The sequence below is a fragment of the Tachypleus tridentatus genome, chromosome 12 (assembly GCF_004210375.1).
Source record: "Tachypleus tridentatus isolate NWPU-2018 chromosome 12, ASM421037v1, whole genome shotgun sequence".
Lineage (NCBI taxonomy): Eukaryota > Metazoa > Arthropoda > Merostomata > Xiphosura > Limulidae > Tachypleus > Tachypleus tridentatus.
This window is the reverse complement of record NC_134836.1, coordinates 129,209,349-129,281,437: the sequence shown is the minus strand read 5'-3', so window position 1 is coordinate 129,281,437 and position 72,089 is coordinate 129,209,349. Positions and strand designations below refer to the sequence as shown.

Sequence of the window (72,089 nt, the reverse complement as noted above, 5' to 3'; positions counted from 1 at the left end):
TCAGAATTACGGTATAGTGAACCAACTTCCATGAATGATAACTGAAATTGGCACTGATCAAAGAGAAGGGTTTTGCACTCCCCAACGAGATAACTGTATGCAAAATATGGACCAAAATTATGAGTAGGCTCCCAGGAAGGCTGGAGCCACTCTTATTGAAATATGAAAAAAACATCCAAGAACCCTAGAAGAAGGACCCCTCACTTTGCCCTCTTCTCCAAGAGTGGTTGAACACACTCAAAAACTTTGGTTGAAAAGCCTCTTGTCTACCACAGATTCTCAAGCTCTACTCATACAGCCTGGGGTGCTAAAATGTCTTGGGAAAACAGAGCTCTGGAAACTGTGCAGTAGGTGAATCAAGTTCCCTACATTTTATTCAAATCAATTACAATTTGTTCAACATGAAGAACAGCAAGATTAGCTGTATTCATGAATGTTTACGAGTGCCAATCCATAATATCATCTGGTAGGTGTCTAAATGATCTTACAGGACACCTCATTTTGACAGTACCTGTTGCATAGTGGTGGTAGTAATTATAGTAAAAAGTAGTTGCTAGTATGAAGTTGAAAAAAGAAAGCATTCCTGCCTCAGAAGCACTCACCCCAGAATGGTATACCATGAAAAATAAAAGGACCCTGGAAATAAAAGAGTATATGACTGAGGAAAATACTCATTTCTCGTAAAAGCCTAGGAGATGTGGTAAACAAATCTACAGGAAGTAGTGGGACACCATCAGAAGAGGAACTGGCCAGATCATGTAAGCAACAAGATAGGAGAGTAACAGAAGTATTCCACATACTGACACAATGTCTTCAAAGAACCACTGAACCAGGCAGCTAATAACACTGGAGATTGGGAAATACCTACAGTGTCAACAGATGTTAAGTATGTTTTGGAATTATTATACAGTACTATGAATAAACTGTGAACAAAAAAAACATTTTAAAGAACATTTTAACAGCTGAACTTTTATATAACAAAAAAAATGACAATGTTATACATACTTCCTCTTGTCGATATCCAAACAATGAATTGTAATGTCCTGGATACCCAACAAACCTATTGCATCAAAAAATAAATTTTAACATAAAGAGCAGCCTTCACATGTAACTTAAAGATAAAAATGAAATATATAAAAAAGTCAATTCTGTATTGATGAACTATTGACAATTACTTGATTGTCCTTTTTCATTTTTATGTCTCTCAAAATTTCAAAAGTAAAATCATGAGTTTGTGGGAAATTAAGCACAAAGCTACACATTGAGTTATCTGTGCTTTGCCCACCACCAGTATCAAAATACACAATGGGTTATCTGTGCTCTGCCCACCACTAGTATCAAAACCTAGTTTCTAGCAATGTAAGTTTGTAGACATACTGCTGTGTCATTGGGGGAAGAAGTACAAGTTTAGGACATTTTGAAAAATTAAGAATTCTATGGCATTTCAATAAGTTATTATTAAATTTTCCATGATCATTTAATTAACTGTAAACACAATCAATGGAAAAAAAACATTTTAGCTTTGTCAAAATAACATGTAAGTTTGTTTTTTTCTCATCTAGTTATTACGTGCTAACCAATACATTGTTTAGAGGTTAAGGGATCATCTGAAAATTCATTTCCAGCATCTTCTGTTATGCTGCACTAGACCTTAAGTGCCAATCAGCAGAGTTCACCAAGTAAATATGTGCCATTTAGGAAAATGTTTCATCAAAACAACTGATTACCATCTAAGGGCTGGGACTAACTTCGACCAAAACTGTAAAGTGGCTGGATAATTATAATTTGTAAAATAAGCCTTGTTACACAATATGTCAACTATATAAAAGTAGCCTGTTTTGATCAGTTGATTGAATAACTTGGAAAACAACACAAAATCATTTCACATTATATTTTGCAATCACAATTAAAAGAATAACAATAACAAATAAACATCTATAAGAAACTAATTTCCACACTACCACAGTCTGAATTACCCACTGCTACATAACTACAAAACACTGAATGTTAAGAATAACATTCAGACTTCAGGAAATGTCACACGATCGTATGCTATAATTATACAACTTGCACTGTTCAATGAGGAGCATCAAGGTCTGATTGATCATATGTCTCTCCTGGTGACAAGTAGAGAAAACAAACAGTGATGGTATGACCCAAGGAAACATGGATGGCAAAGACAGGGTGGGCACATGCTGATCAACCAACAGTGCCACCCCTCCATGCTCTCATCCATCACAAAGCCTGTCATTTCTGTACAAAGAAAATTGCCAAAAGATGACTGTATCAGCAGGTTTCAGAAATGTTTTCTGTAAAGAAAGACATACAGGATGATAGGAAGCAATCAGTGTTTTTATGTCATCGAAATTAGAACGTAAACCTCAACAGTTCTATGATATCAAGGTGGCCATTTTTATTTACTCATAGATGAATTGGGTGGAGAACCCTTCTGTTTACGACCATGTCTTTTTTCTTTACTGTCTTTATTCAAGGGAGATCTATTGACCTCCATGGATTCTGCCCTGGGTCGAATGGGCAGGTCTTTGCTGTTGGAAGAGGATTCCAGTGACTGAGGACGTGAACAAATGATCGTTTTGCATCTTGGGGGTGGAGAAGATGTATCCCAGGAAATGCCTGTACCTGGAACCAAAGTCAGTGGATCCTGGGGTTTGTTGGAATGTATGTAAGGGACAGAGATGGGTGTCGAAGTTAATTCATCAACTTTTCTATCCATGGAGGTCAAAAGACTTTTTATTTGTTTTGAGAATGATTCTTTTGGAAGCACAGAGAGATCCATCTGCACTCTCACAGTAGTAGTGGGAAATAGTGCAGCAGCATATGTCGGAGATGAAGTGGTGGACAGCAACTTTTGAGCCTCAGGATAAGTAATGTTATGAATGGTTTAAAACGCTGCAACTGTTTTTCTTCCAACCATTTAAGGCAAGAACAAAAGTAGAATGGGTGAGATCCATTGCAACTGTCACAATGAGGATCCGTTTTACATTCGTAAGCATCATGGTCCTTGATACAGCAACGAGCACACGTCAAGGAACCACGACATGATGTCTTTGAGTGACTGAACTGCTGACACTGGAAACAGAGAGGGTTTGGAATTTATGGCCGTACCCTACAATTAAGATAACCTGCCTTGTTGGTGGCAGGTGGACGTGGTGATGTAAATGTCAGAATGAGGATATTGGTCAGCATTGTAATTCAATCTTTGTGAGTGGAGATACACCTCACTGCAGTAGCTCCTTGATTGGAGAAACCAGCAAGAATCTTTGACTGCGAGATGTTATTCAAATCCCTCTCAACAATAACTCCTTGTTATAAATTCAAAGTATATATAACATGTAACCTAAATAGGTATATCCCTAATCACCAGAGGAGTTCATTGTGTTGATGATGAGATGTGCATGTTTCCATCAATATGTTACCAGATTGATGCTTCTTTACTGACTTTGAAGAGACAGCAAGTCTCGCTAGTCTCTTCTGAATGAAAAAGGTAGATATCCCCCCTAAAGGTTTGTTTGAAAAAGAATGTAGTATAAGAAAATGGGGTACAATAGGTGTAACAGATGTTGAAGATTGCTGCTCAGAATCTTCAAGACGTGGCCATTTACCTATGGAATGTTTTTTTACTATTTTATTTATGTTTTTATTTGGAGGATCCATAATAAAAAATGGTATATTTCGGTGCCCACTGACCTCATCCACCATGGAGCCCTACAAGGGGTCGCACTACAATGTCAAACAAAGACACAGCAGCAATGCCAGGGTTTCATGAGCACTATTATATCCAAACACCAGGATCAAACACATTGTCTACAACACTTGTTGAGACATCCAACACTGGAACTTGGTTGACCCTAACCCAAGGGGGCCACCCCAAGACTGCCTGTCTACAGGAATTCAAGGCCAGAGGGGTGTGTGTTAGGGTTGGACCCCTCAACCACCAGGATCCTCTCCTCCCCTTCACATGTCGCCAAGCACAGCAAACACGTGGATGAATGTTTAGATCTCAGAGGAGGTAAACTGAAAGAACAGAACCTTCCCTGGGAGGTCCACTCACCACATACAGGAATCAACCTCGATGGGTTTTAAGTTGAAATTCACCAATAGCTGAACTGTCAAAAGATATTCATAAAATTAAAAATTCAACATGGTATGCAGAATTTTCTACCATTCTCTTATCCTAATTATAATTCAATGTGTAAAAGCAAAGATAAGTTAAATAAATGAAACAAGTTTGGACAAGCATAAGATGATTTAACTTTTTTCCAATATTCAGAAATGGCTTTTTTTTCTAATTTATTCATTTCAAACTTTACTTACTTTGTATTTATTACATTTGTTGGTTTTTTATTAAACTTCAAGTGAAATATGTTGCCATTCTGTGTCCAAATGAAATTTGAGATATTAAAGTTATGAAGAATAACTTGATACTTAATAAAAAAATAATAATTGTTATACTTACAAATACAATGATAAAATGTAACAACTTAATATTAAACTTAATCCAGAAAAATGTCTCTTTCTCTTTTATTTATCATCTATTTAATTTGTGTTAATACCTTTGTTTAACCATCTGAATTATCCTAGACTTTACTGTCATGTGTCCCAAAGTAAAACTAAGAAAAAAACACAGAATATCAAAAGAAAATGTAAAAGAAGATATTCCTTAATGTTAAAAAGTAATAAACTGATAAAATTATCATAAAGAAGTAACCCCTTATTATTTAAATAAAAAATACAGTGACAAGATTACCATAAATTTATCTCTAACATTATTTTCAGTTTAGAAACACTGCTTTATCTCTTATTCATTTCAAACTTCATTTGTTTTGCATTTTATTTAGATGTTGTTACCAGTATGTAAATGAAAAACGTAGAAGAAAAAGAAAGGATGAAACTGTTAATATTTAAAATAAAGATATATACGAATATTATATGGTAGCAAATTCTATACTGTATACAGTGATTTGAATCAACCAATGAAATATCCATTTTGTGGAACAAGCAAAACTGCTTTATCATAGTAGAGATTATGGCCAATTATAGAATGCATTAGGCCTGTATGTCACAACTGTTTCTTTCCCTTTCACTTCTGGTAAAAAAAAGGAATGTTTAACACATATATACAAATAAAATATCTATCACTACAATTTAAGTCAAATAATAAAGAAATTTATAGCAAAAAACAATCACTGCATTGTCCTAACCCTTTAGAAAGCTATAATTTATTTAAACATAAATATGTATTTTAACTTTGTTCGTAAGTCTCTGTTCATAAGCTCAGTTTGATTCTAAATGAAATCAGCTATAACAATATGAAGAAATGATATAACAAATTAGTGTTAAAAATGAAAATATGTTTCATGTAAAAAAATGTACAGTGTCCAGATGTAGCTCTGAAAAAAATGTATACAAAATTGTTGTATTTATTTATATTTTTTGCCTAAAACGTTTTCTGCTAAATGATTTAACACAGAGATAAATTCCACCATACCAAATGTGAAGAAAATGAATAACATGTTTTCTATGTTCACTGGAAAAATATTTTTGAATAATTTCAAAAACTAAAAATTATTTTAATCAAGAAAGGTTGAATGTCATTATAATTATAGTAATTATTGATTAATATTGGCATTATTTGGAAGTTATATTCTGTGGATTATTTTTATTATAGAAAACTAGTAATGAAATTGGAACATCTATTATGAAATCGTTATCTACGATTTAAGAGTTGTTTATCATAATTTTTACTTTTGACAAGAGATGGGAATTGTATGTTCTTCTTATTACTTATAGTGAAAATGTGAAAAAACTGTGTTACAAGGATATTTATTAATTACAACTATAGTGCCATTAAAAACTAGTTTACTTTACCTTTACAGATTTCGTTGAAGAAAGATGATTTTCAAACCTCGCCAATTAAATGAATGTGTTTTGTTAACCTTCTTCATCCTTATTATTGAAAAATTGTATTTCTTTTTATACGTTTTTAAGTATAATATTCTTTATGTAAATTAATTCTTAGATGAAATTTATACTTGTTGTATGCAATACTCATTGTGTTAAACTTAAGAATGTTAAATTTGTTGTCTGAAATGTTTCTGAGAAGGAAAAATACATTTTTTTTTGTAATTATCTACCATCCAGTGACTGTAATAGTGATATGCAATTGATAATATGGTACAGAGTGATGATTGGTAATTTTCACTGTGAATATCTGTTATGTTAAATTAAGTTCATTAAATTTGGAAAGCTGTAGCATGTAAATACGTGTAGTTGGAAGAAGATAATCAGTCTACTAGCAGATTTAAAGAGCCAGAAATATGGATAGCTAAGATTGTAATGGGGTGATCTTGAGCTCAAAAAAAGGAGATCCAGGATATGAAAGCACAGAGATATAGAATCAGTACCACTGGCTCTGTGATATAAAATGACCAATTTGAAGATATTATAATGTACCAGAACCACCACCAATCCAACAAAGGTAAAGGGAAGTGGGACAGAGCTTAACAACCTGTCAAAGGGGCTCAGTAAAGGTGCTGTGTAGTGAACACTTCTTGATCAACCATAAATCAGAAGCCCACATTCACAAAATAATCGAATAACTTCAGCTGTAAGAAAAGGTGAGGGATATGTGAATTCTTCAATCCAAACACAAATATCAAGGAGGAAGCTAAGCTTTACTGAGGTTGAAAAAAAGAACTGTCTTCATTGAATGAAGTATTAAGAATGGAAAGAACAGACTTCTCACCGTTATCAGGAACCATATGCAAGGTGCATCCTCTTAGAGCATAGTAGTGTGGTCTCTGTACTTCAAATAGATGGAAGCAAGCATGAGCCAGTAATCCACAGAAGGAAGTGTGTAAAGAGTCATAGAGTCAGACAAAAGTTTGTACATCCAGACAACTTAAAGAGCCAAGGTTAGTCTGAAAGGTAGGGTCTTCAATTTGAAAACTCGACTTAAAGTTACAGATAGGTATCAGTAAAGTGGGCACTGTGGGAACAATGAAGTGCAGATTACTAGGATTAAATTAGGTTCATAGTATCACAAACATAGAAGTAGCTGAAGTCAAGTTTAGCCATACAAATAAGAAACAAATGAATACATAAGTCAAAATATTTTAAATCTCACTGATGAAAATTAGGATGATAAGGTATATAGTTAACAATGATGAAAAACAATTAGACAGAAAAAATGAGTGAAATATTACCAGAAGTGTGTAATTTATAAATGGTTGAAGCATACCCAATAAACAAAATGCTGATAAATAACTCATGGACAAACCATTTAAAATTTTAAATGTATGCAGTCCACAAAGTATGGAATAATAAAGAATGTGCAAACTGACCAGAATAACCTAGAAAACACACTAATAATCCAAATCTAACTTACCAGACATCTAAATTAACCAAGACAACAAAGGACACATAATTAAGTACTACACTTACAAAAATTACGATCATAAGCCACATAGTTAAAGGTGGCAAAACAAATTACTCTAAACAATGAATTGTATATTACTAGTAGTAATGGTATGTAAAGTACACACCATCTGAAGTTGCCAAGTTAAAATACTTATTAATAACAAACCTGCAAAACTTGCCAAGTTTTCAAAGTACATAATATTAATGAACATACAACACAATTACATTCAGCCAGAAAAAACAAGGTAATAATCAATAACTAACTTACAATTCATCTGTAGTAACTCAGAAGGGAAAGGACACATAAATATTAAACTTACCAAAATCTGAGCACTGATGACCAGAAATATGTAGATCTCTCATGTTTCAATAAAGACAAAGCCATACACAGGGCATCTGAACTGGGCCTATTATGGGTATATCAACTTAGCGTGTAAGTTGAAAAACTTACTGCAGATCCTCTGGGAAAACTGGTAGCAACAGAAAGAAAAGAGGGAAAGAGCAATTCTACACAAAAATGAATCCCCTCAGTGTGGATTCCTGTACGTGGTGAGGGGACCTCCCAGGGAAAGTTCTGTTCTTTCAGTTTACTTCCTTTTGGATCTAAACATCCACCCATGTATTTGCCGTGCATGGCAACACATAAAGGGGAGGAGAGGATCCTGGTGGATAAAGACTCCAACACTAACACACCACTTTGGCCTTGAATTCCTGTAGACGGGCAGCCTTGGGGTGGTCCCCCCCTTGGGTCATTTGGCTGGTCCACTCAGGCTAGGGCCAGCCAAGTTCCAGTGTTGGATGTTATCAATAAGTGTTGTGGACATTATATCTGAAGCTGATGTTTGGGTATAGTGCTCACGAAACACTGGCATTGCTGCAATCTCCTTGTTTGACATTGTAGTGCATCCCTTCGTAGGGCTCCATGGTGGATGAGGTCAGTGGGTACCGAAATATTCCATTTTTTATTATGGATCCTCCAAATAAAAACATAAATAAAATAGTGAAAAAACATTCCATAGGTAAATGGCCACGCCTTGAAGATTCTGAGCAGCAATCCTCACCATCTGTACTGCCTATTGTATCCCATTTTCTTATAGGGCAAATGTCTCTCTTTTTCATTCAGAAGGGACTTGCTGGCTCTCCAAAGTCAGTAAAAAAGTTTCGATCTGGTGAGATATTGGTGGAAACATCCACATCTTGATACAGTGAACTTCTCTTGCATTCAAAGACAATTGGGAATATACCTATTTAGGTTATACCTCATGCTACTTTGAATTCATCATAAGGAGTTATTGTTGTTGAGAGGAATTTGAAGATTATTCCCGAGTTGGAAATTCTTGCTAGTTTCTCTACTCAAGGAGTTTCTGCAGTGAGGCATATATCCACTCCCAAAGATTGGAATTATGGTACTGACCAATGTCCTCACTCACGTCAAGGCAGGTTATCTTAATTGCAGAATACAGCCATACATTCCAAACCCTCTCAAATATTTCCAGTGTCAATGGTTTGGTCACTTGAAGATGTCATGTCATGGTCCTTGACACTGCAATAAGCACACATCAATGAGTGTGAATTGGACCCTCATTGCATCAATTGCAATGACTCTCACCCATCCTACTTTCGTTCTTGTCCTAACTGGTTGGAAGAAAAAGAGGTGCAGTGTTTAAAAACGATTCGTAACCACACCTATCCTGAGACTCGAAAATTGCTGTCCATCACCTCATCTCGGACATATGCTGTTGCACTTCATTCCACAACTACAGAGATCCAACAGATCTCTCTGTGCCTCCTAAAGAATCGTTCTCCAAACAAATGAAAAGTTTTTTTACCTCTACAGTTAAAAAAGTTGATAAATCAACTTTAACACTTATCTCTGTCCCTCACATACATTTCACAAACCCCAAGATCCACATCCTTTGGTTCCTAGTACAGGCATTTCTTTGGATCCATCTTTTTCTCCCAACCCAAATTGCAAAACAATCATTCGTTCACGTCCTCAGTCTCTGGAATCCCCTTCCAACAGCAAAGACCTACTCAATCAAATAAAGACAGGAAAAAAAGACGTAGTCGTAAAGTAAACAGAAGGGTTCTCCACCCAATTTACCTAAACGTAAATAATAATGGCCACCCTGATACGATGGAACTGTCTAATTTTACATTCTGATCTGTATGACATCAAAACACTGATTGTTTCCTACCATCCTTACGAGAACCATTTCTGAAACCTGCTGATAGTCACCTTTTGGCAGTTTTCTTTATACAGAAATGACAGGGTGTGTGATGGATAAGTGCATGGAGGGGTGGCACTTTTGGGTGATCAGCATGTGTCCGCTCTGTCTTTACCACTCGACACACCCTTGAAGCCCGTAGCCATCCGTGTTTCCTTGGGTCATACCATCACTGTTTGTTCTCTCCGTCTGTCACCTGGAGAGACATATGATCAGTCAGACCTTAATGCTATCATAGAACAGTTGCTGTCTCCCTTTTTAATCCTGGGGGACTTTAATGGACATCATCATCCCTCTGGGGTAGTGCTGATATTGATAGTAGGGGTTGCTCTGTAGAGTGTGTGCTCTCTGATCACAACCTTTCTCTTTTCAAAACTGGTTCTACTTATTTCAATGCACCTAGTCAGTTGATCTCTCAATTTGCTCCCCTTCACTATTTTCCCATTTTACATGGAGGGTTGACAATAATCCATGAGGTAGTGATCATTTTCCTATAATCTTGAAAGAGACTGGCCGTAGTCGATGCCACCTAGCACACGTGCTTCGATGGAAACTGGATCAGGCAAACTGACCCTCATTCAGTGATCTTGCAGAACTTGATCCTGCCATCGTCTCTAAGCCATCAATAGATGACTGTGCGAGAAGAGTAACTGACTGTATTATACAAGCAGCTGCTCAAGGTATTCCTTAAACCTCGATATGTTTTGCACTATATCCTCCTCCATGGTGGAATCTTACCTGCTACATGGCAATGGAAGGCTCAACAACGAGACTGGGATACTTTCCGTAGATATCCCACACTCTGGAACCGCATCGGTTTCCAGTGGGCCCGTGCACATGCTTGTTCAGTAAGATGTCAAAGCCAGAAGGAATCTTGGATTAAGTTCACAACCAGCATTTTTTCTACCTCCAGTTCCAAAGTCATATGGGACGAGATTCGAAAGGTCAATGGGGAACCTAACCTAACTCAACCCAATCCAACCTACACTAAACCTAACCTTACCTAACCTAACAAAACCTAAACCTAACCTTATCTAATCTAACCTCACCTCACCAAACCTAAACTAACTTAAACCCAAACTAACTCTAACTCTAATCTCACCTGACCAAACCTAAACCTTAACCTAACCTAACCTAACCTAACTAAACCTAACCTAATCTTGACCTGACCTAACCTGACATGACTCAACCCAACTCAGCCTAACCTAACCTAAACCAAACCTCACCTGACCTTAACCTAAACCTGATCTAACTTAGCCTAATCTAATCTAACGTAAACCTAACCTACTCATAACCCCAACCTAGTCTCATCTAACCTAACCTATACTAAACCTAACCTAAACTAATCTATCCTAACCCAACCCACCCTACCCGACCTAACTAAACTTACTTAATTTAACCTAACCTAACTTTAACCTTTACCTAACCTAACCTAATATAACGTAAACCTAACCTATCCCTAACCCCAACCTAATCTATCCTAACCTAAACCTAACTCTAACTTAACCTAACCAAAACCAACCCAACCAAATATAACGTTAACCTTAATCAAACTGAACCTAAACTTAATCTAAGTATATCTAACCTTAACCAACATTTACCTAACAAAATCTGACCTAACCTAACTACACTTGTATAATTGATGCAGTAAAAGCTGACAGTAAATCTGGTAGCTACACTTATATGATTATGCAGTAAAATCTGATTGTGAAACTGGTTGCTACACTTATATTATTGATGCAGTGAAATCTCACAGTCAAACTGGTAACTACACTTATATAATTGATGCAGTAAAATCTGACAGTCAAACTGGTAACTACACATAACATGCAGTAAAATCTGAAAATGGGTGATGCACTTCTTATATCACTGATAATAATTTTACAGCAAATATTTGTTCATTAGTTAAGCTGAATTTTTGTTTATGAAAAGAAGCAAAAGACTAGCCTTGTACAAAGACCATCCACCAGAATTGGATAGGAGAACACTTCCATCCTGCATGAAACAATTCCAGAACATTGATAAAAGATGTTGGAGAAAGCCTGCTGTCACCAGGCTTGACTGCCCGAACATTGTTAGAACACAGGAAGAAACAATTGAAGACAACAGTTCAATAGGTTTTGTTTGTTTAAAATTAAGCACAAAGCTATACAAGTTGCTGTCTTTGTTCTGCCCACTCACCACACATATTGAAATCCAGTTTATAGCAATGCGTGTCTGCAGACTTACCATTGGGTGGCTTCAATAGGGAGATGATGATCAATACCTACAGGAAGACACATCAGATAAACTAGATTTAATATATTTGTGCAACCTTTTCAGTGACAAAGTAAGACTGAAGAGGAAGTACGAATCCATCAAAACTAGTTTCTCTAATATCAGACGTCTGACAGTTTGTTCTGTTTATTGTGGTGTTTTCACTACCTGATGTATAAAATATTGTGGTCTTTTATTACTGATACTGGAGGATATTTTGGAGAACAAGAGTAAGAAACAACTATTTTTATTAGTAAGGACAGGAGAAACAGAATTCATAGATGTGATGATATCACAGAGAAGCAAGTGGATAGGGAGACAAGAATAGCAGTAGTCAGCAATGTTCAGAAATAGAGGTAGAAACACCAGTGGCACATGTAGGATGTACAAAAGTAGTAAGAGAAACATCCCCCAACAAAGCAGCATGATGAAAACTCACTAAAAACAACAAACAAGGTGAAGAACTCAATAACAGATAAAGAGATTTAAGTTGGACTATATCAGAGCAAAAAGTATCAAACATATTGGTGTTAACATTCTTTATAATCACTATAATAGAAACTTATACCCTAGAGCTTGAAATTTTTCAGTGATTTTTTTCCAATGCCCCCTAAAAACTTTTAAATTAACACATTATTTCTTCTAACCCTTTCTGACTTGAGGGCATTTTGAATTCGAATTTAAAAAATATGTAAACCTAAATGAGGTGATTGTTAAGTAAATAAATTAGTATTAGCATTTTTTTCTCAAGGCATATTTATTTAAAAACCTGTAAGCAGTAAGATACTGACAATATTTAAGGAAAATGTAAAAGTTCTTGAAATTTTTTGTGATATATAATTGTTTTTTGTTGTTTCTTATACATCTTGACAAAGTTCATCTTCCTTGTGATTATAATATTTATCCAAAAATCTTTTGGCATTCTTTGTAAAACTATTAGTTTGCAATATCCATAAGTCAAAGTGACCAGAGGAAAGCTTACAAATTGTTGTTCTTTTAAAAACACCATAGTGTATAAGAAAGCAGACCATAATTAATACCAAACTAAACATTTTCTTAAAAAAGAAACCCTTCAATACCCAAGAAATAAACACAGCTTTAGCCATATTGATTTGTTAAGAGTTCAAACTTTATTAAACATAAAACAATTACAACAGGTCACAACATACAGAGGTTGGAAACATTTACATGATATGAAAAAATGTCTTCAAAACATCTGCACACCCATGGAAAATGTTGAAAATCTATCAGAAGTTATATTATTATTTAATGTTAAACATGTTAAATAGAAATTAGATAACTTTCACAGCCCAGAAGAAGGCAAGATGAAAATTTCTTCCATAATTAATGAGGGCAGATTTCAATATTACATTCCTCATAAGAAAAAAAAAAGTAAAACATGAATATACTACACAAAAAGGACAAACATGCTAAACCACTTACAATAAAATAAATGCACATCTATAATATATGAATAGAGGTGTGAATAATTTACATACATATATATATGTAAATATACATGATTCATGTTTGGTATTTAAAAAAAAGGCAAAAAGACATGGCACACACAAGTTTAGTTTTTATATACACATATGTATTTATAATTTGAAAAGCTTCAGCACAGAAGAAAAGTTGAAATATTATAAACTGCTACTGGAAGCATAGTTTCAATTACGTTAGTTTCTCTACTGAGAAGACTGGAAGTCTCACCATACCTCTAGGCTACAAAATTCTATCAACACACTAAAATAAATGTTTCAGCTTTTTTTGTTCTAAAGAATGCTGCTACAGTGGACAAGTTGTACACCATCACTAGGCCCATTTACAACATTACATCAATATAACAGTTATATATAAAGCATAAACCAAGAATCCCTCAAAGGAGGTGAACTGGAACAAGTTTTATAATACTGTAAGTATGGAAAAGCTTGGAAATAAGTATATATAGATACTTACAAAGACAAGAAAAACTTGCATGCAGTTGAGTTTTAACTATACAAACTGGACAATTTTGTCTCAAATCAACACATGAAGAACTTTATTATCATACCAAAAAAAAAGATTATCCTCATAACTGGGTTTATTGTCCATTTTTTGATGGTCAATTAATTCTCTTCAATGTACACCTAAACAAGGTATTGTAAATATTAAACATGTACATTACCTAGTAAAACATTACAGACTTTCTAGGATGCTCAATACATATATACAAATATTTCATCTAGAATTAAATTCAGTCACTTTCTCGAAAACTGTTTCTATTATACAAATACTTTTTGTTTTTTATACCACATGTTCAAACATACAGTTCAAGATTTAATTAAGATGTTTAGTTCCATAATTATGTACACATAAATGCTTATTTATATAACGTTCAAACTTTCCATTATAATTCCAATTCAAAATAGAACATTTTTTAATGACAACACCTCATTTCTATAAAGCCAATTTTTCAAATACAGAACTTGTGCTCATTAGATAATGTCACAAAACCTTACAAGGCTAGCATAGTTAACTATAATTGCTTTATCATTAACAGCCAGTAAACTTCTTGAAGAGACATCTTATCATAAGTCTTTCTACATTTCTTCATAGTGCCATATTAGCTCTTTTTAACTGTCAGTGTTTTACCAGAATTTTAAAGTATGCTATAAAAAAAGTATTACCCAACTTGAAGACAAGTCATTAGTTTTCTAGATTCTGGCTATTTTCCAGGTTTTTACAATTATCACTGTAAAATTAGAAAACAACCCACATACTACAACTTTATACACTGATTATATATATAGAACCTTTCATAATGTTATAATTTATAACATCAGTTTACATTGCACTATTTATTTTATGACTATTGTCAAATTCTGAACATTAAAAGTTACAGTTTAAAACTAGAGTAGCTGATACACTTTGGTATAATTAATTTTTTCATTTTGTTTCATAACTCTTATTGTACATGTATTGATACAGCTCAAGCTTGAGTAAAAGTAATACGGATACGTAAAAATGCACTTACAATTTTGTTGAAACTGTTACCTGAACTCATAATTATTAACTGAATACTAAAAATTATATAATTTCTTTATAAAAATAAAAAATATAATTTTACTTTTAGATTTGTTAGGCAGATTGTTATGTAGGATTAACCTTTGTAATTATATGTTGAAATAAAAATTCTTTTTACAATAATCAAATCCACAAATATAGAAAGCAACAGTCTTACTTTCCCAAGGAGATAAAGAATTTCACTGCAAAAAACTTAAAAGATAACCTTTAAAAAAAAAACCTTGGAAGAAATCAACTGTACTCTTTCAGCTGTATTTAATATTGATAGAAAACACAAAATTAAATCTCAAAACAGAAGAGACTGTCCAAACCAGAGTGTACTTAAAGTTATGACATGCATTAAGTCCTTGTGTTTCATATCATTCCAGACAAACTGTCAAAGTCTTCCTACAGAGAAACTGTCAAAGCTCATTGAAATTCTCTTGAAAAGCTTACAAAATTTTACTTTAAAAATATTTTGAAGAACTAATATACATTTATCACATAACAATAATTGCTTATTAACTACTATTGAAGTTAAAATCTTGTTGATAAATATCAATAAAAAAGATTTTCATTAAATTATGTAAATTTTCTACTCATTTGAAACTAGCAAATGTTGAACACAAATTAAATGCAAGGACACTCATTCATCTTTAAAGCTAGAAATACACACCATAATAACAGAAATATTCCATAACACCACAAGTAGTAATTACATAAAAGTTGGATTTGTTTCTCAGAAATCCCAGACCATTAAAACTGTTTCTGAACACCAATTTTGTAGCAATGTTTTATACAGGATCCCCAGTTTCACAAAGGAATAATAAAATGTAAATAGCTTTGGCAATTCTTGAGAAAACAATAATTGTCCAAGATCATGTCCCAGCTTCAAATTAAGGCAATTAACCATCAATTTTACAAAGTTTCTTTTAAACAGACTGTAAATATATCCCACAATGCTATATCATGTAGACCAATGCTATGGTTCCAGAATAACTTAGAAACATGCAATTTTTCTGCACATCAAACACCATTAAAGAATCTTGCAACAATTAATATTTCAATAAATCTGTGGTCAGTCCAAGCTTAAATGAAGTTAAATCCATTTTAAAAATTAAACTTATGGACTATTATCATCCATTTAATAGGTATATTCATATAAAAACAATGATCTCTGTTGTAACAATTATTAATTAGAAAAGAAAAAAGTACACACATATCTACACACACACAAAAAAAATGTAGTCATTGAAATCTATTAAACTCAACAAATAATGTATAAAACACTAGTATTAGAAATCCAAAGAACTTAATCACATATTTAGAAAACAAAATATATATGTCTAATCAAATTATATATCCATTTGATATTTAAACCAAAGCATTTGTACTGTTTCCAAAAGCTAACACTTCTTAGTAAAATATTTTTAATAATTTATTTCTCTAAACTTATAATTTATGTTTCCTTCACAGTCTTCATTTGACTGTTGTTAGTTTTATATTGGCAATTACTACAGTCTCAAGAAAACTAATGTCCTCATCATTAAGTTCTAACTAATACTGTGTAATTAAAGTAAAAAATACAATGATTTTTAATTAAAAAGTGTCAGAAACTACTACTACATGTTATCAACAATATCTTAATGTTTCTTAGTTAGTACAAAACTACAACTCAAACAACACATATACTAAAACTTCTTAGTCTTTACAAGGAATAATTTTCAACCATTAATATAAAACACAAGTACATTAACTTGGAATTAATAATTATGGTTTTGATAGTTAATCATAAAAATTTACAAATAATAACCACCAAATGATCTCTTATCTTAAAATGTCATATGTATAGAATATTTCTCCATAGTAATAAGTACACCTTTTTTATGGCATAAACTGAAAAAAAAAATCAGGTTTCATGATTCAAAACTTTTCAAACAATTCCCCACTTTCCTATGACTACCATAAATCTTGGAGTTTAGTTATAGCAAAAACATGAAAAACAGTAGTTAACATCAATTCACTGTATTACTGTGAAACTGTCATACCACTGAAGGAACACAAACAATTCTCAATACATGATACAACATTTAATAACATTAATGGGAAAATCACAGCAAGAATAAATGTTAGTATACAGAGTTAACACACAATGACAGGTCCTTCATTTTTCAATACAATGATTGTCTTAAATGCTTGAAACCCAGATATTGATGGGTACCTGAAGCTCCCATACCTTAACTCTCATATTTTAGCAGTCTCAGTAACCATAACCTTAAAAATTATAAGAATAACAAATTATATGTAAATATAAGAAAGCAGTAGCAGACACACAGTGCCTGCTTTACATATAGATTCAACAGAATGCAAACTGAAACCCATCCTTCTATGGCTGGAATATAGGGTGTGCTGCACAGCTGACAGAGAGAAGAACTTATCTACTCTCTGTCAGCTTTCCTAGATCTGGATATTTTGTATCAGATCCTGCATTTCTTTCACAATCTCAAGAATTATTGGGAATTGCATTATCATGAGGCCGATTCATCTCTTCAACTGACCCTGACGTTCCTTGTTCTGGTGGTGACATCAGTGAAGGGGCATCCTTCCTTGGTGGCATCCTTTCATTTATCTTATCTAAGCCTTTAGCTTCCTCAAAAGAAGAAATTTCATGTTGTGGTGAGATCCTTCCTGAAGCAAGGACTGAAGAAAATCATTAAGTTAGATATCTACCTCTAATTTTATAAAACTCTTTACTAAATTAACCAATTATGATTTCTATTAAACCATGCCTTCTTTGTGATAAAAACTACACACCTGCAGTGACTTGCACACAAATACTAAAACAGTATTTGTTACACAATCTCATGTCACAACCTTACCATTAAGTAAGCATATGGAAAGACAAACACCATGGTTTATAATGTACATAAATTTAGAGTAAATTGTTTCCCTATCATAATGCAATGCTTTAAGCACCCATACATCAATAGAAATTGCTTGTTGAACAATTACAACATAATGTATACCTTCATGTTGTGAGACTGTTTTATGTATCTTCTTATTATTTGACTTATTGCATTAAGGAAAAATAAACATGTATTTTCTTACCATTCCTTACACCTGTTTTCCCAGCAGAAAGGACGCCCAGCGGTAGATTTCCACTAGGTGTTAAGCCCTTTAGCTGGAGAACACTTTCATTCTCTTCTCTGCAAAATTTAACAAACAATTAATCTAAAGCAGTGTTTCACAACCTTTTTTCTAAGCATACCTAAAACAAGCAATGAGCACTCACGTTCCCTTTTAATAAATGTTTATACAAGTACTGAAAGTGGCACCAAAAGAGATACTTAAAGAATGGATTAGAAGTGTGGCTGTGATCATTGCTTGCCACTAATATCCACATATGATGATTACTGATGAAACAACAACACTATTTCTTATGATTTAATTTTAACCACCAAACACCCCAAAACTTACCTGTTTTCTCAAAGTTTACTGCCACTAGAGGATAGTGTCAGCAAGGTTATAGAACACTAATCTAAAGTGAAATGTATACACTGAAGAGTTTAATATATATTTACCTTTATGACAAATACCTTCAAAAGTATGTATTTTCAAGAGTTTCAAGGAAAAAGAATTCACTTTCTGAGCTTACACTAGTTCATCAAAACTGATGTAATGGCTTGTTTCAGTCAGATTTACCCAACAAATTTAACTGTTATATCAAAAAAACACCAAAAAACAAGAAAATATTGATAACACATTAGTTACAAAACAAGAAAATATTGATAACACATTAGTTACAATTATTTTACTGAATAAACTTCTATAAATTCTAATTCCACAAGTTACCTCAATACAGTATATTCCACAAGTTACATCAATACAGTATATTCCACAAGTTACATCAATACAGTATATTCCACAAGTTACCTCAATACAGAAAACACACGAGCCATTTTTCCGATTGCTCTGATTTTATTACGAATGACTTCTTTTCTTGCCCCTGCTGCGCCACCTACATAAAATTGAAAATATTTTAAAATAGTTCAACATAAGCTATAGTTTTCCTGCATACTAACAGCACAAAGCAATTATTAAACCTTCATATGAATCAAAATAAGTTTGTCATTCAGCTAGATTGTTAGAAGAAAATGAGCAACTGCTTCCATAAAGTATTTTGTAATCCAACCAAAGGGATCAAGATCTAAAAAAGTTTCATCTCCAAAATACACAAACACTATAAATAAATTAAGATTTCTCTACTATTCAAAATGATCATAATGCCAAAGAAACTTGCTTTCCAATATATTTGTGTTAAGCAACATGAAGTTTACATAAATTTAAAATGTCATACTTTAGTACTAAGCCAAAAAGTAGTTGAATACTAAAAACAGTAACTTTAATTCATATAATGAATAAATGAAAGTGAAATTTCTTAACAAACATTTTTGTAGGTAAAAAAGTCGAGAAGTGAAAAGAAATCCCAGGATCTGCAACCGGCAGAGCCAATGCTCTAAAATAGCTTTCCAACAATACAAACCATTCCTGCTTTGTTTAACCATTAAGGCTTTTTAAGCATGAGTATGAACCTCATACGTACTATATTCTGTTGTTGCTAGACAATTAAAGGGTCGAGTGCATTAGACCTGTTAGCCAAAGGTTCTGGGTTCCTGGCTGAGTACCAGAGTTTCTTTACAGTTATTAGTTTTTTTACATAAAATAAAATTTCTCAGAAAGTTTACTTTCATTAAATTATGATATGAATTAAATAATAATAATAAAAAGTAAATATATGTGAGTTGAGTTAAGTGGTGGGAAAAACAATTCATCAACTTCCCGACCAAAACAACACAATGCAGTATGAGATTCACACCTATGGATAAAAGTCCTTAATGGAGGAATGTGTTGTGGCTGGCTTGTACTCTTTGCTACCTTAGTTAATAATGCATCAGTCCTGTCAGCCAAAGGCCATGGGTTAATATTCACTCTTGGAGTTTTTCACTTATTAACTTTTTTCATCTAATTTATAACTACTTTCTAAGATATTTTGACAAGAAATAACACTCAAGTTTCAGTTCATGTATATTTACACAACAAACTTTTTGTGAAATAAGCAATTATAAAAATTTATCCTCCAATTCCAGAAAACTACTAGCTTTGTCAGTTTACCTTAACCACAATGCCACACCGACCAGTCAACATTGCTATACATTAATTAAGATAATAAACACAAGGTTATTTCAAACAAATACACATTTTAAAATTTGTCTCTGTGATATTTCATCACCTCTATTAAAATATCTGCATGGTTAAACATTTAATTATTCACACTATTAACCACAATTACTGGTATGTGTTAGGTAGTTAAAAGCTTGGGTTTTTGTAAAATTATTGTTTTCATAGAATGCCTTAAAACTGAATAACTTGATTCATTGCTGTTATTTTTTGAAAGCTATTATGACTGACCTATGATATGCCATATAGTATATACTTTGTACAAGTGTGCTTTCTTAGCAGGTACTTTGGCAAGCTTGACACAAGATACAAAAAAGCAATACCTCTTATACAATAAAAACAAGTTACAAATAGACATGACGATCCTTCAAGCGAAGACCAAACTTCTATAAGACAATGATACTTGTCCACCTCAACATTGTTCCCAAACACTTGTAATGTTATTATTATAGAATTTCATATGAAGAACATTTATTTTTTATATTAGTAAAGAAAAAGTCATTTCATATTTGTAAATGAGCAATATAAAATGTTTACACTATCTGCATCACCAAAAACATACATATTATTGAATAAGTTACACCAATCTTAAAGTGAATCTCAAATTACAAAATTTTTTAAAAATTTTTAAAATCATCACAACTGAAACAACATCTCAAACAGTTTTCACACTATTCTACGTATTTATGTGGTAAATACAACTAACACTAAACAATAATAAAAATGTAACTTACGTGTCAAAAGATGAAGACCAAAAAGGAAATGTTTGGAAAGAAAGTTTGAATATATTTATTAGTCACCATATTGACCTCAACTACCAAAGTTTGAATATATTTATTAGTCACTATATTGACCTCAACTACCAAAGTTTGAATATATTTATTAGTCACTATATTGACCTCAACTAACAATGTTTGAATATATTTATTAGTCACTATAGTGACCTCAACTACCAATGTTTGAATATATTTATTAGTCACTATATTGACCTCAACTACCAATGTTTGAATATATTTATTAGTCACCATATTGACCTCAACTACCAATGTTTGAATATATTTATTAGTCACTATATTGACCTCAACTACCAATGTTTGAATATATTTATTAGTCACTATATTGACCTCAACTACCAATGTACTTTGAGCTGAAAGCTATTTAAAAAAAAAGATCTATTTTATAGTAGCACCATAACCAACTGAACGTTTTCTATGTTAAATTGTTGTTTAATACAACAGTTCACCTGCTGACTCATCAGCAAGTTTTAAACATGAGTTGTAATTTTAGAATGAATACAAATTTCATTCATTTCAGAAACACAGACATAGTAAAAAGTAAGAATCATAACTTTATCAAAAGAACTGAATACTTTTTGTTTTAAATGCACAAGCAAAACTAACAGATCTATTACAAATAAACTTTACTGTGTTGCATACATTGCACATAACAACCAATATTATCTTTGTGTGTAACTCAAGGAAAAACAAACATGAGATTAAGTAACACACTTTGAATAGGAAAATTCTGTAAATCAAAATAATTGCTTTTTAAGACACTTTTATAGACATTTCATTTACTACATTTGAAATACTTCTCAGTGAATGACAAAAGCCATACTTAATTCATGCTAGAAGTAAAATAATAAACTATAAAACTAGAAACATGTACTAGAGTTTGATAAACATGGGTTTCACCACAAAACAAAGATTTCTCAAAAATACTTTCTTTCCACCTTGAAGCTGAAACCAAAACTTTAGTACTGACCTGGGAAGAAAACAAGGCATAATTTATATAGTTGTTACTTTCAATGTAACAGTGATAAAAACCAAGTTCCAGTGATGTGGATACAATAGAAATTATGTTTTAAACACTGCATAGAATAGTTATTATAGTTAGAATAGTTAAATTATTATCTTCAAATTTGCACAAAAAGTTCTTGACCAAAGGACAAATCAACCTTTTCTAGCCTGGATACAGTATAGTCATTTCTGAAGTTACATTGTTACAAATGCCTAATTAAAAAAAAAAAAAAAATCACCATATCTGAAACACAAAACACTTAAAACAGAAAAATTATCCAATGTTTTTCAGCCCAAATTAGATATCACTAAAGACTATATTTATGAATAATAACACAATAAAAACTACCATGTGAACAGTTACACATTGTGCAATTATGCTTACAAACACTGACCTAAAAGCCAGGTTTAATGCTCTACAGACCATACAAGATTCATCAGCATTCCTTTTCTTATTCTTTTCACTAAATAAGTAACTGTCCCATAAAGGGAAGTATGTCTTCATTACAAAAGTTGTAATGTAAGTTTACATTAGATGGTTGGCCAGAAGAAATTAATTTTCCAACCTGAGCCACTCAAAATCACATTATTAGGATCAAAACATTTTTCTTATATTTTTCACAGAACAGTTACTTATTTATCAGGAATTTTTATACGTTTTTATTTACCTTCAAAAATAAAACTCTGAACAAAAAGAGTTCTTCATTGTGGATTCAAAGTGGTTGAAAAAATTGAGATTTCATAGGGAATTTTCACACACAAAAAAGACCATTTTTAAGATATAGGTGTTATAGGAATACTAAAAGGCCCTCAACTTTAAAGTTATACACAGCATTGTTGTCTGTGCTATATGTATCTCATTTCCAACAAACATACATGTTTTTAATAGTAACAAGTAGAGGCTAATTACACAATATGCTAACCAACCCTGTCAAAAGTTTTTAATATCATATATACCATTCAAACTACTGTAAATAGTTAGCATTTAATAAATCTTATCACAAAAGAAATGTCCATTTATAAAAGATAAAATCCTTGCTAATCTTTAACCTCAAACCAAGGAGTGTTGTGTCTACCTTAACAGTCTTTATCTTTCACCTCATGCCAAGGAGTGTCTACCTTAATACTCTTTATCTTTAACCTCATACCAAGAAGTGTTGTGTCTACCTTAACACTCTTTATCTTTAACCTCATACCAAGGAGTGTTGTGTCTACCTTAACACTCTTTATCTTTAACCTCATGCCAAGGAGTGTTGTGTCTACCTTAACAGTCTTTATCTTTCACCTCATGCCAAGGAGTGTTGTGTCTACCTTAACAGTCTTTATCTTTCACCTCATGCCAAGGAGTGTCTACCTTAATACTCTTTATCTTTCACCTCATACCAAGGAGTGTTGTGTTTACCTTAACAGTCTTTATCTTTCACCTCATACCAAGGAGTGTTGTGTCTACCTTAACAGTCTTTATCTTTCACCTCATACCAAGGAGTGTTGTGTCTACCTTAACAGTCTTTATCTTTCACCTCATACCAAGGAGTGTTGTGTCTACCTTAGCAGTCTTTATCTTTCACCTCATACCAAGAAGTGTTGTGTCTACCTTAACAGTCTTTATCTTTCACCTCATGCCAAGGAGTGTTGTGTCTACCTTAACAGTCTTTATCTTTCACCTCATGCCAAGGAGTGTTGTGTCTACCTTAACAGTCTTTATCTTTCACCTCATGCCAAGGAGTGTTGTGTCTACCTTAACACTCTTTATCTTTCACCTCATGCCAAGAGTGTTGTGTCTACCTTAACAGTCTTTATCTTTCACCTCATACCAAGGAGTGTTGTGTCTACCTTAACACTCTTTATCTTTCACCTCATGCCAAGGAGTGTTGTGTCTACCTTAACACTCTTTATCTTTCACCTCATGCCAAGGAGTGTTGTGTCTACCTTAACAGTCTTTATCTTTCACCTCATACCAAGGAGTGTTGTGTTTACCTTAACACTCTTTATCTTTAACCTCATGCCAAGGAGTGTTGTGTCTACTTTAATACTCTTTTCAAATAAAGAGTGTGAGTTTTTCAAGATAAAGCAAATATGACAGCAATTACTTTAACAAAACAGATAAAAATGTAATAAATAATTAAATAATTGCTTTATTTTCTTTTTACAAACAAGAAATGACACTACCTCAAAATTTCATTATTTTCAAACCTATTGAACTAAAATCAAAGTGAAAACATCTTTTAAAGCTAAAAGCAGAAATGTATTGATGCTAATACATTTTTATCTACACGTACAAAAAATTAAAATATAACAGCTGAAGAACATAAGATCAACATTACTTTAAACAGTTACGATATTCATTTTCACCACTTTATCTGCAAAATACGTCACTCTTAGAATTATTTTGAGACAGGAGAGTAAACAGACTTCTTTGAAAATTAAAGATGTTATATACTTTTATAAATAACACAATATTAAACTAGCCATCAGGTCTTCAACCTGATAAAAGTCATAAATTGGATGGTCTGGTTAACATCCACTGCTGATACCAACAACCTTGTATGTTGGTCTGCTCCTCTGGCCTGGTCAAAAATGTCTGGGCAGTGTAAAGGAGAAGTCCTGAAGTATGGGTTATAGCCTCTGGTCTGCTGGCCAGATCCAAAGTCTCTGAGCTGTTGTGAAATGTGTGTATGATGGAGTCTGGACTACTGGCCAGGTTTGAAGTCTATGTGATGAGCCTGGTCTACCTGTGAGGAAGCACAATGCTTCATCTCCAAAGTTAAATTTCAAGTGGACACAGAGATCACACTGGGCAGTTTTTCAGTAACATATGGTTGTAGTCTTCCCTCTATCCAAAAATTTGAGTGAATATTAGTGTGGGTTGTAGTTTTTGGCTATAGCATCAACCATATTGCATCATTGTTTTAATGTGGGTTTTAGCTTCTCTGATGGATGACAATTAGCCAATATTTCAGATTCAAATCTTTGGCCAGTTAGTCTGCTGTCTCATTCCTCAATGAAACAGAATCCAATATAAGATAGTTCTGGAGGTTATCTTGAAGGTCTCTTATGGCTGCATCAGTGTTCTTGGATCTCAAGGTTTGTTAAGTGGACAAAGTCTGTCAGAATAACAATTCTTTTAAATTCTTCTTGGATGCTCTGAGGTTGAAAACTGTGGCAGTAGTAGCTGCACTTTAGCTTTACAGCTGGTGCAGGAATTGACCTGTAAGTGATATCACTGTCTGCATACCTAATATTGTCTCCAATTTCTCTGTTTCACATGAAATCAATGGCAGACCCATCTTTATACTCATGAGTACAGCTTACATTAAGATATGGTTGATAAATTTCAGTGAGAAAGGAATTATTTCTATTTACTTTAAGACCTGGTTAAACAAACTGCAATGCAATGCTCTTCCTTTGACCATTTCTCTGGTGCCAGAATATGCAAAAGATGTGAACAAAACGGCCGAGTCTCTGACACCATAACCTATCTATTGCTCTTTCTTCTTCTACCTTCAAATTAAGTCTCTTATATGACATACATAATATCTTTTCATCCTGAATCATGATCTCAAGTTTTCTTCTGCAATCCCCAGAGGCTCAATACCTGCAGTCTTTTCTATGTCATCAATGGATATTTCCTTCATTCCTTCCAAAAGCACACAATGTCTGAAGTTCTAAACTCTATCAGGTTTTATCTTGTTAATATTACATGATGTTGACCAAATCGTTGAAGAATACTCCATAACTGGCCTGACAGGTCCAATGTAAATTTGCTTCAAGATTCTAGAGCTAATATGTCAACTGGTTCTGGCAAGCTTCTTCATCAAGACTTGCTGTTTGATGGTTCTGCCCCTTGGTTGTTAGCAAAGAGTTAAACTTTGTCTGATACCAGTTTACACTTGTGAAAAATTCTAAGTTGACACAACAGTATCGCACCAATGAAATCTTTGTAATTTTACTACCAAGTACTTATGTTTGCATATATTTTGAACACAGCATAGTATTTATTGTATTTATTTAACATATCTTCTCTTCAAACTTTCTTAAGTTCACGTATATACGGCTAACATAAATCAAAGATAGTTCACGTAATGAAAAACTGATATATATATTTTGAAGTTGTATTATTTCTTTGATGTTACTTTCACTGATGGCATTGGTTTATAAAATGTTTAATATATGTCTTTTTATTATTTTCACTTTATCACAGGGATTACTTAGCATTATTAACTTAGTGTATGGTCTTCAAGACTAAATGTAACATCCTAAACTGAGTTTATGAACAAAAACATCACTAACAGTGATAATAAGCATCATTTTTATAAGAAAGGTTAGAACATTACATTTAATTCATTACTGGGTTGATTTTTAGTTTTGATCAAAGCTTGCTTTAATTAAAAGATATTAATACAACAGTTCTATTTGGCACTTTGTGTTCATACACCAAAGCACCTTTATATTTTATCTCTGTGTGCTTTTCACAATATTTCATACCAAATGTATAAATGGCACAATAACAAAACAAGGAACTTTATAATTACTATAATTACACAGACCTTCAAATGTATCATCGCCTTCAGACATCAATTCATCATCAGAACAGATCTTCAAAAGATTGACGAGCATTTCAGTTACTATAACAATAAAAAAACAGAGATCCTTTAGATGTACACAAAGACATAAACTACTTGAATGAGTTTTAACATAAGTTAACTATTAAACTGTATTATTTTGGCTAATAAAAAGCATACACTTACACTAATTTATTTTTAGTTACTTCGATGAAAAACTTCTGGATTTGGTAAATTATATTTTAAAAATTTATAAACAACTGATTTTTCCTATTCTAACCAAAACAACTTTGCTTTAAATTGCATAATTTTCTTTCATACTTTTCACAAACTGTTTGTAATTATTTTATTTAAACTGCTAAACATATTTAATTTTGTTAACACTTTAATGGGCTTCAAACCTTTTTCTCCAACAAATGGTGATGACCAAGTGAATATATCCATAATGTTTGGCAGCCAGTAGGGATGTGCAGAACAGTTAAACTGCTAAACAAATTTAATTTTGTCAATACTTTATTGGGCTTCTTACCTTTTTCTCCAACAAATGGTAATGACCAAGTGAATACATCCATAAAGTCTGGCAGCCAGTAGTGATGTGCAGAACAGTTAAACTGCTAAACATGTTTAATTTTGTTAACACTTTAACAGGCTTCTTACCTTTCTCTCCAACAAATGGTAATGACCAAGTGAATACATCCATAAAGTTTGGCAGCCAGTAGTGATGTGCAGAACAGTTAAACTGCTAAACATATTTAATTTTGTCAATACTTTAATGGGCTTCTTACCTTTTTCTCCAACAAATAATAATGACCAAGTGAATATATCCATAAAGTTTGGCAGCCAGTAGGGATGTGCAGAACAGTTAAACTGCTAAACATGTTTAATTTTGTTAACACTTTAACAGGCTTCTTACCTTTCTCTCCAACAAATGGTAATGACCAAGTGAATACATCCATAAAGTTTGGCAGCCAGTAGTGATGTGCAGAACAGTTAAACTGCTAAACATATTTAATTTTGTCAATACTTTAATGGGCTTCTTACCTTTTTCTCCAACAAATGGTAATGACCAAGTGAATACATCCATAAAGTTTGGCAGCCAGTAGGGATGTGCAGAACAGTTAAACTGCTAAACATATTTAATTTTGTTGACACTTTAACGGGCTTCTTACCTTTTTTCTCCAACAAATAGTAATGACCAAGTGAATACATCCATAATGTTTGGCAGCCAGTAGGGATGTGCAGAACAGTTAAACTGCTAAACATGTTTAATTTTGTTAACACTTTAACAGGCTTCTTACCTTTCTCTCCAACAAATGGTAATGACCAAGTGAATACATCCATAAAGTTTGGCAGCCAGTAGGGATGTGCAGAACAGTTAAACTGCTAAACATATTTAATTTTGTTGACACTTTAACGGGCTTCTTACCTTTTTCTCCAACAAATAGTAATGACCAAGTGAATACATCCATAATGTTTGGCAGCCAGTAGGGATGTGCAGAACAGTTAAATTGCTTAACATATTTAATTTTGTTAACACTTTAATGGGCTTCTTACCTTTCTCTCCAACAAATGGTAATGACCAAGTGAATACATCCATAAAGTTTGGCAGCCAGTAGGGATGTGCAGAACAGTTAAACTGCCTAATGTTCATCACATTGTTCTCATATTTTAGGACAGCAGCTGAAATTCATAAGTATACATCTTACTGATGTTCTTTAAAAAACTCAAGTAACACAAATTCAACATTTTCTTCACGTATTCATCCACTCAACATGTTCTACAATGTTGTAATTTAAAGTGACTAAACACAATCATATCAAATACATTTAGTCATTAATGAAGTCACTCTCACAGAGAAATTATAGGTTTTTACAGTAATTCAGCTTACCTTTATTATTGTATACATCTAAGTAGTTAGGTGCAGAGAAAATAGTGATAAGAGATGGAAAACCAGTTGTTTGACTTTTTCTATACATACGATACCTAAAATAATAATACAAGTATTCTTTCAACAGTAACATTCCTATTACAGTAACAGTGACAACTAACATAAAAATATTAAAGACCACTTAAGAGAGAAATTATTATCTGAAATTGAACTTATAATAGATTTAATATCTGTGAAATGTGACATATTGTGCTAAAGTTTTGGAATATCACAACAACAACAAAAAAAAGGTTATATTTGTCCTAAATGAAAATGTATTTCCAATATGTACTGCCCTATGTTCACAATAATAGCTTTTCTCATTTTGTGCTGCCCTCTCTCTTTGCAAATGTTTTTATGAATGCATGCTACAAGCCTTTATTCCTTAATCCAAAGTTCCAATATGTCTCTCATTTAAATCTCAATGTGAAATTCAAGCTAATCTTGTGATAGAAGGTACAGTACCATATCAGATGTTATGATTTTCCTTGTTGCAAATGTACTTCCGATAGGTAATTCCCTCTGGTCACAAGATTAGCTTGAATTTCACATTTAATTGAAGGAGGGACCATTGTGAGGAAAGCACAGGTACATCCCCTGAAAGCATCTGAAGGATATCCCTTAACTGAGAGGAACAGATAATAAAATATGAGGAAGAAAACTGCACCACATCTAAAAGAAAGTAAGCACTATTATAGATTTAACTCACGTTATAGCCATGCCAAATTCTTGAAAGTAGCCACAGGTGATAAGCGATACCCCAAAGAAACAAAAACTGCAAAGTGATGTAGGTAGTTGAAGATGAACATGCCTGAATAGAGAATCTCCTCCAAAGGCTGACAAATATGAAATGTACGAAGAAGATGAGGTGATGCAAAAGAGATGAAGAGAAAAGCCAGGTGAACAGAAGAGCAAACTTGACTAATCAGGATAAGCATGAAAAGATCACAGGAAGACGAAGATTGCAAAGGGATGAACAGGTTGGAATGAGAGCACTGGAAGGAAGCCGTCCGAGAAAAGTAATAATGGAGGACAAAGGCAGGACAGAGAAGTCTATCTGGATCGAGACAAGGGTAGATAGGGGAAAAGGAGGAAAGACCTTCTCAAGCCACAGAGGTCTTGGGAAGGACAAAACAATCCAGATAAAGGATAAGATAGATGAAATGATATAAGGTCCAGATGATATCAAGGGCAAATATATCTGATTTACACTATCCACAAGATATGAGGAGGAGGAAATATGTCTTCAAGAAGACGTGAAATGGAACATGTAGAGAGCAGTTTGAACAGAGGTAAAGTAGGGACAATGTTGATGTTCCAGTCTGAAAATGATGGATACCTTGGTAGTTAACAAATCTAGAAGGAATGAATCAATAAAAGAAAGATGGAAGAAAAGACCCTGTGAAAGAAGGTAAAAATTGAAGGCACGGGACAATGCCACCCAAAACCCAAAAGTGAAGAAGACCAACAAACCTCTCTCAAAAAGTCACATGAAAAACTCAGAGATAAACAATAGGTAAAAAAGCCTGGAATCCCCATGTCAAGGCCCAGGAGTAAAAAAAATGTTCTACTTGCACTGATACACTGCCAAAGAAGAAGAGCAAATGGAATGAGTTAGATGTGAAAAAAAACAGAACTCTTCACCAATGACCAGATAAGAGCCAAACATGAAAATGGAGGATGAACAGTACAGGTTTGAACATTAATGGGTGGGGCTGGTGAAGCAGATTGGAATGTGAGGGAAGGGGAGGTACCATGTGCATTTGACACAAACTGAAAATATGGATGTGAACACTCTGTTACAGGAATGTGTAGGTTAGAAAACATCCATCTTGGTCATCCAAGTTTTTCTCCATGGTGAAGCAAGGAGAGTGAACCTACTGACTGAGACAGGACAAATCCATGACAAGACACCAGGTTCCACCTTTTTATGGAATACAAGTAGGCAGGAATCAAATCTCCTCTAAACATATGGTGTTGTTTAAACAGTATGTTGTGCAAAGAGGTCTTGAACTGCCTCTGACAGACAGTGGCATGACAATGGATCCTGAGGAGAAGAGAAGGAAATGAAGAAGGGAAAGAATTGGGATAATATATCCCTCTGGTAGTATCTGTGAATCCCTACATTGGCAAGGAAAGATTTCCAATGATGAAAGAAATTCAAGAGATGAACCCTCACTTGTACCTGAGATGATCATATAGTTGACAGCTTTATGAAGATTAGTGTTAAAGTTGGTTTCTATCAAAAAGGTTTAAGATATGTTAACTTTCTCTACACAGGCTCAATCTAATTGAAAAACTACATGACCATTTTGTATTCATATAAAGCCATTGTGGTTTAGATACTACTAACTTTTAAAATAACATGAATATCTCCACAGTAAACATTACAAGTTTTTATATACAAAAAATTCAGTTTTTAGTAAAGTGTTTTTTAAAGATTTGTTCATGAAAATATAAGACTTTTTGGACTTATTTAAATACGGTGATTTTCATTTTAAGTTGAAAATAATTTTCTTCATCTCAAATTTTATTTGGATATTCTCTAAAACCCCTAAATACATTTCAAACTTTTTTTCAGTAAAATATTGTACTTTACCTTTTATTTTCTCCACTATAAATGCAAGATTGGTCAATTTCAGCAACCCCATAATTCTTCCATAAAAATATCAAAATTACCCATATTTCTTTCCAAAATTACTTATAATTTTAACATGAAACTAGATTTATTGATTTGAAGACTTAAATTCACAACAGTATATCTATTTATATTTTCATTGCCCTTTGAAGACTTAAATTCACAACAGTATATCTATTTATATTTTCATTGCCCTTTGAACTATGTCTAGCTACTACTATTCATGTCATTGTAAGTCATAACTCAGGGAAGCATGCAGCTCAACTCATGTTATACCATCGAATTATATTACTCACAAGCTAATTTTAACTAATCTAACCTTAACTAACCAAAAGTTTTCTATCTTTACATTTTAGTTATTTTTGTAATAATACAAAAAGAATATAAATGAATAATAAATAAAGTAATTACAGGGAAATTTCCTGTCAACAGTTGATGGCACTCAACTTTTTTTATACTGATGGTAGCAGTGCACTACATACTTTTTATTTAATTAAATACTTTATCAAATAACAAAATAACATGTGAAAAGCAGAAAATGTTTCATAACTATCACATATTTTCTGGCTTTCTAATTATGTGATAAAAGCCATTATAAATTCATTCAAGCTATTCTAATGTTCTATAATAGGTTCTCATTAGAATGAAGCTTATACTGAAAGAAAAACTGATTATTAACCAACCCTGAAAAAGTTGATGTGACAAGAGGGATCTGATTTTCTATTTGATGGCTCTATAACCAAAGAAGTTTATGGTGTTTGAATCATGATGATATTATAGTGAGGAATTTACATTAATGTCCGCAGTTATTGAAGGGTTGTGGATAAAATTAGAAAATGAGGGATACATCAGGAAAAACATGTCAAATTTTTCATCGTAGGAGAAATTCAAGATTTTTTTATTCTTCCTTCCCTAATTAATATATGGGTTATTAGCTATAATTTTGTGCTATACTAACTGGTATAACATAAAATGTAGGTTAATTAAATATTGAATATAACGATCTAAAAACCTCATAATACGTGCAGAAAAGGATGCCTATAGCAAAAGGGTTAAATTAGTTTTTTTTTTCATTCATTATCTTTAAGATATTTAAAGCTAAAAATGGTTTTCTCTTCAAAAGCTTTAGGACATTTCACATTAAAGCTGTATTCTACACTAAGTTATATTTCATACTTATTTTTTAGTAAAATTTAAGACATTTCATGAGATGGAAAGTTAATTTGACACAGTCCATACCTAAACAAATAAAAAACAATTTTGGGTTTCATGATTCTATGCCCTTGAAATTTTCATACAAAATTCACTTTTAAAAATTTATGTTTCTGGAATAGATAAATATAGTTTCAAGTAAATAATTACATTCCTGCTGAATAAATTTAGAATGAGAAACTGTTTTTTTTCTATTTTTCAAAAAAATTACAATGTAAAAAACACAAACACATGTAATTGTATTTTAAGAATTTATAAAGTAAATAACCATTTTCCTGTTGAATAAGTTTAGGGTTTTATATATTTTTATAAAAATTTAATATCTAAGAAAAATCAAATACACCAGCATTTCAAAAATGTATAAAACCTTTATTAACAACATCACAAACGTTTCAAAATAAAAAAAAACTCACCCTGCATCCTGAGCTTCATGTGCCCTAATAATTGACAGAAGATTATTTTGCTGAAGAAATTCACAACATGCTGCATAGCTAATGAGAGAAAAAAAAAACAGTAGAGTATACCACATTTAATAAACAAGTGCCTCAACAAGTGTACACCCAATGGTGGTTTGTGCTTACTTCCTGTCTACATATTTATCTACTGTTAAAAAATACCTTGAGATGCAACAATGCCATACAGAGCAACAAATCAACTACTGAAACAAATAATCTGTCCACTCTGGACAAAAGATCAAATACTAAAGCAAGTAATTTCTTCACCCTGAACAAAAGGTGAAATACTAAAGCAAGTAATCTGTGCATCCAGAGTAACAAATCAAATACTGAAGCAACTTTTAATTTTCTGATGACAGCTTATATAAACTACATTGGATTTAGAAACACCTTCTTTATGCACCAAACTGCTAATTACTACATGGCTTTGGTGAATTATTTAACAGACACAAAAATAAAATTAAATATGAATTAGTAAGCCACACAGTGAATTATTAAGCATGTTTGTTATTGGTTGATTAGTAAAGAAATTCTGCAGTACATTTATTTGTGAATTACATGTACTATTAGTCTTGGAATTTTGGTTCAAATGTTGTTTGTGAAGTTAGGTCTACCAGTGATCACAGTCTACAGCAAATACTACAAAAGAAATGAACTGATCTGTTACTTACATGACATTTACAACATGTTAATATTTTCCTACATTGTACTTTTGAAAGATTCTTATCTCTTCTCACACTTCCCATCTTTCTTTCCCACTTCCTATGTTTGTTTGTTTTTGTGTGCCTAATCTTGATGTGAAAATTGGATTCTACTGCACAGAAAGAACCAGCTGTATCAAAAGGATGTGTTGAATCCCTCTTAATGGAGGATTTTCACATCTTCATGCATGCTATCAAGAAGCAGTCTTGTGTAAAAATATGTGAAGGCAGGTAACAGTATCAAGGCTTGCGAAGAGTAAATATTTGTGCAACCAGAGGGCAATACAAGTAAAAAAAAATGTAAGAAGAGGTAAGATATTATATCTGAAAATCCAAAAGAAACAATGATAGAACATGTTATAACTATATAATAAGATCTATCTTTGATATAACATATATGCATTTTTAGCAGAATATAGTATCCAATTTTAAGTATTGCTGCTGTAGTTCTGTTTTATGTCAAGAATATATGGCATTAATTAAATTAATATATTCAAAATATATCAATACATATTAAACTAAATAAAATAAAACATTTGACAATACCCACCCATTTTGGCCAGTATTGATACAGCATGAAGTGAGGAAGGGTTATGAAGAAACAATACAACGATACTACCTCATTAAATTAACTTTAAATAAGCTTTAAAAGGAGGGAAAAAAATATATCTGACAGAAAGACTCGACTATCTGCACTAAACATCCCATAAAAAGTTAAATTAAAGTAAATTTAGTAAAATTCATAAAAGGAAATTAAAGTAAAACAAAACAAAGTTATTTAAATTTAGTCTACGATGTTAAAAGAAAAACTACAGTCATAGAAGTCATAAAGAACTTTCTGCAGTATAATTGTAATTATCATAACCTGCCAGGAAGACTAACAGGTAAGTAAAAAAACCACCTAAAGTTGGCCTTTCCAGTCCTGGTTCTGAGTCATTTGATGTTATGGCCATTTTCAAAAAGTAAAGAAATAAAAGTTTTAAAAGACATGTAGCAAAATTGTAATAACAACTCACCAGGATGACTAACGGGTAGTTCAAACAACAACGATAGTCACCTGAAGTTGGCCTTTCCAGTCCTGGTGTCGAGTTATTTAATGTTACGGCCAGTTTCTAATTTGAAATCGAACTAATTGGACTTGGATTCTTAAAATGGAACCACATTAAAAAAAGGTTTAATGTAGAAATTAAAAATACTTAAATGGCATTAAAAATATTATTGGCCTTTAAAAAACTAAAAACTTTACCAAGGTGGACAGTGTCACCATCACCAATAACACTGTCTAATGTTATGGACAAACATGTTTAACATGGTGCCGTCGCTGAGATTGTAACAATAGCAAGAAAGTAAAATGTGGCTTATTGTGATCTCAGTGTTACACAGACTACACACTGGTGCATCAGTTCCAGATAAATGTAGCCAATGCATAGTCTAGTTAGAACAACTTCCTCTTTCCAATCCTTACAGAAGCAAGATGGCCAAAGTCCAATATAGGGTTTTATTTGGAAAAGCTTGTTTTCACATTGCTCACTCCAAGTCGACTACCAGCTGGCACGAAGCAGAGCCTTGAATACAGGACCACAGTCATTGTATGAAACAGGCACATTGATGACAGTGCCAGAGCAAGTGGATTTAGCTGTGGTGTTGGCTAGCATGTTCCTGCGAACACCAACGTGACTTGGAATTCAGAAAAACTGGATAGAAGTAGATGTTAAAGATAAATGGGCCAGTCAATTTTGAATATTGGCAAGAACAGAGTGTGAACCAACGTGAAGCGATTCCAGGGCCAGTAGAGAACTAAGCAAGTCAGTATAAATAGTGCAGTTTGAGTATTGCTTAGCTTTAATATGATCCAGGACAAGAGAAATGGCATACAGTTCAGCAGTGAACATAGAAACAGTAGAGGGGATTCTGTGTGCAACCACCGAACCACAACAAACCATGGCAGAGCCCACAGAGTCACCTGATTTTGAACAATCTGTATAAATGGCAATAGAAAGATGGTTTGAAAGATGTTCAGAAAATAAAAGATGTTACTTCCAGTCGGGAGTACCTGCTTTTCTCAGACGATTTATAGGTCACATTTGGAGACTGTAATAAGCCATGGTGGGATGAGCTGACCCACAGATACAGCAATGGTATCCAAGGGAAGATCCAATTTGTCCAACTGCACCTGGATACAAAGGCCAAAAGAAGCAATGGCAGACTGTCTGTTCTGAAAAAGTATGGTCCACCGAGGAAAGAAAATACAACCCCAAGTGGGATGTGCTTTGGTAAGGAACAAAGTTTGGAAGAATGTAGTGAAGACAGTTGCAAATGGCAGAGGTGCAATGAAAGTTCTATGTATAAGCTCTGAACTGGAGAAGTGCGGAAAGTCCCAGTGCAGAGCCGAAGTCCCTGATGATGAATGAGGTCCAGCATTGTTAAGGCCAAGGAGTAGAGCCATAGACCAGTGATTCATAGTCAAGTTTTGATCGAATAAGAGCACGATATATCTTTAGCATAGAGCATCGAACTGCTCCTCAAGTGGTGGTAGAGAGGACACAGAGAATTTCAGTACACTTGACCCATAGCTGCTTGATGTGTGGTATAAAGGTCAGCTTATTGTCAAAGATAAGCCCCAAGAACTTTGTCTCAGGGAACACAAGCAGCATAACTTCACCAATACGGAGTTCAGGATCAGGGTGAATACCCTGTTGGTGACAAAAGTGCATGCAAACGGTTTTACAAAAACAGAAATTAAAGCCATTTGTTGTGGTCTACTTCAGTAAACAATTGAAGGCAGTCTGAAGCTGCCCCTCAATATACCTCATGTTCAATGACTGACAAAAGATGTGGAAGTCGTTGACATAGAGCCCATTTGCAAAAGTGAGAGGGAGTTGTTCAGCGATGGCATTAATTTTAATACTGAAAAGTGTGGCACTCAAAACACAGCCCTAAGGAACTCAAAGTTCCTGCAGAAAAGAACAGGCAAGTCAAACCCACATGAGCTTGGAATCTCCTGTCCATTAAAAATTTTTAATAAAAATGGGCAAATGGCCACGTAACTTATATATATGGAGCTCTCACAAAGTGCAATACCTATATGTTGTATCATAAACCTTCTCAATGTCAAAGAATATTGATAAAAGATGTTGTCATTTCAGAGAGGCTTCTCTGATTGACGTTTCAAATCGAATCAGGTGGTCCATGGTGGAGCGCTGTTGTCAGAACCCACACTGGAGAGGAGATTGTTTGATTCGAGGAACCAAACAAAAACAAGACGAGCATTAACCATCCTCTCTATGGTCTCACAAAGAAAGCTTGTCAAAGCAATTTGACAGTAGTTTGAAGGAATCTTGAGATCCTTTCCAGGCTTAGAAAAAGGTAGGACAATAAGCCTGGTGCCAGGCATCAGAAAAAAAATTCTTCTGCCAGATCTGGTTAAAAACAATCAGAAGAATAGCAAGAGAAGCAGGAGATATATGGCACATTGTGTCACAGTGCACATCATCAGGTCTAACCAATGTACTGCCAGACCAATAAAGGGCCAGTTTGAGTTCCACCAGTGTAAAGGGGTGATTAAAGTCATAGAGATAATTAGCTCGAAAGGAAAGAAATGATTGCTCTGCCCAAGTCTTGATGGCTAAGAAGGTAAAGGAAGATGCAGAAGTACTAGATATTCGGAAAAATACTCTGGTCATCAGAGAGGGGACAGAATTATATTGCCCACTGACCTATCAAATCTTGTCCCATTTGACTTTGGAACTGGTGGTAGAAGATATGCTGGTTGTGAACTTAATTCAAGATTCCTTCTGAATTTAATGTCTTACCCACCGAGCATGTGCATGGACCCACTGGAAAGCGATGTGGTGTGAGAGTGTGGGATACCTACAAAAGGTATCCCAGGCCCATTTTTGAGCCATGGACAAGGATATAGTGGAAAACGTGTCGAGGTTTTAAGAATACATTGAGCAGTTGCTTGTATAATACAGTGGCTGCTGCCACACAGTCGTCTATTGATGGCTTACACACAAGGACAGTTCTGCGAGAGCAGTGAAAGAGGGCCAGTTTGTCTGATCCAGCTTCCACCGGGGGCACGTGGGTTGGGTAGCACTAACCACAGCCAGTCTCTCTCAAAATTATAGGAAAATGATAACTGCCTCGTAAATTATTATCAACCCTCCATGAAAAATGGGAGAAAAATGAAGGGGAGCAAATTGAGAGATCAGTAGCAGTAAAGAACTGACTAGGTGGATGAAAATAAGTAGAAGAACCAGTTTTGAAATGAGAAAGGTTGTGATCAGAGAGCATATGCTCTACAGAGGGATCCCTCCTATCAATATTCTCAGAGGGGATGATGTCCATTGAAGTCCCCCAGGATTAAAAAGGAAGACAGCAACTGTTCAATGAGAGCATTAAGGTCTGACTGATCATATGTCTCTCCAGGTGACAGACGGAGAGAACAAACAGTGATGGTATGACCCAAGGAAACACGGATGGCTACGGGCTTCAAAGGTGTGTCGAGTGGTAAAGACAGAGTGGACACATGCTGATCACCCAAAAGTGCCACCCCTCCATGCACTTATCCATCACACACCCTGTCATTTCTGTATAAAGAAAACTGCCAAAAGGTGACTATCAGCAGGTTTCAGAAATGTTTCCTGTAAGGGAAAACATACAGGATGGTAGGAAACAATCAGTGTTCTGATGCCATCCAGATTAGAACATAAACCTTGACAGTTCCGTTGTATCAAGGTGACCATTTTTTAATTACGTGTCTTATGAAGATGGATGTGTCTGAGGAGCACATTAGGTATATAATGCTTTAAGAATTTATAAAAGGCAATAGTGCAGCAGAAACTACATGAAACATTCAAGATTTTTGTGGTGCAGAGCCTCTCAATAAAAGGAAATGTCGAAGGTGGATTCAGAAGTTCAGATCAGGTGACTACAGCTCAAGTGATGTGCCACGTTCAGGTCATCCTGTTGAGTTTAATGATGACTTGCTGGTGGCTACTCTTGATCAAGATTGTGCTGTAACAGTTGAAGAACTAGCATAGAAGCTTAATTTAACCCATTCAATAATTCAACATCATTTGCAACAGCTTGGAAAGGTGTCAGAACTTGGAAAATGGGTCCCCCATATTTTGACAGAAGCCAACCTTAGAGTAAGAATGGACATTTGCACTTCTCCACACTCTCATGAACATAACTCACCTTTTTTGGACAGGTTAGTGACTGGAGATGAAAAATGGACATTTTATAAAAATATTAAATGCAGCAGACAATGGCTCAATGCAGGTAAACTGACTAAAGCACAACCCAAAATGGACTTCCACCCTAGGAAAATCTTAGTTTATGGGATATTGTTGGTGTGATCCACTTTGAGTTGCTGCCACTCAATGTAACGATTACATCAGACTTCTATTGTCAACAGTCAGAGTGCTTGAATGTTGCACTGAAAGAAAAGAGGCCTGCTTTGATCAGTCATAAAGGTGTTGTGTTACACCAGGATAATGTACGGCCCCATACAGCAAGGTCTCATCTGCAAAGATTGAAGAGTCGGACTGGGAAAAACTTCCACATCCTCCTTATTCTCCAGACCTTGCCCCATCTGATTATCATCTATTCCAAAGTTTGAAGAACTATCTTAATGGAAAAGTGGTTTTTCCACTAAACCCCGAGAATTTTATAGAAGTAGCATTCAGAAGTTTGTGAATCATTGGTAGGAAGTAATTAATAATAATGGAACACACATTATTGATTAAATAAAATTAAAAGCATTTGAAATCCTTTTTATAAACCTAAAATCTGACATTACTTAAGGGATGACCTGATATAATTGTATATGGTCAGGACCTATTAACAAAGACATTATGTGTCAATAGAGTAGAACTCCAAAGCAAAGACTTATTGCCAAGACATTGTGTATTAAAAACATAACTACACGTAGCAAAGACCTATCACCAAGACGTTAAATAAAGTATAACTGCTCATGACCAAGACTTATCACCAAAACATTATGTAATAATAAATTGGAAATGCACATAGCCAAGACTTATTATAAAAGCATTACATATTAATAAAGTACAAATGCATGATGCCAAGAACTATCACCAAGACATTGTGTACTAAAAACAGAACTGCATGTAGCAAAGACTTATCACAAAGGCATTTAGTTTTTCAGTAAACAGTAAAATTACATATATATGTGTTCTTGATCTATTATAAAAACTGCACTTTGTTTTGGTCAAGATATTTTTAATTTACTACTCTGTTAAATGTTATTTGTTTGGTTTGTTTTATGTAATAAATGAAGCACTTTTCTTTGTTCTAATACTCAGTACAAGAACATATACCCTAAAAAGGGTTACCTAAAAACTTCCATTATATTCTCAAACAAAGGTAAAAGTTCCCATGCTTATATTTAAATTAAGACGATAAAACAACCTCTGCTTTGACAAACTGTATTCAAACCTTTAAAACTCTGACAGAGAGCTAGTGCTTCACTCTAATTTCTCCAGGTGGGTATTCTTAATGAGACATGCGTAATTTGTTAAAGTTTCTTAGAGTTTGTTGAATAATTTTGTTCTAGAGCACACATAACACAGGGATATGATTTCCCTACAACATAACAACCAAAATTATATCTGTTGTAGTGAAGAGTTACAACCCTGGAGCCAGAATATAGCTTTCACGTTACTTTTACTTGTTACATAATTGACTTCCCTGTTACTTAAAAATAGAACTAAAATATGATGAAGCTTATTGGATAGCAATGTTTAGTTGAACACAACAGTTATGGAGAGGTAAGTACTCAACTTATTCATGCAAAGTTTATTTGTGGAAGCTTGTTTCATGCAGAAAGAAAGCTAGTTAACTTGGCAATTCCTTAGATTGATCAACAAGTAAAGTAATATAGCTATAAGTCTGCAGTTTCTAGTAGTGACATACATACCTGTATAGGTCTTATTAGTGACATACATACCCGTATAGGTCCTATTAGTGACATACATACCCGTATAGGTCCTATTAGTGACATAGGTCCTAGGTTAGTGACATACATAGGTCCCATTATAGGTCCTATTAGTGACATACCATAGGTCCTATTAGTGACATACATTATAGGTCCTATTAGTGACATACATACCATTATAGGTCCTATTAGTGACATACATACCCGTATAGGTCCTATTAGTGACATACATACCCGTATAGGTCCTATTAGTGACATACATACCCGTATAGGTCCTATTAGTGACATACATACCCGTATAGGTCCTATTAGTGACATACATGAAATACATACATACATACCTGTATAGGTCCTATTAGTGACATACATACCTGTATATGTCCTATTAGTGACATACATACCTGTATAGGTCCTATTAGTGACATACATACCTGTATAGGTCCTATTAGTGACATACATACCTGTATAGGTCCTATTAGTGACATACATACCTGTATAGGTCCTATTAGTGACATACATACCTGTATAGGCCACTACCTAACTTACAATAACACACTGAAAAGTAAAGTTGAAAAGTTTTCTGATATAAACTTGTTCAAAACCTTTTCCATTATAATCTAACACAACCAATTAAAAAAGTAATAACTTCTTTGTCAACATAATGTGCAACTGTTTTTAAATGCACGACTTAACAAACATACAACTGCCAGTGGTTGCTAATGATAAACAGTATGGAAAACGTATGCTTCAGTGCATTACTTGTAACAACAAGAACACATACCTTATGAAATTTAAATAACATTCTTTTCAAAGCAAACTCACAATAAATGTCATAAAAACATGTTTACCTATAAAAGTATGAGCAACCTCGAACACTGTTGTGACTAAAGTGTTCCATGTTGTTCTCACTGCCAAACTCTTCAAGAGGATCTGACCAGAGCAGGTCGCACATTGGACCAAAAGCTGGAGGTTCCTTAAATCTGTTTAGCTTAAAATTCATAACATCATTTGCCTATTTGTAATGAAGAAAGCTTCAAAAAATGTGTAACACATAATGTATTATGTTTAATTTTTTTATGCTATGAAATCATATGGATCAGAATGTGAAAAAATAAACATAACATCTTTCAATTGTTTCACATTCAGTTGATATTTAAAAGGTTGTCCTTGATGATGCGAAATCCACTTCAAATAAAAGTGCATCTCAGAACGGCTGGTATGGGTATTAACATTTATTGACAAGGAGAGAACAACGTTTTAACCTTTCTAGGTCATCTTCAGGTTAACAAAGAGTTGTTCTCATCTTATCAATAAGTAATAATACACAAACCAGCCATTCTGAGATAAACTTTAAAAGGTTTTATTTATCATAGTGCATCATTACCCATAAGAGAATATCTATTGGTTCAGGATATATCAACATTTAAAAAAGTTCTAACTTCTACAAAAAATTAAAATCTTCAACATGAAATTTATGTTAAAATAAGGTGTAGTAGAAAGTGTAGTACTAACACACTGACAGAAATTATATATACTGTTGATATGTATAAACATATTAACTAATTAATTTATGTTAAAATAAGGTGTAGTGGAAAGTGTAGTACTAACACACTGACAGAAATTATATATATTGTTGATATGTATAAAAATATTAACTAATTAATTGATTAATTTATGTTAAAATAAGGTGTAGTGGAAAGTGTGGTACTAACACACTGACAGAAATTATATATATTGTTGATATGTATAAAAACATTAACTAATTAATTGATTAATTTATGTTAAAATGAGGTGTAGTGGAAAGTGTGGTACTAACACACTGACAGAAATTATAGATACTATTGATATGTATAAACATATTAAGTAATTAATTGATTAATTTATGTTAAAATAAGGTGTAGTAGAAAGTGTGGTACTAACACACTGACAGAAATTATATATACTGTTGATATGTATAAAAATATTAACTAATTAATTGATTAATTTATGTTAAAATGAGGTGTAGTGGAAAGTGTGGTACTAACACACTGACAGAAATTATATACACTGTTGATATGTATAAAAATATTAACTAACTAATTGATTAATTTTTGTTTTTCAAAAGTACTAATTCATAACAAATTTAGACAAAAGTTAAAATGTCTAAACACGATCAAACTCAAAAAATTAAAATTTTCTCTACCTTCTTAATGTCTTCTAGTGTATGTATCTCAGGAGAAAGGCCACCATGAACACACAAAAATTGTTGATTCATAAGAGCAGCCAGTGGTAGGCAGTCAAATGCTTCCATGCAGGCATCATACACTCGTTCCGAATACTTGATTTTGCCTGACAAATGCAAGTTTATAGTTACCTTGATGTATTAAAAGAATGCAACTTCTCTAATAGTTTAACTTTTCCCTGTGTATTTGGTTTTATTTATTTAAAAATTATATTTACATTTCTCCAATATTTCCATTAAGAACAGAAACTAAATAAAAAGATTATTCAACATGTAAACTAAAGTTGCTACTTTTCACACAAATGAAAAGACTAATATATTGTATAACAGAGCCAGCAATATCACAATAATATGTGCCAACAGCTATATACAAAGGAAAATGTGATACTACACATTTTATCAGCTATATACCAACTTCAGTGGTGTTACACCATGTGCTACCAGCTACGTATCAAGGTCAGTGACATTACATGTGTTACCATCTATGTACCAAGATCAGTTATGTTAAACATGTTAACAACTATATACTGAGGTCAGTGACATTAAATGATATCAGTTATGTACCAAGATGAGTGATGTTTCACATGCTGAAAGCTATGTAGTAATAAGCTAACATACCCAAAACAATACAAGATTCATCAAAAATTAATATACATAGACAAAATAAGCAGATATAAACTTGGAAAATATTCCTAGAAAACAAATAAAATAATTTCCAAAAGTATATATTACTTAATTAACTGTTCCATTTAAGAGGAAATTTAAGATACAGTCTGTCAAAAACAATCTGGATTGGACAGATAAGAAATTATCATTTTTAACTTCAATACAATTTCATAAACATATTTATAAATTATTAGGTGGATACTTACATTCTGTCTTAAATGTAAAGTACTCTGTTAAATGCCTACATTCATGGTTTCCACGTAACAGGAATATTGTTTTGGGAAAGCATATTTTCAGTGACCACAAGTAGAGAACACACTATAAAAAAAAAAAAAAGAGAGAGAGAGAGATAATAAATTATGCATTCAAAAGTTACTATGTATTTAGAAACTAAATAACATGACATACTGCAGTAGTACACACTGCACATTTACAAACTAAGTAACATGTGTGACATGCTGTAGTAGTACCCACTGCAGATTTAGAAACTAAATAACATGACATACTGCAGTAGTACACACTGCACATTTACAAACTAAGTAACATGTGTGACATGCTGTAGTAGTACCCACTATTTAGAAACTAAATAACATATGATATACTGCAGTAGTACACATTGCACATTTACAAACTAAATAATGTGTGATATGCTGTAGTAGTACCCACTGCAGATTTAGAAACTAAATAACATATAACATACTGTAGTAGTACACATTGCACATCTAGAAACTAAAGACGTGATATTGTTGTAGTACCTAGTGCACATTTAGAAACTAAATAACATATGCTGTAGTAGTACACACTGCACATCTACAAACTAAATAACACGTGTGACACGCTGTAGTAGAAACCACTGCGCATTTAAAAACTAAATAACAGTGTGACATGTTGTAGTAGAAACCACTGCACATTTAAAAACTAAATAACACATGTGACATGCTGTAGTAGAAACCACTGCGCATTTAAAAACTAAATAACATGACATACTGTAGTAGAAACCACTGCACATTTAAAAACTAAATAACACGTGTGACATGCTGTAGTAGAAACCACTGCGCATTTAAAAACTAAATAACATGACATACTGTAGTAGTATACACTGTACATCTACAAATAAATAAAACATGGCATACTGTAGTAATACACACTGCACATCTACAAAGTAAATAATACATGACATATTGCAGTAGTACACATTTTACATTTAGAAACTAAATAACACATAACATACTGTAGTAGTAAACACTCCACATCTAGAAACTAAATAAAACATGCAACATACTGTAGTTGTACCCACTGCACATCTAAAAACTAAATAGAACATGCAACATACTGTGGTTGTACCCACTGCACATCTAAAACTAAATAAAACATGCAACATAAGTTGTACCCACTGCACATCTAAAAACTAAATAAAACATGCAACATACTGTAGTTGTACCCACTGCACATCTAAAAACTAAATAAAACATGCAACATACTGTAGTTGTACCCACTGCACATCTAAAAACTAAATAAAACATGCAACATACTGTAGTTGTATCCACTGCACACCTAGAAGCTAAAAAACGTGATGTTGTAGTACACATTACCCATTTACAAACTAACATGTGACATACTGTAGTAGCAACCACTAAACAATTATAAATTAAGTTAAATGTAACACAGTGTAGTAGTATACACTGCACATTCAAAACCACATAAAACATGACAGTAACAGAACCCAGAGGCTTTTAGAAACCAAATAAAACATGATATAAGGGTGACCACATTATAAAGTAGCTACATACAAAAATAAAGCAGTTAAAACTAAGGGTAAGGAATGGGAACACATTAATATCTAATATAAAGATTGTCATCTTAATGAGGGTCAGAGAAGAAAACAAGATATATTTAGCACAACATACTAATATGAAAATCTGAGCAAACAAAGTAATCATGATTTATACAGATACACTGTTAATGAAGACACAAATTCATCTCCATTTCTACAGTACAAAGGCAGCTCAGCAGAAATCATAACAATTCTCAATTCCACGTACGTGTATGATGTGGCATGTTTACTCCAACAATTCATTTTACAACTATTTACAGAAAGAACTTTAAAACTTTCACATGCATGTTATCTCATATTCCCATGTTACATTTATCAATATATACATCAAAGTTACATTATAAATATTCACAACTTAAGAATCTCAAAATGGTTATACATAATATTTAGATACAAATATTGAGCGTTAATTTTTACTTGATACTAAATAAAATCAACTTTATATTTAAATTGAAGACAAAATTTTAAAAAGTCAAACATTGTAATATTTTCAGTAAATTACTAAAGATCAAACTTGTAATTTACTTTGTCTAATAACAATATTGAAGTACGCTATATTAAAAAATATACTTACATATAAAAATTACTGAATTATTACAGTTACCAAAATGTGTAATAGTAATAAAATCTAAGAAGTTTAAAATCAAGAAGCAAGATGGTGATAACAGAGGAAAACAGAATTCAGCTTTCAAAGCGTATCTCTCACTATTCCAAAGTATGTTTTAACACATATAGTTAGAGGTATTTATGTTTTTTCATTACACCATTTGAACTGAAAACAAACATATGTTACAGCACGTTTCCACAACTGTTATTAAACTGTGTTTAAACCAAATGTTCAACTGAACACTTGTTTATTAATAAAGACTATAATCTTGCATTCTAATGCTGTTCTACTTATCATCTTATTATTTTTTGTTGTATATTAGGCTTGTTGAGAAATTTATATGCAAAAACGGCTCATTTGGGTTGACAATATATTTTACATAGAAGAGCGAACATTGCTTTCTTCCTGTTCACATGTGAAGTTAATGTTGGGATGTATAGAGTTAATGTGATTGAAAAAATTAAGTATGTGTTCTGTAGATTTGAATCCCGCAACCGTGTCACCTACATATCTGTACCAGTATAGCGGTGGATGTAATGCTGTGTTAATTGCTTGTGTTTCAACTTGTGTCATAAAAATATTGGCTAGAACTGGTGATACTGGGTTGCCCATGCTTAGGCCATTTGTTTGTATATAGTTTTGGTTGTTGAACATGAAGTTTGTCTTTATCATGGTGAATTCTATTAGGCTTGCTAACTGGTTACTGGGAATTTCTATAGTTGGGTTAGGGTCTCGGATATAGAGTTCTAAGGCTATCTTGCAGGCTTCAGTGGTTGGAACTTCTGTAAAGAGGGATATAACATCAAAACTGGCCATTAAGGCTTTATGATTAAGTTGATTTAGATTAGACTTGAAATTAAAAGAGTCTTTGATGAATGAGCTGGCTGATGTTACATATTTGGAGAATGCCCATGCTATGTATTTACCAAGATTGTAATTAAACGATTCATATGTGGACATTATTGGTCGTAATGAACAATCTGGTTTATGAGGTTTGGGGATGCCGTATATTTGCGGTGTGCGGGAGTCGGTTTTACGTAGGTAGGAATAAAGTGTTTGTGAAATTGTGTTGGCTTTTTTCATTTGTAGTAGTAATTTGTTTAGTTGCGTCTCGTGTCTTTTTTGGATTTGTGTGTATTGGTTTAAATTTGTTCGTGTCTGATGGGATGTTATTCATTTTTTGGATATATTCATTCGTGTTCATTATAACTATAGCGTTACCTTTATCTGCTTTTAGAATTTTTATGTTTTTGTCTTGTTTTAGGTTTTTAATGGAATTAATGTCTCTTTTTGTAAGGTTGTTTTTAGTTTTCTGTTTTGTGAAATTATGTTGATGGTTTTGTGAGAAAATTCTTTGAAAAAATCGTTTAAGATGTTATTTTTAGGTGTTTCTGGAAAATATAAATTTGTAATTTTACCTGGGAAGTTTGGCTGTTGAATGTCAATAAAATTATCTAAGTTGTCTTCTTTCTGTTGGTAGTGTTTGGTTGTTTCCTTGTTTTTCTTCTCTGTAGAAAGTATCACAAGTCTCCTGGCTAGGTCTTCTAAACATGTTTTGATTTCTATGGTTGGAATGTACCTAGGTGCTATTGCGAAGTTGAGTCCTTTGTTAAGTAGATGTTTCTCGTCTGTGTTTAATTGACGGTCGGATCTGTTAATTATGAGGTTAGTCAACGGTTTGTCGTTTTGGTGTCTTTTCTGTTGTTTGCATCTTAGTTTTTCTAGTTTTTTGTTGTGGCAGATCTTCACTCTTCTATGTAAAATATTTTCTCAACCCAAACAAGCCGTTTTTGCATATAAATTTCTCAACAAGTGAATTTCTTGACATCACTGATTATATTGGGCTTGGTTGAATTAACACACACAGAAGTTATTAAAATTTTCAAACCCTACCACCAATATATAGTTTTGTGCTTATAAATTCTGATCTGAAAACATTGTGTATTGTAACTTATAGGAGTGAGGTTCTGAGTGAAACCTGAACATTGTGTATTGTAACTTATAGGAGTGAGGTTCTGAGTGAAACCTGAACACTGTGTATTGTAACTTATAGGAATGAGGTTCTGAGTGAAACTTGAACATTGTGTATTGTAACTTATAGGAGTGAGGTTTTGAGTAAAACCTGAACACTGTGTATTGTAACTTATAGGAGTGAGGTTCTGAGTGAAACCTGAACACTGTGTATTGTAACTTATAGGAGTGAGGTTTAGAGTAAAACCTGAACACTGTGTATTGTAACTTATAGGAGTGAGGTTTAGAGTAAAACCTGAACACTGTGTATTGTAACTTATAGGAGTGAGGTTTAGAGTAAAACCTGAACACTGTGCATTGTAACTTATAGGAGTGAGGTTTAGAGTAAAACCTGAACACTGTGTATTGTAACTTATAGGAGTGAGGTTCTGAGTGAAACCTGATCATTGTGTATTGTAACTTATAGGAGTGAGGTTCTGAGTAAAACCTGAACATTGTGTATTGTAACTTATAGGAGTGAGGTCTTGAGTAAAACCTGAACACTGTGTATTGTAACTTATAGGAGTGAGGTTCTGAGTGAAACCTGAACATTGTGTATTGTAACTTATAGGAGTGAGGTTCTGAGTGAAACCTGAACATTGTGTATTGTAACTTATAGGAGTGAGGTTCTCAGTGAAACCTGAACATTGTGTATTGTAACTTATAGGAATGAGGTTCTCAGTGAAACCTGAACATTGTGTATTGTAACTTATGGGAATGAGGTTCTCAGTGAAACCTGAACATTGTGTACTGTAACTTATAGGAGTGAGGTTCTGAGTAAAACCTGAACATTGTGTATTGTAACTTATAGGAGTGAGGTTCTGAGTAAAACCTGAACATTGTGTATTGTAACTTATAGGAGTGATGTTTTGAGTAAAACCTGCATTTTTTGATGCAAACTGCCTTCAATGTTATTAATGTAACATGTTTTTCAATGTTATCAGGTTTTCTAAAATATTAGGAAATGATCATTAGAACTTAAAAACAACCGGTTACATTAATTTCATTACATAATTTTCCCTTTAAGAGGAAATCCTGACCCTAAAGTAGAGCCAAACTGACTCTACAGAGGTACTGTGACCTCTGATTCTCACTTTCCAAAGTTGTGAAGATCATTTGTTTTCATCATGTGCTCATGTTTGCATAACCACATTTTTAACCTAACCAGAAACTGTTACAATGTTGAATGCACTTGTGAACAAATTCAGGGTCGTCAGCTATTAATTTTAATAGCTTGATAAATACTTGTCCATGATTTGTTTCATTTATCCATTACCTCCCTCAATACAGTCCTAGACTAACCGCATGACCATTTTTACTTGTACATAGTTTTAACACTATAAATTTTAGTACAATAATTGTATCTTCATAAAGACTTTTAGTAAACACTACAAGTTGTTTGTACACAAAAGTTGGTTTTAATTTTTCCATCAATGTTTTGTTTTTCAGTTCAACTGTAAAGTGATGTTAGTGTTAAAAATGTCAAATGCTATTTGTATAATCTACAAAACCTTCAAAATGTATTTTTCAATAACACACTAAATTTTATCTCTCATTCTCTCTACCTCTAAACAAGGTTGGTCAATTTGACTGACCTCATAACCACCAAAATAATCAAAATAAATCTAAATAGCCCTTTTTTTCTTTCTAGAGTGACTTCAACTTGAAACAAAAAACTACATTTGTTTATCCTGAGAGTGCCTGTCAAGTTTGTCTGTTAACCTAATACTTTCATTCTTTGTTCATTGTGAATTTTTCAATCTTGCTTGAATTATTTATTGGTATTTAGGCCTATTATTGTATGAACTGGAGTGATCAGGTATGTGTATGTCCTCTTCCTTTATACGTGTTGATATTTCAGTATGGAAAAATACTACAGTGGAGTGCCGTTAAGCCGCGGTATTTGGGGGATCAACCTGCTTAACCACGGCTTAAGTGGTCCGCAGCTTAAACCTTTGTGACTGAAAAGCCGAAGTCGCCAACAGCTCCACCGAGGAGCCTCATCCGGGCCATTGTGTGATCATTATAATATTAATGTATAGACTATTCAGATACAATTGACAAGTGCTGTTTTAACACTTTTTAGTTTTAGTTTCTCTGCTTGTGCTTGAATAACTGGTCCAGATATGGGAATTCTATTGTTTCTGGCTTCACAAAATGCATTGAACGTTGCCTTGTCTAACTCAGGATCTTGTGCTGTTCTAGCTCTCTTGCATTTCAAACCACCCTCATCAAGTTCATCAAGAAATGCTCTTAATTTATTCTCATCTTTAATCCACCCCTGCAATGTAGACTCAGGTATGCCTAACTATCTACTAACTTTAGCACGAGTTTCGCCATTTCGTATTCTTTCTATGACATTCAGCTTTTGCTGAACGTCATACGATGCATGTTTACGTTTGGTACTCATAGGGTAGGAATTTGTCAATATGATATGCTCACTATTAATTCAGAAACTGAAGTGATTTCTATTCGGTTTGTGGCCAATATTTATACAATTCCATAAAAATATCGGATTATCGAATTAAAAATAATACTTTAATTATTGATCACTTTTTTTCACGGATTTACTGCGGATTAACTTTAATGTATGGAGAGGTGTGATTCGGTAACAATGGCGGCCTCCATGAAGCTGACATAGAGAGCGGATAAGGTAGATTAACGGTCGATTTCTATTGTAATATATTTTATTTATTTCCCAAATTAAAGCAAATCCTTTTTTAAATATCCCCTTGAAGTTATAAAGCCACGATTAAATTCGTAAGCCGCTATTTACACGTTCTTAAATTAGCGGTTAGCCGCGATAATCCTCACTCACAAGACCTGCTACAGTGGCTTAAGCGATTTCACGGTTTACTGATCCGTGGCATAATGGTGCTCCACTGTATATGAGGGTCGTTGCTTATATTCCAATCACAAGTACAACATCTGGCCTCTTCCAGATCTATATCCACGTATGTACTGCATTATTATACTAAATGTAATCTTGTAAAGTGATAAGTTTACTTGTTAGAAGTAACTTGTTCTTATACTTATGATATTAACACTTTTGCTATGAATATATCAAAGTGTTTAAGTTATAACCATTTACAGTTACATTCAAAACTTAATTAAACTACTTTGTTATCAGCATATATTGATTCAGTTGGCATAAAACATAATTCATAGATCAAATTTTAATATTAAAAAAAATTATATTTGTATTTCTAAAAGTAAATACATAAATTCAAAACTTCACATATCACATTATACTTCTCCAGTCTAAACTATTCATTTCAACATTTACTACTACCCTTTAAAGCATCCTAACTTTCCAAAAACTTTGTGTTTACATTAGATATATTTTTGAGTTATTAATTTCTAGTGAGAATTTGCCACTGATTTTAATTTTATGAAGATATTAACAATAAATACCACCTCTTATACTGAACATTCTGTATTCAAAATGTATCAAATTCTCCCTGACTCTGCATTATTTGTAACTGATAAAATGTAAAGATTTCATTGAACCTATAAGCCCTAGAGGTTTGGGACAGTAGAATAATAATTTGGACATATGAGCATTGTTTTCTTCAAATCTCACTGTTGAAAGTTCTGCATGGCTAGTTCGAGGAATAATTTTAAGCCATTTCTATGTTAAAAAGCTAGATAAACTATACAAGTATTAGGGGGGTATCCAATTTGTATGAACTAAAATTCTCTATTCTAAATTGAATAATAATTTTTTAAGGCCATACTATTATAAGCAATTGTAACTTTTGCTTATAACCTGCAGCCAAAAAACAGGTGGTTTTAGATTTCATACCTTTTGTGAAAGTTACAACATCAGTAAAAATGACTGAGCTTATACACATAAAGTTAATAAAACACATAAAAAACTTTAGTCTTTAAACTAATTTTATCATAACTATTGAAACAAAATGATTTTGAAGAGACTGGGCTCAATTCTTCATATTAAGACCATCATCTCATTTAATATATTTTATTACTTCAAAATCTATGTTTTACTTCAGATATTTATCCAACTCAAATTGAAATAAAAATGATGCAGAACATGATTTATTACCAATTTTGGCCTAATTGTACATGATATTTTATACATCTTGTATACAGTTATGTAAATTACTTTGATCCAATAAAAATGTATTTCATAAAGTTATTACATGCACTTCTGTGTATGTGTAATTCATATACAATAAATACCAAAATACTAATGAACAGTTTTGAAATTATCATTATGCACACATTAAACTGCTTTAACACAAAAATATTGTTACTTTGAAGATTTATCAGCATTTTATACCTAGAATAACCAAGTACAACCTAAAAATATTAAAACATTTAGTGAGATAATAAGTAGAAATATAAAATGAGCATGTTGTGTAAACTTGTATTTTCAAATGTGACTATTGACAAAACCAGTGAATTTCTTATGAAACACTTCAGCATCCATTTCAGATTGTTAAATCACAAAAGTACTATTTTTTTTACATGTGTACCCTTTTAGTTAAACACACCCTTCAAAATATTTTGTATCTGTGCTTGGTATTGTACACTGAGCAGTAATAAATTGTATATTCACTTACTGCTTTTACCTGTATTACGTTACTGCCTAAGCCATCCAAAAAAGAAAAAAATATAATCCAAAAAAGCAAACATTTATTAAATCAGTAATTAATACATGTTAATAAACTATTTTAGACTCAGTTAAGTATTACTGTATTTCTTTTTAATGCAAAATATACTTTGTTTACCAAATGGTAATGAAATTCCAAAAGCATTCTCACTATATTCTAAATATATTCTCTCCAATAATACATTGTATTTTTAGGACATGGTACTAAAGCTTTCTCCTAAAAACAAGTATATTGTTGTAAATAATGTAATAACTTACCTCAGTATTAAAACATCCCCTATCAACATAATCTCCTAAAAACAAGTATATTGTTGCAAATAATGTAATAACTTACCTCAGTACTAAAACACCCCCTATCTACATAATCTCCCAGAAACAAGTATATTGTTGTAAATAATGTAATAACTTACCTCAATACTAAAACACCCCCTATCTACATAATCTCCTAAAAACAAGTATATTGTTGTAAATAATATAATAACTTACCTCAATACTAAAACACCCCCTATCTACATAATCTCCCAGAAACAAGTATATTGTTGTAAATAATGTAATAACTTACCTCAATACTAAAACACCCACTATCTACATAATCTCCTAAAAACAAGTATATTGTTGTAAATAATGTAATAACTTACCTCAATACTAAAACACCCCCTATCTACATAATCTCCTGAAAACAAGTATATTGTTGTAAATAATGTAATAACTTACCTCAATACTAAAACACCCCTATCTACATAATCTCCCAGAAACAAGTATATTGTTGTAAATAATGTAGTAACTTACCTCAATACTAAAACACCCCCTATCTACATAATCTCCCAGAAACAAGTATCTTGTTGTAAATAATGTAAACTTACCTCAATACTAAAACACCCCCTATCTACATAATCTCCTAAAAACAAGTATATTGTTGTAAATAATGTAATAACTTACCTCAATACTAAAACACCCCCTATCTACATAATCTCCCAGAAACAAGTATATTGTTTGTAAATAATGTAATAACTTACCTCAATACTAAAACACCCACTATCTACATAATCTCCTAAAACAAGGTATATTGTTTGTAAATAATGTAATAACTTACCTCAATACTAAAACACCCCCTATCTACATAATCTCCTGAAAACAAGTATATTGTTGTAAATAATGTAATAACTTACCTCAATACTAAAACACCCACTATCTACATAATCTCCTAAAAACAAGTATATTGTTGTAAATAATGTAATAACTTACCTCAATACTAAAACACCCCCTATCTACATAATCTCCTGAAACAAGTATATTGTTGTAAATAATGTAATAACTTACCTCAATACTAAAACACCCCCTATCTACATAATCTCCCAGAAACAAGTATATTGTTGTAAATAATGTAATAACTTACCTCAATACTAAAACACCCCCTATCTACATAATCTCCTAAAAACAAATTATATTGTTGTAAATAATGTAATAACTTACCTCAATACTAAAACACCCCCTATCTACATAATCTCCCAGAAACAAGTATATTGTTGTAAATAATGTAATAACTTACCTCAATACTAAAACACCCACTATCTACATAATCTCCTAAAAACAAGTATATTGTTGTAAATAATGTAATAACTTACCTCAATACTAAAACACCCCCTATCTACATAATCTCCTGAAAACAAGTATGTTGTTGTAAATGATGTAATAACTTGCCTCAATACTAAAACACCCCTATCTGCATAATCTCCCAGAAACAGTATATTGTTGTAAATGATGTAGTAACTTACCTCAATGCTAAAACACCCCTATCTACATAATCTCCCAGAAACAAGTATCTTGTTTGTAAATAATGTAAACTTACCTCAATACTAAAACACCCCTATCTGCATAATCTCCTAGAAACAAGTATATTGTTTGTAAATGATGTAATAACTTACCTCAATACTAAAACACCCCCTATCTACATAATCTCCCAGAAACAAGTATATTGTTGTAAATAATGTAATAACTTACCTCAATACTAAAACACCCCCTATCTACATAATCTCCTAAAACAAGTATATTGTTGTAAATAATGTAATAACTTACCTCAATACTAAAACACCCCCTATCTACATAATCTCCTGAAAACAAGTATATTGTTGTAAATAATGTAATAACTTACCTCAATACTAAAACACCCACTATCTACATAATCTCCTAAAAAACAAGTATATTGTTGTAAATGATGTAATAACTTACCTCAATACTAAAACACCCCTATCTGCATAATCTCCTGAAAACAAGTATATTGTTGTAAATAATGTAATAACTTACCTCAATGCTAAAACACCCCTATCTACATAATCTCCCAGAAACAAGTATATTGTTTGTAAATGATGTGATAACTTGCCTCAATACTAAAACACCCCTACCTACATAATCTCCTAAAACCAAGTATCTTGTTGTGAAATAATGTAAACTTACCTCAATGCTAAAGGCACCCCTATCTACATAATCTCCTAGAAACAAGGTATGTTGTTTGTAAATAATGTAATAACTTACCTCAATACTAAAACACCCCTATCTACATAATCTCCCAGAAACAAGTATATTGTTTGTAAATATGTAATAACTTACCTCAATACTAAAACACCCACTATCTACATAATCTCCTAAAAACAAGTATATTGTTGTAAATAATGTAATAACTTACCTCAATACTAAAACACCCCTATCTACATAATCTCCTGAAACAAGTATGTTGTTTGTAAATGATGTAATAACACCTCAATACTAAAACACCCACTATCTACATAATCTCCTAAAAACAAGTATATTGTTGTAAATAATGTAATAACTTACCTCAATACTAAAACACCCCCTATCTACATAATCTCCTGAAAACAAGTATATTGTTGTAAATAATGTAATAACTTACCTCAATACTAAAACACCCCTATCTACATAATCTCCCAGAAACAAGTATATTGTTTGTAAATAATGTAATAACTTACCTCAATACTAAAACACCCCTATCTACATAATCTCCCAGAAACAAGTATATTGTTGTAAATAATGTAATAACTTACCTCAATACTAAAACACCCCCTATCTACATAATCTCCCAGAAACAAGTATCTTGTTGTAAATAATGTAATAACTTACCTCAATACTAAAACACCCCCTATCTACATAATCTCCTAAAAACAAGTATATTGTTGTAAATAATGTAATAACTTACCTCAATACTAAAACACCCCCTATCTACATAATCTCCCAGAAACAAGTATATTGTTGTAAATAATGTAATAACTTACCTCAATACTAAAACACCCCTATCTACATAATCTCCCAGAAACAAGTATATTGTTGTAAATAATGTAATAACTTACCTCAATACTAAAACACCCCCTACCTACATAATCTCCTAAAACCAAGTATATTGTTGTAAATAATGTAGTAACTTACCTCAATACTAAAACACCCCCTATCTACATAATCTCCCAGAAACAAGTATCTTGTTGTTGCAGGTGGTCCTCCAACATCAAAGAGCTTCATCAGATCAAAAAACTGACCATGGATATCACCACAGACTATATAAATGTGAGAATTATCAGACAAAATGGAATAACTTGGAAGAAACTATCATTTCTTCTATAAATAACATAATTATGAATAAAGTAGCTACAGGGTTTCCACACTTCCAGTAGAAAAACATTCAAGAACAATTTCTCGTTCATCTGAAATATGTTCATAATTTCAAAAATTACTTTAGTTTTTCTTAGAATTTTCATCTTAAAGCTGTTGATCAGTAACTCTTACACTGTATTTGCTCACCGTCAATAATATAAGCGAGTCATTTGCATATGGTTAAGAAAGTGACTTGCTATTTAGTATTTCTCATTGAACTGCATTTGTTTTCCCCAATAAAAAATGTAATATTACAGGTTGTACCAGAACCACAACCTGTTACTTTTTTAAATTTTTGTTGGTGATGAAATCTAGAGGTTTATACTATTTGATACCAGTACAATTTGTTTGGTTCACATCTTGGTTAAATGACACTGTAATGGTTTATATATAGGTAAGGTCACTTTGAGATAACTTCATCAGCTTTGACATTTACAACTGTCAGTTCAAAGGATAATAAGACAGTAGAATGCCCAACAAAGGATATAACAACATAGGGTGTATTAATTAATCAATGTGTTAGACATCTTAATTGTGTTCAGTAAAGTGTGATTATTGCTGTACACAAAAGATATCAGTATGTTTTATATATGTGTATGATTTCTCCCAAGCATACTTCAGTCACTTTTGATCAAAAACAACAACTCAATGTGAAGATATTTTATTTAATCCAACTGTTACATCTCAGCTTAAGTTGTATACATTCACGTAGTCAGGGGAAATTGTATTTCAACTTAAGTTATATACATTCACGTAGTCAGGGGAAATTGTATTTGAACTTCCTTTTTCTCTTGCACAATCAAAGGTGTCTAAACTGTTCACATTTAGATTTTGTTAAAGGTATCTAAACTGTCCACCTTTAGTTTTTGTCAAAGGTATCTAAACTGTCCACCTTTAGTTTTTGTCAAAGGTATTTAAACTGTCTACTTTTAGTTTTTGTCAAAGGTATCTAAACTGTCCGTCTTTAGTTTTTGTCAAAGGTATCTAAACTGTCCGTCTTTAGTTTTTGTCAAAGGTATATAAACTGTCCGTCTTTAGTTTTTGTCAAAGGTATCTAAACTCTCTGTCTTTAGTTTTTGTCAAAGGTATCTAAACTGTCTGTCTTTAGTTTTTGTCAAAGGTATCTAAACTCTCTGTCTTTAGTTTTTGTCAAAGGTATCTAAACTGTCCACCTTTAGTTTTTGTCAAAGGCATCTAAACTATCGATCTTTAGTTTTTGTCAAAGGTATTTAAACTGTCTACTTTTAGATTTTGTCAAAGGTATCCAAACCACCCACCTTATATTTATGTCAAAGGTATCTAAACCTCCCACCTTTAGTTTATGTCAAAGGCATCTAAACTCTCCACCTTTGGTTCTTGTCTTGAATTTTCAAAAACTCCATCAATAACTTTGTCAATCAATCAACATCTTAGATTCACACTTCATACACAATACATGATCAAATAAATTCTCTGAGAGTTAAAAATTCAGGGATTCAAGGATGAGATATGACAGAAAGGTAAAAGTTAGGTTTTTTAACATTTGTATCAAAGTACAAGTAATTAATTCTTTCACAACTGGATGTAAAGTGTAAAGCATAGGGGCAGAAAAGGTATGCAAATTATTTATACAGAAAAACATTGACTGTATGTTTAAAATTAATATGTAAACAATTTCAACCAAAATATGTTAATTTTGTATTTAAATTGTAGTGATAGTAGAAATAATATTTCATAAATTAATTACCATCCATTTCCTGAGGGTTTGTTCAGAATTCCTACTTTCCAATATAAATATAAATCTTGAATTAAATAGTTTTATATTTTCCAGTGACTAAGGTATTTAAGTTGCAGTTTTAAGTGTATGATAGCAACTTATTTCATTTACTTAAATAACTGTAATATTCAATCTATATTTAGTCATTTTAACTTATATGCAAAGGAATTCAAATTTCACTTATAAAATCAAGCATAAGTTAAACAGAAGTTGAATGTAAAACTCTGAATGATAAACATACAATGAATTAACTGAACGTTTCCATACTAGAAAACCTAATAAGAACTAGTTTAAAACAAAAACAATGAGGTTTTGTTGACTATGCCTTCTTCAAGGGGGCTTCTGTACATGACATAGTAAGTTATAAATGCAAATCTATATTATAAAAAAAACTAGTAGTAGTATTTTGTATCACAATTTATTACAATGAAAGTAAATATTGCTCATAAAAATATACCAATATATACACACACATTTGAACAAAACAATAACACATGCAGTATATACATGTCAAACTTCATTTTGGGAACATATTTATTTGATTTGTGGCTAGTTAGATATTTAGTTTAATTGGATAATTGATTACTCATGTAGCTCACTTATGAGTCACATTCAACTAACCAGTTATTCTCACAAGAGACTTGAATAGCTGGAATAACTCATAAACTTGAACTGCCATCGAGCATACTAATGATAAATCATTATGGCAATATTTGAACTACTTGGATAGTATGAATAACTGAAAAGAGTATTACATAGAAACACTGATTTGTTATTTTCTTGGAATTAAACAACTCATTCTGAATAAAGATTAAAATGTAATTGATACTCATAGGTCATCAATTATATTGATTAAATGAGTTAATCATGCAGCCCTATTTGTGGCACTAGATTTTTGGGTAATTTCTGTATTAGGATATAACTAATATTTCCCAAGCAGTCTCTAGAAAACATTAACAATGGAAGCATTCTTACCTTCCTTATCATAACACTGAGTACATGTTAGAAATATCACTATTAAAATCACAACTACTCATACTTTACTACTCTTAACATTATACTACAAAAGAAATTTGGGAACACATCTCAAAACTTCTTGTATAAATTCAATACAATACTCACCTGTATAGAAAAATACAAAAATACCTCCTTGATGGTTTATGTAGTTAAAAGACCTAGGACTGCACCCTTGCATTACTGAAAATACATGGGGTGGGAAGGAAATGGAAAATAGAGCAAGATAGAGAAATAGTAGAGAAAGATTCTGTGTGGGAATATACAGAGTTTATAACATAAGGTTGACAAAGTAAGACATATGACAACCACTGGGCCTGACCTTACAGAATTATTATCAATGAGACAAGCAACAAACTTGATAGTGTACCCACCAAGAAGACAAGAGGAGGAAAGCCTGGAATCTGGAATGGAAACAGGTATATGATCCAGTAACAGAACAAAAGAGTGAGAAAGAAAAGAAACTAGAAAAGATAATGAGGCCTGATACCAGGCTGTCTCAGCCCAGTATTCAGTTAATCAGGAACATAAAGACTTCTGTGAAAACAAGGGGAGCCCAACAAACATAACTAAAGAAGAAGTACATAAGCATTCGCTAGTGAAGAGTACATCTCAACCCAAGAACCAAAGGCAGATGAACACAGAAGGAAGGACAAAGTAGAAGGAGAACGGGCAAAAGTGGTAAAGAAAAGAGGACAAACTCCTCCAGAATATTGCTCTGGAGCACAATGAAGTTCCTCAGATAGGAAGTGAAGAGACAAACTCCTCCAGAATATTGCTCTGGAACACAATGAAGTTCCTCAGATAGGAGGTGAAGAGACAAACTCCTCCAGAATATTGCTCTGGAACACAATGAAGTTCCTCAGATAGGAGGTGGAGAGACAAACTCTTCCAGAATATTGCTCTGGAGCACAATGAAGTTCCTCAGATAGGAGGTGAAGAGAGAAACTCCTCCAGAATATTGCTCTGGAGAACAATGAAGTTCCTCAGATAGGAGGTGAAGAGAGAAACTCCTCCAGAATATTGCTCTGGAGCACAATGAAGTTCCTCAGATAGGAGGTGAAGAGACAAACTCCTCCAGAATATTGCTCTGAAGCACAATGAAGTGCCTCAGATAGGAGGTGAAGAGAGAGAGAGGATAGTGAGAATAAGATAAAGACTTGAAAAGAGTGAAACAAAAAACAAGAGATCTGCTCCCCAAGCAGGCAAGAGAGATTCCAGAGACTGGGAATCAAGAAAAGGAAAAGAAGGATGGTTGTACATCAAGAAGCAAGAAGGTGAAGTATGTGGGTAAGGAAGTAGCAAGGATTCCAATATCAAGTGAAGGAAGAAAAACAAAGTAATCCAGAGTACTGTTTTCATGAAGTAAATAATTAGAAAAATCAAAATATTCAGATGAAAGAAAAAGAAAGGACTATATCCAAGAAGTTATATCCAGAAATAGGTTGCAAAAGGTGAGGATTATCCTTGATCAGTAAGGCAGTAAGTACTCAAAGCAAACCCAGATTGGAGGCAAGGAAAGACAGTCACTCAAATTTCTTATCCTCCACTTCATTCTCAAACTGAGGGGAAGGGATACTGACCAAAAGGATGGAAGGAAAGATAAGACCCAATACACATAATGGAACCCTCAGCATACTATACAATGACAGTAGCTTCTTTCTCCTGTATAGGTGCATAAGTTACAAACAAAAACTTGTTTATTTCTACTAGTTTCTGGAGGCTTGTTGACTACAGTGGTGTTCATTATCTATAAACATTATCAACTGTTTTCAAAACAAAAGCTAAAGCAGAAAAAAATCACAAATCTCACTAATATGAACACAGACTACAAATTTCAATGAATCCATTCAAGGTGGTGCAAAGGAAAACTATGAAGTTATTTTTAATACAAATGCTTAAAGGGGGTTGTGTAACTCTCTTACTGGTAGAAGGCAATTGTTGCATGATACTTTCATCATGCATTAGTGCAGTTTATATTAAACATATAGCATGCAACTTTAATAGGTAGGTACAAGAGAATTGAAACTATTGTTTCTGAAGGGGTGGGGGTGTTGTCAAAATTACCTCCAAATGTAGACAAATGGGTAAGGCTTATTAAAACATAGTGCTAAGTCTTCCAAATTAACTCAATATGTACAAGTTCCCCAAAAGGGGACTAAATTCTGCCTAGAGGGTTCACCTGTTTTAACCATACAGTTGTGTGTTGTCTATCAGTCAGTCAGTAGACATTAAAATGACACCACATAAGAGATGCTTAACTTTACAATTTATACTGTTGTGACATCAGTAAAATGTGTGCATACCTTCAATCACAATAAATATTATGCTCTCTGTAAGCTATAACACAGCATGACATATGCACTTCAGAAGGAAGAAATTGAAATAACAGTTACTCTTAATCTTAGTTAATTTATTATTGAAAGTTCATACTTTCTAAGAGCTTATACACGTGCATATAGTTATATCTCTTCATAAAGGGTCACAAGACAAAAAGGAATAGCACTGGGAAGGCTTATAAAAACTAATAAATACATGAATTAAGTGTCATAATGCACAAAAAACTATTCCATACATATATTTTTTATATGAAAAGAATTATATATATCATTACATTTGGCTTATGTTAAATATTAGTCTTGATAGCAGCATTTCTGCACAACAAACTAACCTGTCACTGGTGCTTCAATATCTATCATATTTCCTTCTTGTCTCAGCAAAGCACCACCTTCATTGATGATACGTAGTGCTGCAACTTCTTCTAGTCTTCCTTCAACTGTAAAATGCTGCTTCAAAACCTCCATTTTGGGTTTATTAGATTGGGGATCAAAAACTTCATTGATTAAGAGTTTATGACTAGGTGGAAATGGTACACCTGTAGCAACAAAATATTTATGTAAGAGGTGACAAAAGATAGATGATTTGATGTAAATACTAAAAAACACTAATTTATACTGATGTAAAAACCTAACAGCACATGTATAAAATTCCAAAAATTAAGCTGATAGAGTATAAGAAACTAAAACACAACTATTCACATTTCCATAAAAAATAACAAAGAATACAGTAATTTCATGACATTACTTAATATTTACTAATATGTAACACATACTCTACAACTGATCAGTAAAAGTTTCAATAAACTTTGCTACTGAATAATTTTAATTTTCCAAATGAATGAGAATCTGAGAGAAATTTGCAAGAACTAATTAATTAAGGAGCCTAGAACAATAACTGCTATTATAAGTATACAAACATATGAACAGTAAATGTTGTTATAAGCATACAAACATAAGAACAATGAGTGCCTACATACAAACAATACATTTATTTTTGAACCTGAAATACAGTAATTTTAGCTTTGCTCTGTGAACAGCTAATACTTGTACAGTTTTTATTTTTGATATAAAACCTGAACCTGACTCAGTTAAGCTTTTGAAGCACTTTATTTTGGCAGGTAGAACCAGAATTTTCTATGGTAGTTATGGCTAGTTTCCTATACAGTTTTAATTATCCACTAGTTTCCTATACAGTTTTAATTATCCACTAGTTTCCAATACAGTTTTAATTATCCACTAGTTTCCTATACAGTTTTAATTATCCACTAGTTTCCTATACAGTTTTAATTATCCACTAGTTTCCTATACAGTTTTAATTATCCACTAGTTTTTACTGGTAATAAGCTCCAACTTCAAGAGGAGTTTGAGGACTTTATATGGTAGCAAAATTATCATCTGATATCAGCATCAGAAAAAAACTTAAATAAAGAGTGACATGTCAGAAAAGAACCAAATTAAAAGTCTGAATGTGAAGATAACTACTAAAACAGACAACACCTATCTCAGCTATTCAAACCTCATACAAATAAGAATGCTTAAAAAATTATGAATTTCATGTTAAGATACTAATTAGGTTGTTGGAAAAATAATGGCAGATTTTTATATCAAAATTTCAGTCATTTATATGGATAAGAAACTGGTGGGTTTTTTATGACTTCATATATATCACTGAAAAACCAAAGCTTTCTTATTTTCATTAGTACTTTTATTTGTTTCTAATATTTCAGACACTTACAATTAATGATGAAAAAAATAACTGTGCATCATTTTTTGCATGATTATAATTATTATTGGTTATAATGTATCACAAACAGCTTACAATATCAACCAAGCAAGGGATGAAGGAACCACCTCTGAATGTACAGTAAAGAGCTGGTTCCAAACATTTTGTAATGGATATGTGAGTCTTTAAGATAAGGAGGACAGAGAACATCCTTCTGCTGTTGGAATTGACCAACTAAGAACACAAGTGGAAAGAAACCCATACCAAACTGTTCAAGAAATGAAACAAGATTTGTGTGTTGGTATTACCAAAATTTCAGACCATCTCAAGCAAAGTGAAAAAGCTGAACAAATGGGTTCCACATGAACTCAGTGAAAATCAGAAAAACTGATATTTTTAACTGTGAACTACGATGATTTTGTGCAACAGAAGTGATCCATTTCTTGATCAAATTGTCACCTGTGATGAAAAGTGGATCCTTTATGACAACAGATATCAATCTGCATAGTGGGTCAACTGTGACAAAGCTCAAAAACACAAAGCCAAGCTTGAACCAACAAAAGTTTACAGTCACTGTATGGTGATCTGCAACCAGCATTATCCATTAAAGATTGCTCAACCAGGGTCAGAATATCACAGCAGAGGTTTTCTGTCACAAATTGAAAGAAATACACAGAAAGTTGCATGAAGAAAATGCCAGCACTAGGCTATCAAAGAGCACCAATCTTGCTTCATGATAATGATCGGCCACACATTGCTCAAGTGACACTCCAGAAGATCAACACATTGGGCTGTTAAACACTGCCTTATCCTCCTGACTCTCCAGAATTTTTCAAGCATTTGGACAACTTCTTATAAGGCAAAAGATTAAACAACAGAGCTACAACAGAGAATGACTAAACATTTTTTTAATTCCAGGACTTCAGAGTTTTATCGTCATGGCATAAGTAATAGTTTCCCGCTAGCAAAAGTGTGTAAATTCTTTTGGTTTCTATTTTGATTACCACAGTTGCTTTTGAATTTTTTTATTTATTAAAGTTAAAATTTAAATTATTTTTCAGACAATCTAATACATTCAATCATCTGATGTAAAAATAATGTTCTTAACTGCTACAAAAACACCTAAACATACAGTAATAAACTTAAGTAAATAACTATTAACTATTTACAGAGGAGTGGTTCAATATATTTGACTCACTTTGTGACCATCCTGTAATTATGAAACTACACATTCAATAATTTTGAATATGCCAGGTGAACCTTCACTAACCTTAGTAAGATTTAGTAAACATTACAATTCTGTTATACAAGGTTTCTATTAAAGTATTTTCACTAAAGATATATGTCTGTATTTACAAAACCTTCAGATAATTAATCTGAGTACAAGGTGATTTTCATGTTTCCATCTTAGTTTCCCTATTTCATTTGCATAACCTCTAACACCACTGAAGTGAATGACATTTCTCAGTTAAACTGTATTTACCTCTTATTTTCTACACTCTAACATTAACTACATTTTCAACGTAAGATGAAAAGCTGAAAAATCTGACAAAATTTATATTTCTTCTTTGAATTAATAATTGTCTTGAGTTTCAAATTAAATATTTTTATAATGTTACACTTTACATTATTATTTATATGATGTCATTATCAGATTTTTTACCATGAAAGTGGTTTATCTCTCTGTGAAAATCACTGAATTGCAGCAGGAGCCCATTATCTGTTTTTGGTAAACAGGACACACAGAGCACATTATACGTGATTGTAGCCATAACTTTTTTCATTAAATTGGTCACTTAAATAAAAATTAATTCATACTGCTTTCACATATGTACTTTAGAACACAAAAACTAAATCAGCCACTACTTGTAAAGCTAGATACTTTAATTAATCATATAATCAATTACCTATAAGCATCAATTAACCCTTTCACAACAGACTCAGTATAACATACACAAGTTTGTCTATACATTTACACACATTAAATATTTGCATTATAACTTGATAAGATATAAGATTTGTTTTTGAAATTAGAGTCTGTTTCATTACCAGTCTGAGTGCAAATTGATTTCATGTTAGGATTAAAAACTATTCATTTCAAAAATCTAAAATTATTTGCACAGTCTATAGAACTTCATAAATACATTTCAAATACTTGTTTTCAGTAAAACTTTACATTTTATGTTGTTTTCTATATTCTTACTATATGGGGTCTGTCACTGGACCAACCTTGTAACCATCATAAAAAAATTAAAAAATAAATATAAATTATGCTCTATCTATACTAAAATGACTATACATTATAATGCAAAAATACAAATATTTAGCCTAAGCAACTTAAGTCTCATAATGCTACATATTTACATTTTTAATTTTAAAAATATATTGACATTTAAGTAATGTGTACTTGCCATTACATAGCTTCTATTGACACAGTGACACAGTGCACGTGCACTTAGGTCATGCATCCAAAAATATGACTGACCTTTAGTCTTCTCTGTATTGGCTTTGTTAAAACTAGTTTTTGTAATACAGTCACCACTTTTAAATTATTATACATTATAATAATATGTATACAGACTATTACTATTTAGAAATTAATTATTAAACTTATTTTTCTTGAAATATAGAACAATAAATCAAGAAGTGAAGGAAACAACTATCTCTTATTGCTACATCTTTGTACTCAGTTGTTGCTAGGCGCAGGCTGCTAAGCCTTTTAAAATTTTTCACATGGAGGATATCAATTTTTGTTAAGGTTTTATATATAGAAATCATAAATCGCTACACTGATACTACAAAACTCCACTATAACTTATTTAGCTAAGTAATTAAAGTTTCTTTTAATATTTTATAAAATATGAAACTTTGAGCACACATAACCTCCCTCCTTGAAAACTTGGACATGGAATCCTTTTCACATATTAAAATTGTGAAAAAAACCATTATGGGGACATTCTAAGCTGTCAACTGGTTATTCACATCTCATATAATGGAGTATTTGTATATCAGGGACCATTTCAAAAAAATGGAAAGAGTTGAACAGGGCCACAGTGTCTGATTCAGTACACATCTCAGCAAAATAAAAAAAATACAAGGTTCTTATTTTATATTCTAGAATGTCAACATTTGTTATTTGAGTTCGTAATTTGTACAAAATTATAAACTTAGTAGTTTGACATCACAAACATGTAATTTCTAACAGCACTGCATTCGACATACCATATGACTCACTAAAATTATACAGGGTGTTCGGAAAGTCTGTGCAGTTTTGTAATCATATTTTATTCAGTCTATTTCAAGCCAGCAACTGATAGCAATGTTTAGAAACAAAATAAGAAGGATCCAGGCCTGTATTGATGCCAATTGAGGTCACTTTCAACATTGTTTATAATTGTCATTCGTATTTACCTCCTGTATTCTATATTGAAACATGTCTGTTAATAAATATATATATGCACAGTGACTTTCCAAACACCTTGTATTTAAATGTGTTCTTTTAATATTTACTTTTCAGTTAAAAAGTGCATGATGTTACTCTGAATTATAACCTACAATTTTATTCCAAACTTATCAAATTCATAAAATAGCAGTTCAATAAAATTTCAAATACAACTTTTATTTAAAACAAGTAACGACATTTGGACCTTTATAAGTTATCAGTTTAAAAATGACACTTGATATGATGAAATCAGGACATTGAAATATCTTTACTTGTTTCAAACAAAAGTTTTTAATACCCATATCAGCCATTTCTACCATATATATATATACTTCAAGTGAGTTCCTCCATCATCATCCTTTTCAGTTAATTATACTTGTAAATTGTTAAAATGTGTGTGTGTGTGTGTGTGTGTGTAAAGTTAAAAAATGACACTGCTCTTTCTTCTTGGGAAAGAAAAAAATGTCTAAAGTTTAAAATTCATGCCAATAATAATGGATACACAAATATGTTTTATAACAAATACTCAAATTTGAAAACAGTCCTTTACAAGTTTTAACCTTTTCAGTCCTATTACTGGAGCCAGCATCTCATTTATTTTGAAAGTTACAAATAATTACCAGTTTAAACATAAATTGTCTTTATAACAAATGTTTTTATCCCTAAATGTTTTGCAGACGTATACAAATTTTTTGAAGTCTAAATCTATTGCATAATAGTTTTTATGTTATGTCAACCATACTACATACACTATAAATATACTAAAATTTCAAAATAAAAACTGTTAAGATGTGAATCAGGTTACACAAGTGAAATATAACTACTGTCAATTATATTTAAGCAAGAATTAATAACACAACTAATAATTAGTTTAAAACCATTTCTTCCTTTTTTATTTTATTAATTTTTCTAAATTACTTTTATTTGAATTAACTTTACAATCAGTCACAAGAACACATAAACCCAACTTAGCATTATCCTAAATTAATGTTTAAAAACAAGTGAATTGTGTTGCTGACAACTTTGTTTGAAACAGTTCACAATAATTTGGTATAAACGTTTAGCTTTTCTAGAATTATTGTTTTGTCAGATTCATCTCCCTAAATGTAACCATTGTAGTCAGGTTATAATAAATGTCATTTGTTATCTATGTTATTGTTTAATTACTAAAGTTACCCTATTCCACAGAAGAATGAAACTACAGGGTGGCCCATAAGTCCCTACCCTACCATATGTTATTATGTTATATTCAATTACGCATGTATTATAAACGTTTCTTTTTTTCAGAGAAATATGGCCCATTTACACTCGAAGAGCGTATTGTGATAAGTATGTGGGTACGTGAGCACAAGAATACTGGTGATACCACACAGATACACTGGAAAAATAAGATATATGGATGGATAGGGACTTACGGGCCACCCTGTATAATGCTCAACATGAAGTTTCCAATTAAAACCTTTGCTAAGTAAACCCAAAGCTTACAATAAAAATAATATTTTAAAATGTTAAACAGTCCAAGTAACATATTCAATTACTTACTGATTTATGTAAGTTACTAGCCTAAAACAAATATTTCTTCTATTTCTAAGTTCTGCATCTATGCTACAAGCTTGCACAATATTTGGGTTAGATGATATGCCTCATCAAAAATGTGTATTCAGACTCAATATTTCAAGTTCAAAAACATGTGACTTACAATGTAAGTAAAGTATAATTTATAATGACATTTATTTAAGCATTTAATTCCAAAACTAATTATGACAAACTGATAACATCTAATACGTGAATGTGTAAATGTTTAACTTTATTAATTAATGCACTTGTTAAACACATATTGACTCACAGATCACTAATAATTAAAATGTGTTAGCTTGTTAGTCATGACTGCTAATCTAGACCAGTCAGATCAATATGTAATGTACTCCATTATATAAATTATAATGTAGAAAAAAGTACTTTATTTAATAAAATTCTTGCTGTTCACAGTATAAATATGTTGCTTAATAGTTAATAATGATATTTTAAAATTACTTTTGCTATTATTTCAGACTTCAACTTAGAATGTCCAAAGGTAATGACAAAAATATATATCAAATTTGGTAGGCCATGGTCAACGAGTATGGCTGTATCTTCAGTGCAAATGTGAAGAAGATATGATTACAAACTATGAAGTCTACGCTTACCGAGTGAAACAGAAAACTTATAACCAACGCTATGCAACAAAACTCGAAAGTTAAATTTAAACTCAATAAACTTATCATGACGTACACATTAAATTGAAATTAAAAGTGAAGTTAAAACATCAGTTTATGAGTATAACATACTTTTTATAACTCGATCTGTCGTCGACAATTTGATATTGTTTGCAGACATTTTCGACGTGCTTTTGTTTTCTTTCACAAAAATATCCACAATCACAAACAAAAAAGGCTTACTTAAAACCTACAATACCACAATCTCCAACGATACGAATTGTAACAGTCACAAATGGCGTAAATTACCCACCAACGTTTCTAGATTATTTAACAGTGCGCAATCCTCTAAGCGCACTCAACTTCCAACCATGACTTCACTTTCAGTTTCCGTTCGTCCCTCTGCATGCTTTATTTTTTTCTCACCATATTAATTTGTATCATCAATAGCAAAATGATGCTTAAAAAATCAAATGAATAATATTTTATCTTTCCAGACATAAACCGCTGTAGTACAGTCTCTTCCAGGTATTTACATAATATTGTTTATGTACACATATTTGATGTTACCTATGATACTCTTGGGCGTACAGTTCGAAATCTTGTATTGCAAGAGAACCCAATTGCGGTCAATTGAAAGGACTACGTTTGGGTTAAGCTAGACAAATCTTTATATAACTGTTACTGTTTCATTAAGGTTAACATACACATCCTTTTTAAAATAAAGTTCTTGAACATACCTAACAAAAGTAATAATATATTATTTGTTTTAGAGTAAAGCCACATTGGGCTATCTGCTGGATTCATCGCCTTATCCAACTCCAAATTTTAACTGTCTCACCGGAGTTTAATGATTAATAAACAGGAAAAGAGAACAGAGAAACAAAAACAGTTCGACCTGAAAGTATATGAATCTCTAAGTAACAAACTGTTACAAGAAAGATTGTTATTATAAGTGATATTTAAAAAAAAAGAAAAAAGGCATTGTTAATTAAAAGAGTCTAAAAGTTCCAATATCGAAATGATTAATGTTAGAATTAATTTTATGTTTCACACTTATTGCACCTTAAACACTTATCATACGTAACATAAACTAAGCATTCAGTACATTTTATTCAAGAAAATCAACCACTAAATACAACTTCTGTGTTTCACCATGATGAGCTGCTACGTATAATGTTTTAGTAGTGTGTATGTGTATATATCTATATATATATATGACGAAATTTTAAGAAATATTACATCATTCGAAATTGCATTAGAAGGGCAAGGAGACTAGTCAAAAAACAACTTCTTACCAACTCATTGAAGAAAAAACGGTCACAATGGGGTCAGAAATACAAGAACTGGACGCAAGAACAATGGAGGAAGGTGTTATTCAGTGACGAGATTCATTTCTTCGTACAGAGTCAAAGAAGTCTGCATGTTTGCAGATCTTCAGGTGAGAAACTTCGAGAATCTCACATCAATCAGTTCGTAAAACATCCTTTGAAGAAGATGTTTTGGTGCTTTTTCAGCTACTATGGCGTCGGAGGCTTATATATCATAGAAGGTATGATGCGAGAATCACAGTACATCGAAGTTTTGCATAGAAGAGTCGTTCCAGAATTGAAAAAAAGATTTCCAGATCAATCTGGCATTTTTCAGCAAGATCTGGCTCTGTACCACACATCGAAACTTGTGAAGAATTTTATAATTACAACGCGAATAAAGGTGCTGGACTGACCTGGAAACTCTCTGGACTTAAATCCCATTGAAAATCTTTGGGCAATTTGTAAAGAAAAACTTCTGGGAAAAGACTGTACTACGAAAGATAAGCTAATTGAGGCCATGATTGAGGTGTGGTACCGCGATCCAAAAATTAGTAAAGATTGCAGTCAACTCGTGGACTCGATGCCAAAGCGGATTAATGATCTTCTGAAAAATAAAAGCGGTCATATCGTGTATTATTTTGTGAGTAATTTTTGGATTATCAGAAATAATGGCCTGGCATGGCCAAGCGCGTAAGGCGTGCGACTCGTAATCCGAGAGTCGCGGGTTCGCGCCCGCGTCGCGCCAAACATGCTCGCCCTCTCAGCCGTGGGGGCGTTAAAATGTTTCGATCAATCCCACTATTCGTTGGTAAAAGAGTAGCCCAAGAGTTGGCGGTGGGTGGTGATGACTAACTGCCTTCCCTCTAGTCTTACACTGCTAAATTAGGGACGTCTAGCACAGATAGCCCTCGAGTAGCTTTGTGCGAAATTCCAAAAACAAACAAACAAACTCAGAAATAAAACGCAAAAAATTGAAAAAATCGTAATTTTCCGTCTTGTTTCAATTAATTTGCACAAGGGTGTATATATGTATATATATTTACTACTACAGTTTTGTATTATATAGACATTATACAAAACAAAATTTCCATGTGAGTAACACTTTATATGCAATTACTATTCAAACATTGTTAAATGATTTCTATTAACAAGAGAAAAACTTGAACACTACTTGAATATCACCTGAAGAACTTCAAATGTTTAGAATTCCTAGCTAGCGAACAAATCTTTGAACACAGCCCTTGTTATATTAGACAGAGGAGCAAACTTGGAGATCCTTCTCGAAAATTCAGATAATAGTTGCATACAGACACATATTTTGCCAACATACGACCTGTTATCTGCTCAAAGTAACAAGTGGAGATTGTGGTATTTTGTGTTCTAATGGGCTAAAATGTATTTCAATATCTAAGACTGTCTTCATTCAAAATATCAGCTTTTTATGTTCTTCAATTTCATAAATGTTCAGCAGATGCTATGTTGGTTTCTGCAGATATTCTTTGTTCAATTTTCGTGAAAGCTTTAAAAATTCTCACACAGAAATGTACTTATATTTTTTATATCTTCCTATTTTTGTTTTCCGCAAAAGCTCTTTAAGCTCAAATAGTGTATGATGTGTGTTCTTTAATTTTAATGCCGAACTTTCGTTTTCACATGTTCAGTTAAAGTTCTTGCCCTTAATTTATGTTGGCAGTGAGTAAACATAGTTTAGTACAAAAAGCCAACCGACTTTTACTTTCGAGAGAGGAGAAGTTTCTTAGAGCGTAAGTTATTTACCAAATTTAATTTTCACCTACTTCGAGTACTAATGTATTGAGACTCGGTTTTGTTTTTATTATTTTTTAGTATCTAGTCTAATTGATAGGAGAAGCTATGTAACACAACCTAACAATTGCTTTATTTATTAAAGTCTTTAGTTCAGTTATTTGCCACGTTTTATAGGCCAGTTTCTTTATAGAAGGTAATTGTGACTTGTTAGCGACATATTTCAATAATAAATGGACAATACACATTCAACTTGTTTTGTTTGTTTTTGAATTTCACAAAGCTATCTGCGCTAGCCGTCTCTAATTTAGCAATGTTAGACTATAGGGAAGACAGCTAGTCATCACCATTTACCGCCAACTCTTGGGCTACTCTGTTACCAAAGGATAGTGGGATTGACCATTACACAATAAAGCCCCCACGACTGAAAGGGCGAGCATGTTTGATATGATG

The 72,089-nt window shown here is 32.6% G+C and overlaps 1 protein-coding gene across 1 annotated transcript; it reads right to left on the bottom strand.

Moving 5' to 3' along the window:
* Positions 1-13,031: 13,031 nt before the first annotated feature.
* LOC143234675 (protein phosphatase 3 catalytic subunit alpha-like) lies at positions 13,032-68,946 on the bottom strand. The gene is made up of 13 exons (XM_076472215.1): positions 68,692-68,946; positions 61,532-61,735; positions 55,869-55,993; positions 43,550-43,661; positions 42,639-42,784; positions 41,305-41,444; positions 32,756-32,833; positions 28,454-28,548; positions 28,120-28,245; positions 26,551-26,628; positions 18,900-18,984; positions 18,075-18,172; positions 13,032-17,666 (listed from the first exon to the last, which is right to left on the bottom strand). The coding sequence occupies exons 1-13, from the start codon at positions 68,738-68,740 to the stop codon at positions 17,470-17,472; spliced, it is 1,533 nt and encodes a 510-aa protein (XP_076328330.1). The 5' UTR covers positions 68,741-68,946; the 3' UTR covers positions 13,032-17,469.
* Positions 68,947-72,089: the final 3,143 nt, after the last annotated feature.

Coding starts and splice junctions, on each gene's coding strand:
- LOC143234675 (XM_076472215.1), bottom strand. CDS start 68,740: ATGTCTGCAAACAATATCAAATTGTCGACGACAGATCGAGTTATAAAA. Junction 43,662..55,868: donor GGGGGTGTTTTAGTATTGAG/GTAAGTTACTAC, acceptor TTTTTTTTATAG/TGTGTTCTCTACTTGTGGTC. Junction 28,549..32,755: donor CATGAAGCTCAGGATGCAGG/GTGAGTTTTTTT, acceptor TTATTATTTTAG/GTATCGTATGTATAGAAAAA.